The following is a 69,104-nucleotide window of genomic DNA, read 5'->3' on the forward strand; positions in this document are numbered from 1 at the left end:
GTTTCCACTATTTTGGTTCCTCCAGTGCATTGTAAACGCGACACGGCACTGAAAAATATTCCAGCAAAATCAGAAATCCAAATTGCGCTCCTTCCCTTCTGAGCCCTGCTGTGGGTCAAAACAGCAGTTTATTACCACATATGGGGTATTGCTATAAATCGGAAGAAATTGCTTTACATATGTTGGGGTGTTTTTTCTACTTTATTCCTTGTAAAAATTTAAAATTTCTATGTTTTTTCAGAAAAAAAGTAGATTTTCATCTTGACATACTAATTCAAATAAATTTAGCAAAAAACCTGTGGGTTCAAAATTCTAACTATATCCATAGATAAATTCCTTGAGGGGTGTAGTTTCCAAAATGGGGTCACTTTTGGGGGGGGGGGGTTCTTTACTGTTAAGGTACCGCAAGACATATTCAAACCTAACATGGTGCCTAAAATATATTCTAAAAAAAGGAGGCCCCAAAATCCTCTAGGTACTCCTTTGCTTCTGAGGCCTGTGTTTCAGTAAATTACCGCACTAGGGCCACATGTGGGATATTTCTAAAAACTGCAGAATCTGGGCAATAAATATGGAGTTGCATTTCTTGGGTAAAACCTTCTGCGGTACAGAAAAAATGTATTACAAATGAATTTTCAAAAAGAAATACTTTGCTTTAATTCCTGTGAAACGCCTAAAGGGTTAAAACACTTTCTGAATGCTGTTTTGAATACTTTGAGGGGTGCAGTTTTCAAAATGGGGTGATTTATGGGGATTTTAATATATAAGGCCCTCAAAGCCACTTCAGAACTGAACTGGTCCCTGAAAAAATAGCCTTTTGAAATTTTCTTGAAAATATGAGAAATTGCTGCTAAAGTTCTAAGCCTTGTAACGTCCTAGAAAAATAAAAGAATGTTCAAAAAACGATGCAAACATAAAGTAGACATATGGGAAATGTAAACTAGTAACTATTTTGTGTAATATTACTATCTGTTTTACAAGTAGATATATTTAAATTTAGAAAAAAGGAAATTTTTGCTAATTCTCTAAATCTTGGTGTTTTTTACAAATAAATATTAAATTTATCGACCAAATTTTTTCCCTAACATAAAGTACAATATGTCACGAGAAAACAATCTCAGAATCACTTGGATAGGTAAAAGCATTCCAGAGTTATTACCACATAAAGTGACACGTCAGATTTGAAAAATTGGCTTCGTCCTGAAGGCCAAAACAGGCTCAGTCCTGAAAGGGTTAATAAAGAGTCCTCAGTGGCAGATATATTTGGTAATGAACATTTTTGTTTACAGGATTATTTTCCATCCAATTTTAAGTTATTGCTATGCTGGATGATAACCAACAGAAGAATTGTGAAACTAATTTACAACCCATATGATCACTATTACCGCTCCCACAGTAGGGTTTTTTGGAGTTTTGGCAGATTTTGTGTGCCCCGATTTATGAGAACACATACATGTATTTTCCATGCAAGTTTACAGGGTGTCTGCTTTCAAGAAATGTAGGTGTTGGAAGCATTCATCAGAAAGTCTACATTAATAAAATATAATGATGGGGGTGTATGATGAATTGTTCATAACATCCCCCAGCAAAAAGGCCTAAAGTGTCTCAGCCAACAGAAATTACATATTCTCAATATATTACATGATATTGAGAATCAAGGAGTTAATAATTTTACAGTTATATATTATATAAGAAGTGACACATTATTACAACGAATCATACCAAATCTGATCCATGCATTAGATTTATTTAAAAAGAAAAAAAATTATAATATGGGATTATAAAACGACTCCTGGGTTAATGTAAGACACGCAAATTGTGCATTTATCACTTGGCTTCAGCCACTTATGAACAGGACCTTCCAGTTATGATGCAAACAAGTATTACCAGGTAAACAGAACATTCTTTAAAATAAACGCCAAAGCACTTCTGTGAGAGGAACGTTCCAGTATTAGCGGTGTCCAAACGTTTTTCCAAACAATTAAAAAAAAAAAAAAACACACAATAAAAAAAAGTAATGGAAGCACTTGGTTCTAGATTCCACTTTGGAGCAATCAATCCTTTGTTCTAGGTCAGATAGGAAGTGCCCAATTTTTACCTTGGTAATTCCACCTCTGAAATAAAATATCATTTCAAAAGTCACTTTGTACCAGACCGGGGAACCTTCTTTATTAGGAGAATCACTCCGTGCTCCCACCCATATGGTCCTGAAAGATTTGTTCTGCGTGATGAAGATATTCTGCCGTTCTCCGCCTCACAGCATCTCGTCTGTCTGGACAGCGGTCATCTGATAGGGGAAAATAATATTGAAGTCATACATGGATATAGGCACAAAATGGTAGGTCTGCATGCAAAATTGAATTTCGTAATTATTTGTGCCATCCTCAAATTAGGAGAGCTAGGAGGAGGACTCCATTGCTGGAGCAGAGACCCGTTTTTTCTAGCCGCTACATCACTCATGAATTACAGTGTCTTGCATTTGAGTGGAGTTCCGTGTACGGATAATTCGTTCGTTATCACCTTTCACGCCTTTTAATAAGACATCCACAGCATTTCTGAATAGTCTGAAGGCTTCTGGGTAATCTCCAGCTGACTCCCTCTCCATTGCCTTCTGGACTTCAGCTGTTGCTTGTGATAGATACAATGCTCCGTCTTCTTCACTGGGAGGAAGGGCAGGTGTCAGCTCCTCAACTTCAGACCGCAAAGACAACAGGTTCAAAGAGGACTCGGTCTCCAGTGCTGCACCGTCTACAGTCACGACACAACATAGAACGGATTATATAGAGTATATGCATATACTATACACTGTATACGTATAGCAGATCAGAAGAAGGTAAACTGTAGAGGTTCAGTAAAAAGACTAATATGGATTAAAAAAAAAAAAAATGAAAAATGATATGTGAATGTTTACTCAATGTGCTCAATAAAAGACATGAATAGTTCCACTGGATGTGCGGTATCAGTTTAGCTTGTGTTGGTCTAGAATTGTGACATAGATAACAATCAGACCACATGTTATTAGTAATCAATGCGAAAATCCATGTAATTACAAAGAGTTCACTTACTTTTTCTTGCAAAGGATATATGTGTAGACGCTTCTATTTTTTTTTACCACTAGGTGTCAGCAGTTCACTCAGTTTACAATCATATGTAAACATGCAGCTAATATCAGTGCAGTCGATTTTTTTGGGGATGGTCACACATAATAATCTCAGCCTGCTACTGCATTTGTAGGAATACTAGATAAAAGGTCTAATATGGAGTACATTGGTTGGAAAGACACTGATCTTTCCTTCCTGACATACTGTACATGACTGTATTTGTGGTCTGTGTCCCTTGATAGGTTTCTTTTTTTTTTCCTGCCTAAAAAGGAAAACTCCAGCCGGAGAAAGAAGGGATGGCTTTCCTTTGGGAAAGGATTTGCTTTTTTGCTCACATTTTTGGCCCCCAAAAAAAACATATCAAATATATATATTGCTGTAAATGAACACGTCCTATAATAAAAAGAGCAGGCCGACCAATGCCAAAATGATGTTTTAACATACCATACAGAACGGTTCACAAAATGATGAGTTACTGCCACAAAGATATTCATACCTTCTGCATAACAAGGGTCAAAGAGTGCCAAGTCATAGGGAGCCAATGTTTTTGGAGCGGATATTGGATTCGTTGTCTCTTCCTTTTCGCTCTGACAAACATCTTCACTCAGATCAAACAGCAAATCAAACTGACTTGGCTCTGCAAGAAATACCTCACAGTAAATATTTCAGAAAAATTCTACTGTATATTTAAACCCAGGAAATGTCTTCATTGGTAAAATATGTTAAAAGGTTTATTACATTTTCAGCAAATAATTGTTCTTATTTGGATAATGAAAAGTTATACAAATTTCTAAGTATACTTTATGTATGAATTCCTGATGGTTTTCAAGATCTTTGCTTGCTGTCATTCAATAGCAATTGTAATGACGGAGTAGGGAGACCGACAGGTGAGCCCTAATCTACCCGCCACTCAGTCCCTGCCTACTTGCAATGACCCGTCCTAGGCGACGGCGTACAACTGGGAGACGGTCCCTACGCTCAATAAGTGCACGACAGACAAACAGACAAGGGTACACAGAAGTTAGGGAAATGGGGCAGTTGCAACGAGAGTAGTGAACGAGCCGAGTCAAACCAGGAGTGTACGAGGTACCAAACGCAGAGCAGGAGAATTGTCAGTAAAGCCAGGGCCAAAATGAAGCAGAGGACAAAATGTTCAAGCAGCAGCAGCAGAGCCAGGAAACAGAATCACAGGCAAAGGAGGAGCAGGAAATGCAGGTATAAATAGACAGAGGGTGGGAGCTAGCTCCGTCTGGCCAGGCAGTGATGGGCTCTCCCACTCCTCAGCCTCCCAGCCTGACTGGTAGAAGATCGTATCACTCTCTCAGACTTAGGAGCAGGTGCAGACTGATTACCCACGGGCGTCGACACAGAAGCTGTGTCTGGCAGATCCTTTACAGCAATGTTTAAGGTTTACTTTCAGTGGAAAAAAATCTGTCCTGGTCACATGATGGTCACAGAGGTGCTCGGCTCATAACAACGACCAGGTCATCACACAACAATTAGGCCCCATGCACACGAACTTGCTTTTGCTCACGCAATTCCCCCGAAAATCCACGGGAGAAAATCGAGGCCCCATTCATTTCTATGGGTCCATGCACACGACCGTGGTTTCCACGGTCCGTGCATAACCCAGGAGCCTGGACCGCAGAAAGAACGGACATGTCTTATTACGGCCGTGTTCTGCAGTCCAGGCTCATAGAAAATAACGGGTGACACTCTGCGGCCGACCCGAAAATCACGGTTGTGCACATGGCAACGTTCGTGTGTATGAGGCCTAATGCTCTATTCACACGACAGGCTCTGAGTGTCAGCCGATAAAAACGGCTGTTTTGGTCGGTTTCTGTTTTTAATGGACGATTTTGATCCCGCTTTGCATTCGTTTTTTTCCCTGTCCATTTTAAAAACAGATGAATTTCATTTGTCAAATTAAAATCTAGATTTTTGACTCCACAGTAGCCACCTCTAGCAGATACAACACTGTACACTATCTTTCTACCATTGCATTCAGATATTATTCAGAAATTTCTTCCCAACATTGTTGCAGAAGTTCCCACAAACGTGCTGAACTTGTAGGTTGCTTTGCTTTCACGTTCTGTCCAGTTCATCCCAAACAAGCTCAATGGGGTTTAAAGAGGCTCTGTCACCAGATTTTGCAGCCCCTATCTGCTATTGCAGCAGATAGGCGCTGCAATGTAGATTACAGTAACGTTTTTATTTTTTAAAAACGAGCATTTTTGGCCAAGTTATGACCATTTTCGTATTTATGCAAATGAGGCTTGCAAAAGTACAACTGGGCGTGTTGAAAAGTAAAAGTACAACTGGGCGTGTATTATGTGTGTACATCGGGGCGTGTTTACTACTTTTACTAGCTGGGCGTTGTGTATAGAAGTGTCATCCATTTCTCTTCACAACGCCCAGCTTCTGGCAGTGCAGCACTGTGACGTCACTCACAGGTCCTGCATCGAGTCGGCACCAGAGGCTACACTTGATTCTGCAGCAGCATCAGCGTTTGCAGGTAAGTAGCTACATCGACTTACCTGCAAACGCCGATGCTGCTGCAGAATCATCTGTAGCCTCTGGTGCCGACACGATGCAGGACCTGTGAGTGACGTCACAGTGCTGCACTGCCAGAAGCTGGGCGTTGTGAAGAGAAATGGATGACACTTCTATACACAACGCCCAGCTAGTAAAAGTAGTAAACACGCCCCGATGTACGCACATAATACACGCCCAGTTGTACTTTTACTTTTCAACACGCCCAGTTGTACTTTTGCAAGCCTCATTTGCATAAATACGAAAATGGTCATAACTTGGCCAAAAATGCTCGTTTTTTAAAAATAAAAACGTTACTGTAATCTACATTGCAGCGCCTATCTGCTGCAATAGCAGATAGGGGCTGCAAAATCTGGTGACAGAGCCTCTTTAAGTCTGGAGACTGTGCAAAGACATTTTAATACCCAAATATTTAACGTTTTTCCCCAGGTATTCCACTCTTATATTTCTTTGTATTTTTACATCCATATTATCAAGGAGAAGGAATATGGATTTCTCCCAGTTTATTTTAACCGCTTCCCGACCGCCCACTGTATATTCACGTCAGCACTTGCTGGGCTCTGTGCAGCGCCGACGTGAATTCACGGTGGGTGTTAAAAGCGCGGTCCGGGTGTCTCAGAGTAGCGCTGACACCCGGATCGCGCTGTTAACCCCTGCCTCTGGTCCCGGAGACATGACCGGGACCTAATTGGTTCAGGTCCCGGTCATGTGATCGCAGGGAAAGTGTGTTGTAGCAACGAACTGGAAAGTTTGTTGCTATAACAAACTGGAAAGTTTGTTGCTACAACAAAACTTTCCCGGGGACCGATTGCTGGTGCTGCAGTCGGTTATAAGGCAGAACCGGGGGCTATACAACAGCCCCCGGGTCTGCCATGCACAGCAGCCTATGAGAACCAGCCGGATGCTGGTTCTCATTAGCTTCCTGTCAGTGTGACTCTCAGCGTCACACTGACAGTTTATAATACGTTACACTACCTAGGTAGTGTAATGTAATATAGCAGCGATCAGTGCTGCCAGGCTTCAAGTAAAACAAGTAAAAAATAAAGTAATAAAAAAGTTTTATAAAAGTGTAAGAACAAGTTATAAAAGTTAAAAAAAAAAAAAATAATGCTTTTTTTCCTATAATAAGTCTTTTATTATAGGAAAAAAATGAAAATGTTAAAAAAAAAGTACACATATTTGGTATCACCGCGTTCGTAACGACCCAAACTATAAAACTATAAAATTATTTTTCCCGCACGGTGAACATCGCAAAAAAAAATAATTAAAAAACAATGTCAGAATCACTTTTTTTTGGTCATCAACCCTCCCAAAATATAGAATAAAAAGGGATCAAAAAGTCGCATGTACCCCAAAATAGTACCAATAAAAACTACAACCCGTCCCGCAAAAAACAAGCCCTTACACCGCTTTTTTGACGGAAAAATATAAAATTATGACTCTCAGAATATGGTGACACAAAAAAGAAATAATTTTATCAAAGTGATTTTATTGCGCAATCGCCACAAAACATAAAAAACCTATATACATATGGTATCGCCGTAATCGTACCGACCCGCAGAATAAAGTAAAATGTCATTTATACCGCATGGTGAAAAGTGTAAAAAAAAAATACAAAAAACATTGTCAGAATTTATGTTTCTTTGTCACTTTGCTTCCAAAAAAAATCGAATAAAAAGTGATAAAAAAAAAAAATCACATGTACCCTAAAATGGTACTAATGAAAAGTACAGATTGTCCCGCAACAAATAAGCCCCACACGGCTCCGTTGGAGAAAAAAGAAAAAAGTTCTGTCTCTCAGACTATGGCGATGCAAAATGTGCAGAGTGTCCAAAAGCGGATAGGATCGGGCGCCATTTATCAGTGCGACAAAGGCCACATATCTGCGAATTATTATTTATGTACCCCATTATTATACCCTCTTATTATGCCCTGATGTACTCTGCCCAGTTTACACATACCCCCACATTATAAACTGAGATACCAGCAAAACGCCAAACAGAACAGTTACCAAGCAAAATCTGCGCTCCAAAAGCCAAATGGCGCTCCCTCCCTTCTGAACTCCACAGCGTGCCCAAACACCAGCTTACGTCCACATATATGACATTTTATATCCGGGAGAACCCGCTCAACATTGTATGAGGTATTTGTCTTCAGTGGCACAAACTGGGCACAATATATTGTGCATTAAAATGGCATATCAGTGGAATGCCCGCTCCATATTCTGCAGGTGTCCGCTGTGTATTACAGCTGACACCTGGGACTAACGGACAGGAACAGCGATCGCGCTGTTACAGGAGCCTGTAAAATGACATTATACTGCAATACATTAGTACTGCAGTGTATTGTACCAGTGACCTAATGATCGCTCGTTCCAGTCCCCTAAAGGGACTTTTGGGAGGTTTCCACTGTTTTGGTACCTCAGGGGCTTTGCATATGCGACATGACACCCGAAAACCATTCCAGCTAAATTTGAGCTCCAAAAGCCAAATATTGTTCCTTCCCTCCTGAGTCCTGCCGTGGGTCCAAACAGCAGTTTATTACCACATATGGTGTATTGCTGAAATCGGGACAAATTGCTTTACAAATTTTGGGGTAATTTTTCTCCTTTATTCATTGTAAAAATTAAACCTTTCTATGTTTTTTCAGAAAAAAGTAGATTTTCATTTTCACGGCCTAATTCCACTAAATTCAGCAAAAAAACTGTGGGGTCAAAATGCTAACTATACCCCTAGAACAATTCCTTGAGGGGTGTAGTCTTCAAAATGGGGTCAGTTTTGGGGGGATTCCACTGTTTTGTTTACTCCAGGGCGTTGCAAACGCGACATGGCACTGAAAAACAATCCAGTAAAATCTGCGCTTCAAAATCCAAATGGCGCTCCTTCCCTTCTGAGCTCTGCCGTGGGTCCAAACAGCAGTTTAGTACCACATATGGGGTATTGGCGCAATCGGGAGAAGTAGCTTTACAGATTGTGGAGTGCTTTTTAATCTTTATTCCTTGCAAATATTATTTTTTTTTATATTTTTTCAGAAAAAAAAAGTAGATTTTCACTTTCACAGACAAACTCCAATAAATATAGCAAAATACCTGTGGGGTCATGATGCTCATTATAGCCCTAGATAAATTCCTTGAGGTGTGTAGTTTCCAAAACTGTCTCACTTTTGGGGGATTTCCACTGTTTTGGCACCACAAGACCTCTTCAAACCTGACATGGTGCCTAAAATATATTCTAATAAAAAAGAGGCCTCATAATCCACTAGGTGCTCCTTTGCTTCTGAGGCCGGTGTTTCAGTCCATTAGCACACTAGAGCCACATGTGGGATATTTCTAAAAACTGCAGAATCTGGGCAATAAATATTGAGTTGCATTTATCGGGTAAAACCTTCTGTGTTACAGAAAAAAATGTATTACAAATGAATTTCAGCAAAAAAAATAAAATTTGTAAATTTCAAACTTTCTGAATGCTATTTTGAATACTTTGAGGGGTGAAGTTTTTAATATGGGGTCTATCTAGTACATAAGGCCCTCAAAGCCACTTCAGAACTGAACTGGTCCCTGTAAAAATAGCCTTTTGAAATTTTCTTGAAAATGTGAGAAATTGCTGCTAAAGTTCTAAACGTTGTAACGTCCTAGAAAAATAAAATAATGTTCAAAAAACTATGCAAATACAAAGTAGACATATGGAATATATAAAATAGTAACTAACTATTTTGTGTGGTATTACTATCAGTTTTACAAGCAGATACATTTAAAAAGAGAAAAATCATAATTTTTGCAAATTTTCTCTACATTTTGGTGTTTTTCACAAATAAGCAATGAATTTATTGACCAAATTTTTCCACTAACAAAGTACAATATGTCACGAGAAAACAATTTCAGAATCGCTTGGATAGGAAAAAGCATTATTAAAATGGGGCTGGTCATGAAGGTCAAAATGAGCTCGGTCTTGAAAGGGTTAAGGCCTGAGAATTCACCAAACTTTTGGATCTTGAGAATTAAATAGTCCATCTTCTGCTCTGGATCCACTAAATCGAATATAAAGATCGTCCGCGTAAAGGACTATCTTGCCCTCCCTTCCCTCAACGCCAAACCCTACAATGTTCCTATCCTCCCTTATCGAACCAGCTAGCGTCTCAACAGCCATTGCAAACAGGGGGAGAAAGGACAGCCCAGTCTTGTGCCCCTGGTTAGACAAAAAAAAACAAACTATTTCTACCGTTTATACGAATATTTATCCAAAGTATAATAAATTTTACTAAAATTAATAAAAACTTTCCCCAAATCCTGGTTTCTTCATAACAGCCCATAGGAAGCCCCAACCCACACTGTCAAACACTTTCACAGCGTCTAAAGACAGGATGGAGCGGGGGAACCCCCCATGTCGGTACCCGGATGTTTCCATATACAGTACGAATACATGGTCTTACTGATCTACCACGGATAAAAACCCTTCTGGTCTGCAAGAATCACTGTGGGGACTACCTTTGCCAGTCTCCCTGCCAACACCTTAGGCAAAAAGTTTGACATCAGTGTTTAGCAGAGATCGGCCTATATGACTCCACTTCCCAGGTTTTTTTTTATCAGGTTTTAATATCAAAATAATATTGGCTTCTGTCATGGTAGTAGGTAATCTACCTACCTCCTTTGCAGAAACCTGTGCTTTTAGCAGGGCTGGCAGTAATTCTTCTCTATGTTCCCTATATAGTTCGAAAGGAAAACCATCCAATCCAGGAGCTGTAGTTCTTTTTACTTTTCTTAATGCACATTTAAGTTAATGGTTGATCCAGACTCTCTCTTTGGGCACTTGTCAGGGTTACGAGTGAAATTGAATTCAGAAACCCTATAAATTGTTCCTCCTCATAATTGGCTTCTGAATTATACAGATTTGAATAGAACTTTCTAGACCAAATTCTATCCCATCCCTAATCAATCTTCCTCATTTTAAGGCCTCATGCACACGAACGTATTTTTGTCCTCCCGTAAATACTGGCGTAAATACGGGTCCTTGGTCACACGTATTCGACCCGTATTGCACCAGTATTTACGGACCCGTGCCCGTAAATACGGGTCCAGTGTCACCAGTACTCCACCCGTATTTACAGGCACGTTTTCGCTGCAAAATTGAACTGCACTAATCGGCAGCCCTTCTCCCTATCAGTGCAGGATAGAGAGAAGGGACAGCCCTTTCCGCAGAAAAAGTAAAAGAAATTCATACTTACCCGGCCGTTGTCTTGGTGACGCGTCCCTCTCTTGACATCCAGCCCGACCTCCCTGGATGACGCGGCAGTCCATGTGACCGCTGCATCCTGTGATTGGCCTGTGATTGGCTGCCGCGGTCACATGGGCTGAAAAGTCATCACACGAGGCCGGACTGGAGCAAGAAGCAGGTTTACAGGTTGCTTTTACAGGTTGATTTATATTGTGATCGGTAGTTTCTGTCCAGGGTGCTGAAAGAGTTACTGCCGATCGTTTAACTCTTTCAGCACCCTGGACAGTGACTATTTACTGACGTCACCTAGCAACGCTCCCGTAATTACGGGTGCACACACGTAGTCACCTGTAATTACGAGAGCCCCATAGACTTCTATGGGCCTGCCCGTGCCGTAATTACGGCCTGACATAGGACATGTTCTATATTTTTCAACGGCACGGGCACCTTCCCGTAAGCATACGGGGAGGTACCCGTGGCCAATAGAAGTCCATGGGCCCGTAAAAACGTGCTGTAATTACGGCCCGTAATTACGGGCATTTTTACGTTCGTGTGCATGGGGCCTAAGTTACTGGAATTTTATAACTACCGCTTTCGTTTTTAATAGTATTCATTAACATTTGGTTTGGTTTACCAGGTTCACAATATTTTCGCTCTTCAAAGAAAAATTGCTTATTCCGTGCTCTCGTCACTATGCACTTTCTATATTCTACTTGCGCCTGGAGCAATTCATTTCGTGCTTTCGGGTTGGAAAATTTTCTTCAATTACAGCTTGTTGTTTACATTCATTTTCCACCTTGTTAAATTTAAACAAGACATCCCACAAATATACTTTTATAGTTTCCCATACTGTTAAGCTAGGTGCTGTATCCCAATTTAATTCTCAAATTTTTTCATCTGCTCTTTAATTTTTCCGAGTTTTGCATCAAAGTAAAACAGTGGGGGTTAATTTTTATTACCTTATCAATCCCCCCCCCTGTTGTTCCGTTTTTAACTCTATTAACCCCTTTCCGCACCAGGACACACCGGTAAATCCTGTATTGCAGTGCTTTAAGGCACCGGGAGGAACCGATGCGTCCTGGCTAAAAACTGTCACCATGTCAAAGGACAAGGTGACAGAACTGTGCCATCAACTGTTTATGACAGTTGATCGGCACAGTAAGACGGCAGGAGACCAATAACAGCGGTCCCCGGCCGGCTATTGCTGTGATTAGTCAGTCACAGCAGACTGACAGATCACAGCTCCCTGAGAAGGTGTATGTGATGAAGCTGGCTCAGAAGCGGAGCCAGCGATAATCACCCTCGGTTATCAGCTGTCCGACACCCCGCTGCAACGGCCAGGACCGGAGCTAGGCTCCGTTCCGGCCAATTGCCTCCTTAGATGCATCGATCAACGCGATCGCTGCATCGAAGTGTCTTGTAGCCTGTCGGCAGCCATGATGGTTGCCACGGGCGCGGGTGTCAGCTGTTTGTCACAGCTGACATCGTGCTCTAACGGCCAGGACCGGAGCTAGGCTCCGATCCGGCCGATTAACCCCTTAGATCGCACCCTATGGTTGCGAATGACAACCATCAGCACCCGCGGGTGTTTCGATGGTTGCTATGGCAACCGTAGATTAACACTCGCTTCCTAGTACGGAGGCCTATTAGGACCCGCCGGGATGCGAAGCCTAATAGACTTGCTGTCAGTGAATAGCTGACAGCTCTAATACACTGCATGTTGTAAAAAAGTAAAAAATAAGTTTCATGTTAAAAAAAACACTAGAACAGCCTTTTTTTCTATAATAAGTCTTTTATTATAGGAAAACACAAAAAAACATTTAAAAAAATACACATATGTGGTATCCCCGCGTCCTTAACGACCCAAACTATAAAAATATGACACTATTTTACCTGCACGGTGAAAAAAAATTATATAAAAAAAACTATTCCAGAATCGCTGTTTGTTAGTCACTATCCCTCGCAAAACAGAATAAAAAAAAAGGGATCTAAAAGTTGCATGTACCCCAAAATTATACCATTAAAAACTGCAGCCCGTCCAGCAAAAAACAAGCACTCCCACAGCTTTTTGGACGGAAAAATAAAAAAAAGTTATGGCTCTCAGAATATGGCGACACAAAAAATAAATTATTTAATCGTACCGACCCGCAGAATAAAAGTAAAATTGTCATTCATAGCGCATGGCGAATGCCATAAAAAAATAAATAAATAATAAAAACATTGCCAAAAAAATGAAATACAAAGTGATCAAAAAAATCGCATGTACCCCAAAATGGTACTAATGAAATCTACAGATTGTCCCGCAACAAATAAGCCCTCACACAGCTCCAGGGGAGAAAAAATAAAGAAGTTCTGGCTCTCAGAATATAGCAACGCAAAATGTGCAGAGAGTGTCCAAAAACGGATAAGATCTGGCACCATTTATCAGTGCGACGCTGGCCACAGATCTATGAAATATTATTTATTTACCCCATTATTATACCCTCTTATTATGCCCTGATGTACTCCGCACAGATTACATATACCCTGATGTACTCCGCACAGATTACATATGCCCCCACATCATAAACTGAAATACCAGCAAAACCCCAAACAAAACTACCACTAAGCAAAATCTGCGCTCCAAAAGCAAAATGGAGCTCCCTCCATTCTGAGCCCTGCAGCGTGCCCAAACAGCAGTTTACGTCCAAATATATGGCATTGCCATACCCGGGAGAACACGCTTAACAGTTTGAGGTGTTTGCCTTCAGTGGCACGAACTGGGCACAAAATACTGTGCACTAAAATGGCATATACCTGTGGAAATTTGCAATTTTCACTTTGCACCATCCACTGAGCATTCATTTCTAATAGAAAAAAAAAACCTGTGTGGTCAAAATGCTCACTACACCCCTTAATAAAATGCCTTCAGGGGTGCAGTTTTCAAAAAAATGGGGGTCACTACTTGAGGGTTTGTTTTACTATTTGACCCCAGAGCCCTGCCATTGTGGGCTAATGCTGCGAAAATCATCAAAATAGGCCTCACATTCGCCTTTCACTCCAAAGCCCTGTCATATGTCCAGGCAAATGATAAATGCCTTGAGGGGTGTATTTTACAAAATGGGGTCACTTCTCATGGTTTTACACTCTACTCTGGTACCTAAGGGGGCTCTGCAAATGCGACATGGTGCACATACACCAGTCCAGCAAAATCTGCGCTCTAAAAGCCAAATGGCGCTCCTTCCATTTTGAGCTCTGCCATGTGCCCTAACAGCAGTTTAGGACCACACATGGGGTATTGCCGTACTCAGGAGAAATTGGATAACAAAATATGTGTTGTTTTTTCTCCTATTACCCCTTGTGGAAAAAAATATTGGGTGCAAAACTACACATTTTAGGGAAAAAAATTTTTTTTTCATTTTCACTGCCTCATTCTAATACAATCTATGAAACACCTGTGGGATCAAAATGCTCAGTACACCCCTAGATGATTACCCTGAGGGGTAAAGTTTCCAAAATGGAGTCACTTCTCAGGGGTTTCTACTGTACGGGTACCTCAGGAGCTCTGCAAATGCGACATGACGCCCAAAAAACAATCAACCAAAATCTATATGCCAAGTAGCACTCCTGCCATTCTGAGCCCTGCGGTGTATCCAAGCAGCAGTTTATGACCACATATAGGGTATTGCCGTACTCGGGAGAAATTGCTTTACAATTGTTGGGGCGCTTTTTCTCCTTTATTCCTTGTGAAAATGAAAAAAAAACAAACAACATTTTAGTGGAAAGAATGCAGATTTTCATTTTCACTGCATAATTCCAATAAATCAGCAATAAAACAGTGGTGTCAAAATTCCACGAGGGGTGTAGTTTCCCAAATGGGGTCACTTTTGCCGGGTTTGCACTATTTTGGCCCCTCAGTGGCTTTGCAAATGTGACATGGGGCCGCAAACCATGCCAGCAAAACTTGAGCTCCAAAAGTCAAATGGCGCTCCGTCCTTTCTAACTTCTGCCGTGTGTCCAAACAGCAGTTTATTACCACATATGGGGTATTGCTGTGCTCAGAAGAATTTGCTTTACAAATGTTGGGGTGTTTTTTCTCCTTTATCTATTGTAAAAATCTGAGCTAAAACTACAATTTTTATTAGAAAAAAAATGTAGATTTTCAATTTCACTGCATAATTTCCATAAATTCAGCAAAAAACTGGGGGGGGGGGTCAAAATGCTAACTATACCCCTAGAAAAATTCCTTAAGGAGTGTAGTTTCCAAAATTGGGTCACTTTTGGAGAGTTTCCACTGTTATGGTCCCTCCAGGGCTTTGCAAACACGACATGGCACCGAAAACCAATCCAGCAAAATCTGCGCTCCAAAATCCAAATGGCCCTCGTTCCCTTCTGAGCCCTGCCGTGGGTCCAAACAGCAGTTTATTACCACATATGGGGTATTGCCGTAATCAGGAGACATTGCTTTACAAATGTTGGGGTGCTTTTTCTCCTTTATTCCTTGTAAAATCCAAAACATCGTATGTTTTTTCAGAAAAAAAAGTAGATTTTCATTTTCACAGACCAGTTCCAATAAATTTAGCAAAAAACCTGTGGGCTAAAAATGCTAACTATACCTCTTGAAAAATTCCTTGAGGGTTGGTTTCCAAAATGGGGTCACTTTTGGGGGATTTCCACTGTTTTGGCACCACAAGACCTCTTCAAACCTGACATGGTGCCTAAAATATATTCTAATAAAATAGAGGCCCCAAAATCCACTAGGTGCTACTTTGCTTCGGAGGCCTGTGTTTCAGTCCATTAGCACACTAGGGCAACATGTGGGATATTTCTAAAAACTGCAGAATCTGGGCAATAAATATTGAGTTGTGTTTCTCTCGTAAAACCTTCTGTGTTACAGAATTTTTTTTTATTACAAATGAATTTCGTAAAAAAAAAAAAAATTTAATTTGTAAATTTCACCTCTACTTTGCTTTATTTCCTGTGAAACACCTAAAGGGTTAAAATAATTTCTGAATGCTGTTTTGAATAATTTGAGGGGTGCCGTTTTTAAAATGACAGGCAGGACCTAATATGCTGCCTGTCATGGTAAAGCGGACAGGTGTAATACCCTGCAATACATAAGTATTGCAGAGTATTAGAACAACGATACAACAGTTGGATCTTCAAGTCCCTAGTGGGACTAAAAAAAAATAAAAAAAATTTAAAACAAATTTAAAGAATAAAGTTAAAGTTCCAAGTAATAAAATGAAATAGTCCTTTCGCCCTATAAAGTCCTTTATTATTAGAAAAAAATTGGTATTGCCACGTCCGTAACAGCCTGAACTATAAAAATATGTTATGTTATTTATCCCGCACGGTGAACATCGGAATTTTTTTTAATAAAAAAACAATACCAGAAGCGCTGTATTTAGTAACTTCAGCTCCCCAAAAAAATTAATAAATAAGGATCAAAAAGTCGCATGTACCCAAACATGGTACCACTAAAAACTAAAGTTTGTTCTGCAAAAAACAAGCCCTCACACAGCTTTCTTGATGGAAAAATACCGTAATCGTGCAAACACCGTAAATATGGTAATATGGTATCACCGTAATTGCATCGACTCGCAGAATAAATTAAATATGTCATTTATAGCGCACGGTGAACGCCGTAAAAAAAATAAACAATAAAAAAAAACAATAGAAGTTTTAACGGCCTAATTCCACGAAATTCAGCAAAAAAACTGGGGGATCAAAATGCTCACTATACCCCTAGAAAAATTATTTTAGGTCTGTAGATTCCCAAATGGAGTCACTTTTGGGGGTGTTTCCACTGTTTTGGCCCCTCAGAAGATTTGCAAATGCGACATGGCACCCGAAAACCATTCCAGCAAACTTGAGCAACAAAAGCCAAATGGTGCGCCTTCCCTTCTGAGCCCTGCCGTGGGACCCAACAGCAGTTTATAACCACATATGGGGTATTGCCGTAATCAGGAGAAATTGCGGGCATCCACTACCAGAAGACTCAGGGGCCTTTGTTAGGCCGCTGTAGAAGCCACCGACACTCTGTGATCGCATAGTGGGGTGCCGGTGGGGAGAGAGAGAGGGAGCCCCCTCTCTCCAAAACCACTTAAATGCAGCGCTCGCTATTGAGAACCGCATCTGAGGGGTTAAAAGGGTGGATTTTGATCCGCCCTCTCGAGCAGCGCTGCCCCAAGTTCTCAGCTACCTCTGGCAGCTAAGAGCAGGGAGTTTTAACTGCCACTGGCGGCGATGCTTTATTCTGATAAACAGTGCCGTGAAAAGGCATATGCATCAGAATAAAGCCCGTTCGTGGCTGCCGTGAAAAGGCGTATTGGCGGCTACTAACGGGTTAAACCGAATATATATATATATATATATATATATATATATATATATATATATATCCTCATCGTTGAGTTTATCTAATATTTTGCATTGAACACCTTTGTGTATAAGAACACTCACCCCCCCCCTGAGTAGGAGGTGAGTGTTGAATGGAGTTCACCAACATGTTTTCCAACCTAGTAATCGTGTCCTTTGTCATATGAGTCTCCAAGAAACATAATTGCTGGAAAATTATTTTTCACGCATCAAACATTTCCTTCCCCATACCCCTAACATTCCTTCCTACTATTCTCATACTCATTAGTTCATGTTCCAACAATAATTATAGCGCCCGCACCAATATATTAAGTTTCCCATTTTCTAATTACATAAATTTCTACCACAATAAAGTTTACAAACTCCATCTTCAATTTTTCCCCCACATCCTGGGATTTAAGTCATATTCGATAAAAACACATAGCTTTTTTCCTTTTGTTACGACGGATGAGCACAATGGCGTGTTTACTCCAATACATCTAACCTCCATTAACTTATCAGGTTTTATAATCCCCCTATTTATTATTTAGCCCTTTGTGTCTACAAATATATACTAATCCTCACTCCATACATGATGGGGATATGATTTACACGACTTCTGTATCCCCCATATAACCCGTGCCTTTCTTACGGTCTTTACTGTCCTAGTTTTCCCCAAAGGGAAATATAGTGCCTTTTACTACAACCCTCTAACTTAAACCAATTTACTTTACCTCTCGTTTTCCTTACTTCCCTTTCCACTTTATGCTCATCCGTACGTGCGCTCATCATGAACTTGGCTGACCTACACACTTTTAAAAAGGTTTTTCCCATACGGGGTAGCAAATACCTTATTTTTAAACTTAAAGTGTAGCTGAACGTTTAACAAACTTCTGACAGGTCATAGTGCCGTCAGAAGTTTTGATTGGTGGGGGTCCAAGCACTGAGACCCCCACCAATCGCTAAAACGAAGCAGCGGAATCGCTCGTGTGAGCGCTCAGCCGCTTCGTGTCTGTTCGGCTTTTTCCGGAAATGGGTGTATCAGAGGACGGGCTCAATAGAAAGGCCATGAGCCTGTACTCAAACCCATTTAGTCAGGGGGGTTTGGGAGTAATCTAAGGATAAGTGGATAAGTTGGCAATTGCGGGTTATTTGTCCTTTAAGGGAGTTATGTAATAAGCCTGGGCTCCATTCCTGGTCAGGTAGTCATGGTAGTAAACGCCAAGTATTTATTCATTATGCTAGTTTTCCCCCTCTTTACTCTGGCTGTTAGGTCTCAGATTTTTGAATGGCATCATCAGCTGTCTGTTCCTAGACACTTTACTCTAGTCCCCACCAAATACTCTGGAGGAATCTCAGAATCTCTTGGATAGGTGTAAGCATTCCAGAGTTATCACCACATAAAGTCAGACATCTCAGATTTGAAAAGTGGGCTCTGAGCCTTAAGGCCAAAACTAGGCTGCGTCCTTAAAGGGAAGGTGTCGCAAATTTTTTATTTTTTTATATATATAAGTTTGCTTTTAGTATGTTATTAAAATACATTTTATTTATTTGTGTTTTTGTGTTTTACTTCACTATGGGGGCTGCCATTTTTTTTTCATCTCTGTATGTGTCGATTAACAACACATACAGAGATGGAATACGGCACATACATCCCCATAGAGAATGCGAACGGGAGCCGTTCCATCCACTATGCTGTACGCCGTCTGTGTGGGAACGGCGCATGCGCTGCTCCCACACAGTCCAAGAGGAAGGTCTTCAGCAGAGCGACATCCGGCGCCATTTTCATGTGCTTCCGGACATATGTTCCAGGCAGCGAAGACGCGAGGAGTAGGATTGGAGGCAGCAGCGGCGGCAGGAGCAGGTAAGTTATGTTTGTGTATGTGATGTGTGTATTATGTTCGTGTTATACTGTCTGATTACCACTGTATGTAATCCTCTTACACTGTGTGCCGCCATTTTCTGAGCGAATGCACAGTGTAGGAGGATTAGAAGATTCAACCACCTCCTTCTCCTGGCACTAGCCAGGATAAGGGAGGGGGGATTGTGTGAGGACACTAGAGCGTGTGTGTCTACACCAATTTTGGCAGCATAAAGCAATGAGGTTGCTTTACCACATTGCAATGCTGCAATTTTGGGAATTGCTCACTCTAGTGACCAGCACATGGAAATGTTATAAATTAGACTCTAATTTATAATATTTCCTGACTTGTGAAAAAATTAAAACAACGTTTAATCACTTAAATACTGACTGTTTAACTGGAAAAAAAAAAAAAAAAATTCCAGCGACACATTCTCTTTAAGGGGTTAAGCTGGGCTTGAAGATTTTGTTCTGGGAGACGACGATAATGCAAACTGTTGTCTCTCAACAACTTGTCATCTGATTTTGTAGAGGCTTTTGGTAATCCAGACCTCTTCCTGTCAGTTTCCAAGTGCCTTTTGATGGTATAAGAAACTGTACTGACGGCCACCTTGGCTTTCTTGGCAATTTCTCTGTAGGACAGGCCTACACGTCTAAGGGTTATAATGGTCTGTCTTCTTTTGTTAATTGCCTTTTTCTTGCCATTATGATAGCAATGTACTCTGTCCTGAATAGCAAAACTGTCTAAATCCTGCCCTACAGGGTGTTGTAATGTTCCAACACTGGTTATATAGAATCAGAGTTTTTGAAAGTAATCTCCAAAAGTTGAGACACCTATAGGAATAGTTTGCATGCAATTTCAAAGCAGAATTTGTTTTCGGGGCTGTCTTTGATGTCTTCTCTGAAAAAAAACCTTTGGTTAAAATCAGAAATTCAGACTATTGTTGCGTTAGAGGTTAAAAATTCATACTTTTATGTTTTTAACTTACTTTTGTACCATTTTATGTTATTTGCTGTACTAGAACTGTGTTAATGTAAAAAATAACTGGGAAAAATTGAGGTGTTCTAAAACTTTTGATCGGTAGTGTATATTAGAAAATGGTATCATTTTCATTGTACAAAGAATAAGCTTTTTTTACTGATCGCGTAAATACCCCTTTAATACTGGTCAAATTCTGGAAAGAATAATACCATCACACTTACCACTAATGATATCCTCAAGTTCAGGCATAATTTGTGCCTCCGTCTCATGGATGTCATCTGTTACCTCTTCTTTCAGTTCAGTAGAAGAGCTTCTTACTGGTTCTGGGATTAAAGGCGGAGGCAACACTACTGTATTTCCCGAGTCTGGACCATCTGATCGCATTGTAACATCTCCTGTCTGGTGATAAGACACACTCAACACAATGCAGCAACACAGAGGTAGTTAAAAGAAAGTAGTCCCCAGTCATGAATTATTAACCTATTCTCTTGTATCTTACCCTGAAGAACTCCTTTAGTTGTGGACTATTATTGAGGGCTGGGATGTTCACTGTAAACCTCAGCGTCTCTTCTGCAGCTTGCCTTCGTTCTTCTATAACAGGAGCTTCAAAACGTCCTGGAAAACGCAAAAAACAAATACTGAACGCAGGTATATACTAGATCACCAAATCATATATTATAAAGATCCCAACCAAGCATAGAAGTATAGCAAAGCAACAGTGTCAGATTTTTGTATGTTACCAAGCAAGTGTATTAGTTCATCACCGGTCATCTGAAGGGTGGAACGACTGTAGTAGCAACTAATCCAGATACTGTACTGCCCAAAACCTGTGAGGGGACAGTATATGCCATATCCAACCCTCACAGACCACAAAGCCCAGCAGCAACTGTGACTAAAGCCTGAAATACATGACATTGAGATTGGCCAAAATGCCGATTTTGGCAGACCATTTGCAAAAATAACGTGTACAAAAACGTGGTTGGCCATAGTTGGTCAGAACTACAAGTGTGTGACATTTGCCACTTTGCGCTGGCCCCGGGGAGTTATTTTTTTTTTTTATATAAAAAGGACTCCCTGATCAGACAGTTTACTCTGTAATGTTGCCATTGGGAACGTTTGTGCGAACTATCCCACGGATGGATTCTGGCCAATCAAAGTTGTATCTATGGCCAGCTTAACACTCCGCCATTAAGTTGAGCTTTTCAAATCAAGGAATGTCAAACTACTAGGTGCAATATACTGGAGCAAGTATATTAACCCTGAAGCACAGAGAAGAACCATGCCCGCACATGAAGATGTATTATGGAACATAGAGTGAATGAATTGTAGTGCAGGTCTTCATGATGAAATTGTCCACCATTGAATTAGACATGGGATGTACCTATTCCACCCACAGAGTCTGTGTAGGTCACACACTTTCAACAAACCCTCTGTAAAATTCAGATTCTGAGCAGAGAGACCAGGTGCTGAAATACTGCAGCAGGTAGTGCGGAGCTTGGTTTTGGGTCCCTTGAATTCTAGTTACACTCCGGTAAGCATCTTACTAGTCAGGGATATGCCCAATCAAATTCTCTAGGTCTAGTCTCACCTGGTTCGCTTATGAAGAACTTTATTTTTGACATATTGATCTTAGGCAGGGGTTACACACAGTGCAACACCTGCACTTTTAACTATTGAGTGAATTAATAAGATTTCCCTATCAGTGTAGCAAATTGCTATTGAAGACGCACGTAGGTGGTGCTCTCGCAGTGCAAGTCTTTGTATGGGCCTCAAAGCAATTGTAGGCATTAAAGAATAGAGGATGAAACTTGATAGGTTCCAACACAGCTTATTGGATGTCTTTGCTTGTCCAATCCGCTGAAATTAAAAGGGGTTTTGTCATTACGATAATGTATTACCTATCCACGGGACAGGTGATAAATGTCTGATCGGTGGGGGTCTGACCGCTAGAATCCCCACCGATCCCGCGATCGGGGGTCTCAGAGTGCCTATGTGAATAGAGCAGGACTGCGCATGCTTCGCCACAGCTCCATTCACTTTCTATAGGGCTGCCGGAGACAGCGCTCGAAAGTTTTCAGGATCAGTGGGGGTGCCAGCGTTCGGACCCCCACTGAACAGACATTTATCACCTATGCAATGTCCACTCTCCAGACCAATTATTTTTATTTTTTTTAATTGTTCCGTTGCATCTAATATGAAAAAGGAGGTCTCTTTTCAGATAGCATTAATTTAAAGTCTCCTACAGTTTTGTGTCTATAGTTCCTATGCAGAAATCTAGGTCTCCTTGATAACGAACACACAAACCCAGGTTATTCTTATCCTGCAGTCACACCCTCTTCCAGCTCTCCCCGAATTTTTACTAAAAAAAAATAATTTAGTAGGTTAGCAAGAAGTTAGAGATAGATGAATGACAATAGGACTGCAGGATCAGACTACACACGGTGTGTTTATAGTCTGTTACCATGGAGATGCATTGTCTGCATAAGAGCTGTACACAAAAATTGTTGCAAATCAGACATACCCTTTTACCCCTCCAAACAACTTTGTTAGCTAAACTTTTTTTGTATTAAATAAATGTATTCAGCGCTTTTAGGCCACCTTCATAATTACTTTTATTAAAAAAAATAGATCTTAAAAAGTAAAAATATTTTTTAATAAATGCGAGGCTGCATTCAAACTTTGCCTCTAATATCCAAGTGTATTTTCGCAGCCAAAATACGAGGGTTACCCTCAGGATTCTGCCACAGATCCGTACAAGGATTAGCACTTTCATTCAATGGCGTTAATCCCTGGCTTTTCCGAGCGGAATTAGTAGTAGGTTATTTATTTCCGCTGTGCAGACAAAAATCTAAGAATACATTTGCCACAGCACGTGAATGCGGATTGTTAAAGTTGGGCTCTGTTCATCACATCTGAACCTTCCGTCTGACATAAATCGGGAGCATCGCCCAACGTATACGTCTGACAGAAGACTCTCTCGAATGCCATTGTATAGGCAGATGCATACGTCACATATAGGCTTCCAAGCTAAATTAAAAAATGTATACCACGCGGCATACATTTGTTTTGCGGCATGCCTCAGCATAGAAAAGCGTAATAGACTACGCTTTTCTATGCAGCAGAAAAAAGGTATACCACCCCGACAGAGGCCAAAAGGGACACTCTTGAGTGAATGGAGACCCATTGATATGTTTGGTGAATAAGCCAGGAACTTTTCCAGGTTTATCCGCCAAATGTAGGGCTTAAAAACGTGATGTGAACAGAGTCTTATCATGAGGTTTATTCATAAACAGAGATTTTTCAACACGACTCACCGAAAACCTGAGCACGGGGAAATGGTGGGAATTCCTGAGTGCGCTGAAAGAGATTTCTGTGAGTATACGAGAGTTCTCCATGAAGTTTCTTAAAGTCACTGTAGCGTTTCCAAACTACAATCTAAAAGATAATCTTGTTATACAGTCAGAAAAATAGGATTGTAAAGTACTATAATTTCTGGAGTGTTTTTAAGGGGCATGAAAAAAAAATATCATTTAAATGTGAAATGCATTACTTTACAGTGCCCCCTGGGTTGAAATATTGTAAAACTACCAAAAAAAGTGTTTAGCCACTGATGATTGGCATGGCTTATTACAGCAACTTCTCGGCTTCCTGTTGCAGCTCATACGTCCTGGCAGGGAGGCACCTCAGTAGCCGAGGATGTGTTCGATATGTCCTTGATTCTAATGGCTCTAGCTCAGGCTGCGATATAGAGTGGATATAAAAAGTCTACACATCCCTGTTAAAATGCCAGGTTTTTGTCATGTTACAAAATCAATACAAGATGAATAATTTCAGAACTTTTTCCACCTTTAATGTCACCTATAATCTGTACGATTCCATTGAAAAACAAACTGAAAACTTTTATGGTGGAAAAAAAATAAAATAAAGAACAGAAATAATGTGGTTGCGTAAATATGCACACCCTTAAACTATTACTTTGTTGAATTACCCTTTGACTTTATGACAGCATTCAGTCTTTTTGGGTAGAAGTCTATCAGCATGGCACATCTTGACTTGGCAATTGTTGCCCACTCTTCCTTGCAAAAGCGCTCCAAATCAGATTGCGAGGGCATCTCCTGTGTACAGCCCTCTTCAGGTCACCCACAGATTTTCAATGGGATTCAGGTCTGGGCTCTGGCTGGGCCATTCCAAAACTTTGATCTTCTTCTGGTGAAGCCATTCTTTTGTTGATTTGGAGGTATGCTTGTTGTCTTGGTGAAAGGTGAAATTCCTCTTCAGCTTTTTAGCAGAGCCCTGCAGGTTTTGCACCAATAATTTCCTCCACCTGGACTAAAGCCTCAGTTCCAGCTGCAGAAAATCAGCCCCAAAGTATAATGCTGCCCCCATCATGCTTCACTGTGAGTATGATGATCTTTTGGTTATGTGCAGTGTTGGCTTTGCAACAAACATACCTTTTTGAATTATGGTCAAAAACTTAAACCTTGGTCTCATCAGACCAAAACACATTTTCCCACATGCTTTTGGCAGACTTGATGGAGGTCTTTGCAAAACAGCCAGGCTTGGATGTTTTTCTTTGTTAGAAAAGGCTTCCGTCTTGCCACCCTGCCACATAGCCCAGACATATGAAGAATACGGGAGATTGTTGTCACATGCAATACACAACCAGTACCTGCAAGAAAGTCCTGCAGCTCCTTTAATGTTGCTTAGGCCTCTTGGCAGCCTCCCAGACCAATTTTCATCAAGTTTTGAGGAACGTCCAGTTCTTGATAATGTCACTGTGCTCCATGGTATATCTGATGCCTTGGAAAATCTTTGGTACTCTCCTCCTGACTGATGCCTTTCAACAATAGATCCCTTTGATGTGTTGTAAGCTCTTTACGGACCATGGCTTTTGCAGTCACGTGCAACAAAGAAAAGGTCAGGAAAATCCTAATAGAACAGCCGAACTTTATATGGGGTTACTCAGTATCACTTTAAATAATGGCAGCTGTGTACGGATAACTATTTAACATGAGCTTAAATGTGATTGGCTAATTCTGAACACAACCACAACTCCAATTAGAAGAGGCCACATTATTGTAGTTTTGTTATTTTTACCCTCGAAAATGATTTCAGCTTGTTTTTCAACGGAATTGTGCACATTAAGGGCAGATTCACACGAGCGTTGCGTTTTTGCGCGCGCAAACAACGCAGCGTTTTGCGCGCGCAAAAAACATTTGACAGCTGCGTGTGTCATCCGTGTCTGATGCGCGGCTGCGTGATTTTCGCGCAGCCGCCATCATAGAGATGAGGCTAGTCGACGCCCGTCACTGTCCAAGGTGCTGAAAGAGCTAACTCTTTCAGCACCCTCGACAGTGAATGCCGAACACAATATCGAAAAACCTGTTGAAAAAAAGAAAAAGTTCGTACTTACCGAGAACTTCCCGGCCGTTGCCTAGGTGACGCGTCCTTGGTGACGCGCCTCTCGACATCGGGCCCCACCCCCCTGGATGACGCGCCAGTCCATGTGACCGCTGCAGCCTGTGCTTGGCCTGTGATTGGCTGGAGCTGTCACTTGGCCTGAATTGTCATCCCGGGAGGTCAGACTGGAGGAAGACGCCGGGAGTTATCGGTAAGTCAGAACTTCGTTTTTTTTTTACAGGTTCATGTTTATTGGGATCGGAAGTCACTGTCCATGGTGCTGAAACAGTTTAACTCTTTCTGCACCATGGACAGTGACTATCTCCTGACGTCGCGTACCGATAATTTTTTTGCCGGGTTCGGCCAAAACGAGTTCGGCCGAACCCGGTGAAGTTCGGTTCGCTTGTCCGGCTTCGCTAATCGCAAAGACACTCCGTTTGGATGTTCGGAAACAGAAAAGCACGTTGTGCTTTTCTGTTTACATTCATCCTTTTGACAGCTGTTGCGCAAACACGCAGTTCGCACGGAAGTGCTTCCGTGCGACATGCGTGGTTTTCACGCACCCGTGACTTTTTTTCAGCGGACTCATGCTGAGTAAAAGTCACGCACATGTCTGCACGGCCCCATAGACTAATATAGGTCCGTGCAACGCGCATGAAAAACACGCGCGTTGCACGGACGTAATTCCCGTTCGTCTGAGTAAAGCCTAAGGGTATGTTCACACGCAGTGGTTTCAGACGTAATTCGGGCGGTTCTGCGTGTGAACATACCCTAAAAGGTGTAAAACGTTCTGAAATGATTAATCTCGGGCTGATTTTTTGACATGACAAAAAGACTGGCATTTTAAAAAGGGACGTGTCGACTTTTTATATCCACTGTAAGTCTCGTTTTAAAGCAAAGATTCTCAGCTTTAAAACTAACCTGAGGTATAGCAGGTTAAAGCCAGAGCTGCATATGCTTCACCCCATGCTTCTTAGGCCTTATTCACACGAACGTGTCCATTTTGCGTGTGAAAAAAATGCTGCGTTTTTCCTGTGTTGCTGTTCCGTGTGACATCCATGTACGGCTCGCGTCTGTTTTTTTTTTACGTGCGAATGTCATCCGTATCTCGTGCGTTTTTTACATCAGCAAAAAAAAAACAAACTGTTTTTTGCTTTTTCTCATCATTTCTGAATGACAGACAGCACACGGATGTGCGTCTGTGTGCTGTCCGTGATTTTCACGCACCCATTAACTTTAATGGGTGCGTTATACGCAAAAAGCGCGCAAGAATAGGACATGCAGTGAGTTTCACGCAGCGGACACACGCTGCGTGAAAAACACTGAACGTCTGAATGGCCCCGTTGAATTGCATAGGTCGTGTAAATAAGGCCTTAGGCAGGGGTGGGGAACGTCCGAGCAACGGGCTGTATAAGGCTCACAAGATCATTTGGTCACCCGGCCATCGCCGCCACCACATTATTCACTACTTGGCTCTGCCCATCCTCCTCACTCACATTTAGGAAGGTGGACGGAGCCAAGTAGTGTTATTCAATAGTAGAGTATGAGGCAACGGCAGTCAGAGTGAGCCCGGGAGTGCTGGCGACACACACACACAGGATAGTTATTACAAGTTAAATGGTGTGACATCCTACAAATGGCGACTACAAAGAAAAGAAAAGTTGATGCAGAGTGCCGATTTTCCCAAGAGAAATGGACAAATGATTATTTTTTTGGGTGAAGTCAAAGACCATTGCGAGTAGCAACATCATCAATACCGGCTAACAACACACACCCCACCAAAGAGAAGCAATTCCAGCCATCACATTAGGGGTGAGTTAATTAAATGTTTGACCAAATCTAACAGGCACATTTTTAAGTTGATAATTTTGTATGGCCCACGAAAGATGTTATAAATATCCAAACGTCCCTGTAAAGGATCTGCCTGACACAGCTTCTGTGTCGACGCCCGTGGTTAATCAGCCTGCATCTGTTCCTAGGTCTGCTAGTGACTCGATCTGCTACCACTCAGGCTGGTAGGCTGAGGAGTGGGAGAGCCTGTCGCAGCCTGGCCAGACGGTTCTAGCTCCCGCCCTTGGTCTACTTATACCTTCATTTGCTGCTTGTCCTTTGCCTGTGATTCTCCGGTTTCCTGGCTCTGCTGTTCCTGCTGTTACCATTGACCTCTGCTTCATATTGACCCTGGTTTGACGGACTATTCTCCTGCTCTGCATTTGTTACTCCATACACACCTGGTTTGACTCGGCTCGTCCACTATTCCATTGCTCAAGGTGTTGCCGTGGGCAACTGCCCCACTTCCCTTTGCTTCTGTGTACCCTTGTCTTGTTTTGTCTGTCGTGTACATATTGAGCGTAGGGACCGTCGCCCAGTTGTACGCCGTCGCCTAGGACGGGCTGTGCAAGTAGGCAGGGACTGAGTGGCGGGTAGATTAGGGCTCACCTGTCTGTCTCCCTATCCTGCCATTATAGTCCCTTGGCAAATAGTGAGTTTTTGCAGCGTATATTGCTGCCGAAAAGCTGCAGATTTTTTTTACAGCAGTTTTTGAATTTAGGGTTAACCCCTTAAGGACGCAGCCTAGTTTGGACCTTAAGGCTCAGAGACCATTTTTCAAATCTGACAGATTTCACTTTATGTGATAATAACTTGGGAATGCTTAACCTATGCAAGCGATTCGGAGATTGTTTTCTCGTGACACATTGGGCTTTAGGTTAGTGGTAAAATTTGGTCGATATATTCAGTGTTTATTTGTGAAAAATTGCAACATTTTTTGAAAATTTAGAAAAAGTATAATTTTTCTGAATTTAAAATAGATGGTTATACCACCCAAAATAGTTACTAATTCACATTTCACATATGTCTACTTTAGAGTGGCATCGTTTTTTGAACACTTATTTTTCTTGGACGTTACAAGGCTTAGAACATACACAGCAATTTCTCATATTTTTAAGAAAATTTCAAAAGCGTTTTTTTTAAGGTACCTGTACAGTTTTGAAGTGGCTTTGAGGGGCCCATGTATTAGAAACCCCCATAAAACACCCCATTTTAAAAACTAGACCCCTCAAAGTATTCAAAACAGCATTTAGAAAGTTTTTTTTAACCCTTTAGGCATTTCACAGGAATTAAAGCAAAGTAGAGGTGAAATTTGCATTTTTCTTGCTGAATTTCAATTTTATTAAAAAAAAATTTGTAACACAGAAGGTTTTACCAGAGAAACACTACTAAATATGTATTGTCCAGATTCTGCAGATTTTAGAAATGCCCCACATGTGGCTCTAATGTACTCGTGGACAAAAACACAAGCCCCAGAAGCAAAGAAGAAACTAGTGTATTTTGGCGCCCTCTTTTTATTAGAATATATTTTAGGCAGCATGCCAGGTTTGGAGAGGTGTTGAGGTGCCAAACAGTAGGAATCCCCCATTTCAGAAACTACACCCCTCAAGGAATTCATTTATGGTTGTTGTTACCATTTTGACCACAGTTTTTTCAAAGCACGTATTTGAATTGGGCTGTGAAATATAAAATAATTTAAAAAAAAAGACATTTTTTTCCAATAAGATGTCATTTTTGATCAAAATGTCTTATTTTCACAGGGAACAAAATACCTCATTTTGTTGCCCAATTTCTCCTGAGTGCAGCACTACCCCATTTGTGGTGATAAACTGCCGTTTGGGCCCATGGGAGGCCTCAGAATGGAAGGAGCGCTTTGTGTTATTTGGAGTGCAGATTTTGCTGGATTGGTTTTCAGGTGCCATGTCGCATTTGCAGAGCCCCAGAGGTATCAAAGCAATGGAAACCCACCAGAAGTTACCCCATTTTTGAAACTACACCCCTCAAGGAATTAATTTATGGGTGTTGTGACCATTTAGACCCCACAGTTTTTTCACAGAACTTATTTGAATTTGGCTGTGAATTAAACAAAAATGTAATATTTTACAATAATATGTCGTTTTGGCTCAAAATTTCTTATTTTCACAAGAAATAAAATACCCCATTTTGTTGCCCAATTTGTCCTGAGTGCAGCAATACCCCATTTGTGGTGATCAACTGCCGTTTGGGCCCATGGGAGGGCTCAGAAGAAAAGGAGCACTACATGTTCTTTTGAGTCCAGATTTTGCTGGATTGGTTTTCGGGTGCCATGTTGCATTTGCAGAGCCCCAGAGGTATCAAAGCAATGGAAACTCACCAGAAGTAACCCCATTTTAAAATCGACACCACTTAAGGCATTCATCTAGAGGTGTAGAGAGCATTTTGACCCCACAGGTATTGTCTAAAAGGTAATGCGCAGCAGATGGTGCAGTGTGAGATTTGCAATTTTCTATATATGTATGCCATTTCAGTGTCTAATATATTGTGCCCAGCATGCGCCACCGGAGATATACACCCTATAAAATTGTAATGCGGGTTCTCCTGGGTACGGCACTACCCTATATTTGCCGGTTATCTGCTGCCTGGGCACACGGCAGAGCTTAGAAGGGAAGGACCACCATTTGGCCTACTGGAGCTTTTCTTGTGCCAAGTAGTGAAAGCAGAAGCCCCTGAGGTACCAGTACAGTTGAAACCTCCGAGAAGTGACCCCGTTTTAAAAACTACACCCCTTAAGGCATTCATCTAGAGGTGTAGGGAGCATTTTCACGAGAGACATACACCCCATGAACTGTAATGTGGTTTCTCCCGGGTATGGCAATACCCTACAAGTGGTTGTTAACAGCTGCCTACAAGGGATGTATGATACATTTTAAAAACTTTCATACAGAGTTCTGGTTTTTCGGGACACGTGTCACATTGATATATTGTGTCCTTCCGTATTCCTCTCTTATAGCAGACTTTGCACCTCTTTTGACTTTTTCTCTTCTTGCCAGTTTGGGGAACTTCTCCTGGAAAGTGTTGCTCTGGTACGATGCGTGTGGCCCCGCTTCCAGAAGTACTGGATTAGGTTCTTGATAATCACCTCTTGTACAGGCCAGACGTGAACTTTCCTGGAATTTCAATAGACGTAGCACATACGCATTGTACAATGCCATCGCTATGATGTGCACGGAGCTTCTTATACCACACCGCATGGCGCTGTAGGGCTTCAGGACTTTATCTGACAAGTCCACCCCTCCCATGTACCTATTGTAGTCCAGGATGCAGTCTGGTTTGGGGGGGGGGTCTCTGTACTGGTACCTCGTACAGGTACATGGGTACTGTTTTTTCCATGTATTGTTGTCAATACAAGGACATCTTTCTGGTCTTGTACTTGACACACAGTATGTTGCTGCTAGAATGTGCCCTGCTCTTACCCCTTTGGAGTGTTTGCCCAAGCAGAGTCTTAGGGAGGCCTCTCAGATTTCTTCTAGCAGTGCCGCGTGCTGCAATACTTCTGGAAGTGAGGCAGTTGAAGAGTGGAACGCTGGTATAAACATTATCCAGGTAGAGGTGGTAACCCTGGTCCAGCAGTGGGTGCACCAAATCCCACACAGTTTTTGCATAAACTCCCAGTAAGGGGGGGGGGGCATTCTGGGGGCTGAATACTGGTGTCCTTCCCTTCATATACCCTAAATTTGTAGGTATACCCTGATGCACTCTCGCACAGCTTATACATCTTCACACCATACCTTGCCCTCTTACCCGGCAGGTACTGGCGGAATTGAAGCCTCCCTTTAAAATGTACCAAGGACTCATCAATAGAAATACACTTCTCCAGGGTGTATGCTTGGGAAAACCGGGCACTGGAATGGTCTAATAGGGGTCTCAGTTTATAAAAACGGACAAAACTGGGGTCATCTCAGGGTGGGCACGGCTCATTATCAGCATTATAGCATTATGTAAGAAGCAAAGTATTGCCTTTTTTTTTTTTTTTTAGGTTCCAGTTCAGTTCTGAAGTTGCTTTGAGGGGCCTATATATTAGAAACCCCTATCAAACACCCCATTTTATAAACTAGACTGGTCAAAGTATTCACAACAGCATTTAGAAATGTTATTAACCCTTTAGGTATTTCACAGGAATTTAGAGCATAGTAGAGGTGAAATTTACATATTTATTTTTTTTGTCAGAAAATCCTTTTTATTCCATTTTTTTCTTTAACAGAAGGTTTTACCAGAGAAACGCAACTCAATATTTATTGCCCAGATTCTGCAGTTTTGAAAAATATCCCACATGTGGCCCTAGTGCGGTAATGGACTGAAGCACCGGCCTCAGAAGCAAAGGAGCACCTAGTGGATTTTGAGCCCTCCTTTTTTATTAGGCACCATGTCCGGTTTGAAGAGGTCTTGTGGTGCCAAAACAGTGGAAACCCCCCAAAAGTGACCCTATTTTGGAAACTAGACCCCTTGAGGAATCCATTGTAGTTTTCATGGGGTGCATGCGGCTTTTTGATCAGTTTTTATTCTATTTTTAAGTGGTGTGGTGACTAAAGACAGCAATTCTACAATTATTTTTTATTCTATTTTTTTTACAGCGTTCACCGTGCGCTATAAATGACATATTCACTTTATTCTGCGGGGCGATACGATTACGGCGATACCAGATGTTTATAGTTGTTTTTATGTCTTATGTCGTTTGCACAATAAAATACTTTTTGTAAAAAATCATTTCTTTTTGTGTTACCTTATTCTAAGAGCCAGAACTTTTTTATTTTTCCATCAATAAAGCCGTGCGAGGACTTATTTTTTGCATAACGAACTGTAGTTTCGATCAGTACCATTTTTAGGTACATGCGACTTTTTGATCTCTTTTTATTCCATTTTTTGGGAGGTGAAGTGACCAAACAATTGTGATTGTGGTTGGGTTTATTATTATTTTCTTTTACTGCGTTCACCACGTGGGATAAATAACTAAATAATTTTGTAGTTCAGGCCGTTACGGACGCGGCGATACCAATTATGTATAGTTTGTTTATTTTTATTAATAATAAAGAACTGATAAAGGGAAAAAGGGGGATTTTGACTTTTATTACTTTTAAAACTTTTATTTTCTTATTTTTACACAACTTTTTTTACTTTTTTTTTTTTACTTTATTACTTTGTCCCACTAGGGGACTTGAGGGCAGGAGGCCCTGATCGCAATTCTAATACACTGCACTAAATGCGTAGTGCAGTGTATTAGAGGTGTCAGCTACTCACTGACAACAAGCATAGTGGGTCCTGACTTTGTAGATGGCATAGCCGGACGCCATTGTTACATAGCCGGTTGCCATAGCAACCATCGCTGCCCACTAACATGTAGTGGGCTGTCGATGGTGGTTTAACCCCTAAAAAGCTGCGATCGCTATTGAATGCGGCTTTTAAGGGGTTAATCAGCCGGGACACAGCGATCGATCCCCGCTATAGGAGTTGCGGCAACTGCTGTACGAGACCGCAGCTGTCACAGCTCCTGTATGTGTCAGGAAGACGGCCGAAACTCCCGTGACATACTATTAGGTCATGGAGCGCGAACTATACAGTTACCATGACCTAACAGTACATCTAGGAGCGGGAAGGGGTTAAGCATTAAATGTAGAAACCTTTATGTGCATCTGTGGATTTCCAGTGGTTTTCGCTGCATTTCCGCTGCTGTACAAAAAAACTCAACTTTCATATTTTAAATGCAGTTTGTGCTCCCCATTCAAGCCTAGAGCCAAAACATGCAGCATTTCCGCTCATAAATCAACATGCAGTGGATTTGAAAGTAGCGCCGAATAACATTTTCCACACAACTTTTCTCAACTAACCAGTTGAATTTTCATGCCATTTTTGTCTATAATCACGGTTTGATGCAAAGTTGCATGAATGTGGTGGTTTGTATAAATTATTAAGTTGTATTTTTATACACGATATACTACGCGCTCTCCAAAAAAAAAATTTAGATTTTGCTAACATAGTAGATTTGCTGTGTGCCTGTGTGTATAAAATGCAGAGTGAAATTTTGACAACGTACCAGGTGTCTACCTTCAGAAAATATTTAGGTATGGGTGTGTAGTAGGGTTTTTTGTTTTTTTTTTAATTTAGTAATTTAGGTTTTATTTGTACATGTCAAGTGTGAAAACTGTACCGGCTATCAGAGGTACAAAATGTCCAAAAACCCCTGGAAGTGAAAGGGTTAAGAAATGTCTGAACATAATTTATATCATCATTTATATTAGCTCCTACGTGTAGAAATGTTTTCCCTTCCGTTTACCCATCCCTTGGTTGAACTTGATGGACATGTGTCTTTTTTCAATCGTACGGACTATGTAATAATGAGGGGAGATGACAATTTAAGGACATATTTACTATGGATTTTTAATTTTAGGGTACTCACACTCCGCATGTATAATCACTGCGGATTTCACCCCTTTTGCATTAAAAAATTTGAAATCTACAGGGGATTGGGTGGGTGAGGAAGGGGTGGGGGTTCGATTCAGCCGGTCAGATTTACACAACTCATGATGCTGGGTAGGATGTATTGGTTTATGTTGGGGTTTGATGGGATCACTTAACGGTTTGTCCTGGAACGTTCGGGGACTGCGTGAATCCAGGAAAGGTCATGCTATTTTTGAATTTATTAGACAACAGGATGCGCGGGTGGTTGGGTTGCAGGAGACGCATATGACTTGAGACTCGGTGTCCTTGATACACAGGGCCTGGATAGGACATAGTTTTCATTCTTATCACACCACTTACTCCAGGCGGATGGGTCTTCTCATACATTTGGGCGGTACCATTTATTTGTCATTCTTACGTTATAGATGGAGAGGGGCGGTATGTGGGAATACATTGTTCCTTATATAATTGGGAATGCGTACTGGTGGTGCTCTATGTTTCCCGACCCTTTTCCAGTTTGTGCACTATAAAAGTTTGAGGAATTGTCTAAATTCCCGGAGGTACCACAAATTTTGATGGGGGATTTTAACACAGTGATGCATGCTGAATCAGATAAATTTCAAAGGGGGGATGGCAGTACGAGGGGAGGGATAACAGCGTTTGGGAGGCTTATTACTGAGATAGGTTGGCGGGATATATGGAGAGATAAACATCCTGGACTGTGTCAGTATTCATGCGCTTCCTCCACATAGCAGTCTCTCTCCAGAATCGATTTGATATTATGCTCGCCTACAGCGGTACCCTTTATTGCACAATTAGAGTATTTACAGAGAGCACTGTCTGACCATTCTCCTATGTTACTAACGGTGGAGACTGAGGGGAGGACAGGAAGGGGTCAGGGGTGCTGGAAATGTAATGCATTTTGGTTGAAACTGATCAACAATAAGAAGGTATTAGAGTTGATAAAGGAATACTTTCAGTTCAATAATGGTACAGTGCCACAGGAAATACTTTGGGATGCAATGAAGGCCTGGTTGAGGGGGGTGTTCATCCAACACATTACTGCAATTAAAACAACGTCTAGACAGCTTGGGGAAACTTTGTTGGAGCGGGTGGCGGAGACGGAACGGCAGTATGTTGCTGATAATACGCCAGATACTTTGAGGAATTGGGTGGAGGCTCAGAAGTTGCTAAAACATCATCAGTTAGAAAGGGTGGAGAACAAGAGGATGTTTCTTAGACAACAATATTATGAAGAAGGGGAAACTACAGGACGGTTGTTGTCCAAAATGGCACAGGCCCAGAGGGAGAATAATTATATACATACTATCAGGGGGGAGGGGGGTAGGCAAGAGACTGAGACGGGGAATATATTACAGGTATTTCAGAAGTTTTACTCTACTTTATATGAATCTAAAGCAGGGTACACACCTCAACAGCTAGAGGAGTATCTAGGGGAGGTTCACCTTCCCCGATTGGAGAGGGAGAAGAGAACAATATTGGAGGAGCCTATTTCTCTGGAGAAACTCCAAGAAGCAATAGGGACACTGGCGAACGAAAAGGCTCCAGGGCCGGATGGCCTCCCGGTAGAAGTCTTTAAGGAATATTGGGAGGAGCTTGCTCCTCAATTACTGACTACTCTGATGGAAAGTTTTGATAGTGGGCGGCTTCCGGATTCAATGTATGAGGCCACCATAGTGGTTCTGCCGAAGGAGGGAAAGGATATTCAACTGTCAGAATCCTATAGGCCGGTGTCCCTGTTGACGGCAGATATTAAAATAATGGCAAAGGTTTTGGCACTCAGGCTCTCTATAGTGGATGGGGTGGTGCAGTGGGACCAGCCCGGCTTCATGCCGTCTAAATCGACGGCGGTGAACCAGAGACGATTGGTTCTGAACTTGTAGGTGACCCCGGATAACCCTATAGGAAGAGCCATTCTTTCATTGGATGCTGCTAAAGCTTTCGACTGTGTGGAGTGGGGTTCTGTGGTCAGTCCTGGCTAGAATGTGTTTCGGTCCTAATTATGTAAAATGTATTAAGCGGTTATATGTGGCCCCAACTGCAAGGATACGGGCGAATGGGGTGTTCTCTGACCGGTTCTTGTTGGCTAGTGGGACGCGTCAGGGCTGTCCCTTATCGCCGTTATTATTCGCTCTAGAAGTGGAACCGTTGGCATGCGCAGTCCGCCAACATGCTAACATACAGGGGTTGAGATATGGGGCGGTGGAGCAGCGTATCGCATTATATGCCGATGATATGCTGTTTATGGCAGATACCGAGCACACCCTGCCCATAGTTATGGACTTTATTAAAAGCTTTGGGAAATATTCAGGATTAACAATAAACTGGTCGAATTCTGCTTAGTTGATAGATCTGGTTGCTATCCCGAATAGGGATTATGGGGTCTCGATACCAGTTGTAACAGAATTTAAATATCTGGGGGTTAGGGTAACGGCGAGAGTGACGGATTACATGTCCCTTAATATTATACCAATGTTGCCAAAGATAAAGGCCAAAGCGGAGGCTTGGAACAAGCTCCCACTTTATGCTTTGGGCAGAACTAATTTGATCAAAATGATCCTCATGCCTCAGGTGCTACATGCCATTCATAACTCCCCGATATGGATCCCCAAACACTGGTTTAGGAGGCTGCACAACCTTTTTCGAGATCTAGTGTGGAAGAGGGGAGTGCCTAGAATTTAACTGGAGAAGCTGCAATTGCCTAAGGACGAGGGGGGCCTAGCCCTGCCTAATGCATGGGTGTATTACCTGGCTGCTCAGTGTTAGCATTTTTTGGGGTGGGAATATGTTGACAACTGGGGGTCCTGTGCACATATTTTATCATATTTGGGGGGAGGGGACAATCCGCTGGCAGGACTGGAAGCACACACATATACGAGGCTAGCGAGTAATAAACCGACATTACTTCTCATGCATAAAGTGTGGTGGCAATGTAAGCACTTATTGGGGATAGGGGAATGTAATAAGTATACTCCACTTTGGAGGAACCCATATATGTGGGAATTGTACCAATTGGAGGGAATGCAGGGTTGGGAACAAAAGGGCATTATAAGGCTGAGTCAGCTGTATGAGGAGGACACCCTCAAATCCTTCCAGCAACTAAGGGATGGTTTCAGTTGGATCCACATCTGTTGTATCAGTATTTGCAGATCTGTCACGCCTTACAGACGCAAGCTACCAGGGTAGACCTGACGATACACGCACTGGGAGTGTTGGAATATATTGCAACATCGAAGGGGTTGATCTTTTGGTATATCGCAGGCTGTTACAAGGTTTTGATGGAGTAATAGATATACTCAAAGAGGGAGTCTATTAAGAAATTCGAGAAACAATGGGCTAGGTGGATCGACCATTCTGGATTGGCATCAGTGGAACTCCTGACACTTCGCTCGTCTTTCAGAATAACATGGCAGGAAGGACAGATGTGAATACTGACGACCAGGAGGGTAATACTTTGGTACTGGGCAATGCAGCTTCTCTGCAGGGGTGAAGTTGGTATATGGAGACTGGTGGGGGAGTGGCACTAGTAGGTATGGAGGGGGAACTCTTGTGCGGTTATTAATTTTCTGTTCTGACGGTATGAATATGGTATACCTATGATAGGGATGGGAAAGGAGATGTACTGGAATAGTCAGTAGCAGGTGATGATCTATTGAAACCTTTTGAAATATGGACGGCTGAGGGGTTGCGGGGGCGAAAAGGGAAGGGGGAGTTTGGTATGTGTGTATTTGTTACGTCGGCGATACATGCTGGGTCTCTGATGTACTAACTTTATTGCATTTAAGACTGTACGATGACCTGTAATGATGTTAGATGTTGAATAAACTTGAACTGATTTTAAAAAAAAAAATTCGCTGTGAATATCCACATGGCTAATACTGTAGTCCACTGCATATTTTCTGCATGAAAATCAGCAGCATTCTCATCCTGTGTGGACCTTGCGGAAATATTTATTATTCCAGGCACTTACTTCTGTTTATAATGGAGCCACGATGGCTGTGTGCGATCCATTTTCAACGTGTGATGAGGTCTGTCAGGTTTCCAGTATTTTTGACGGCATGAATAGCGCAGGAGACTACACTATTCTTGCCTTCAAAAATACTGAAACTTCTGACAAACATAAAGATGGTACCGTGAATAGAGTTGTAGATATAGTACTACCAGAAACATGTCCGAGCTGCAGATTTTGGGTATTTTACCTTCTCTCTCCATGCCTTCGGAAAATTTATATTTTTCTCGCTCTATGCTTACTGAGTGGGTGGGTTCTTTCTTGACTGATAAGTGCTGTGTGTTCTTAGCCATTCATATGTTTCTGCCAAGCTGCTCCTCCTCCCCTCTCACAGCAGGCAGTCTTACAGACACTTTAAGGCTGGGCTCCCACATAGCAGAAACACCGGAATTTCTGCAACGGAATTGTGTGCGGAAATTCTGCAGCATTTAAAGTAGCAGCAAAGTGGATGAGATTAAAAAAAATGTCATGCCCACGCAGCAGAAAAACAAAGACGTAGTGTAAACGTTAATAAATTGACCTGCAGAGCGGAATGTAAATCCGCAGCATGTCAATAATGCTGTGCTTTCGGTGATTTTCCATTGCGGATTTTTCCCAATGAGGATGCAAAACCTGCAACTCAAAGCCAAGTGTTGCGACATTTTCCGCGTATTAGCAGCCACAAAACTACGGAAAAAACAAATAAAACATACACACTTACTCAGAAGTCTGTGCTTCTTTGTCCAGTCCAGCCTCCTGGGATAACGTTGCATCCCATGTGACCGCTGCAGTAAATCCCAGGCTGTAGCGGCGGTCACATGGGATGAAACGGCCTGGATGACGTCAGAGGACCAGCCTCCTGGGATGACGTTAAATACCATGTGACCAATCACAGGCTGCAGCGGTCACATGGGCTGCAGCATCATCCAGGGAGGCTGGACAGAACTGCACAGAAGGGACGTGTTGCCATAACAACAGCCTAGGTAAGTATGAGCATTATTTTACCGCCGCTTTCCGCAGTGGAAAATCAGTCCAAAAAAAAGACGTGGTGCGGTTTTTCGGACAGAATATACTGCAGGTTACAGGTCGGATACGCTGAACAGTTTTTACGCAGCGTATCTGACCCGTGGGAAACCGGCCTAAAGGAGGGAAACAGTTTCCTCCTCCTAACGGTATGCGGTTTACTGTATTACTGCATACATTTTTGGGGGACTGTGGAGGTTTGTGAACAATTACAGAAAATATACAGGTTGGGATTGGGAACGACAGGTGATGTAAAAACAAAAAATGACAAGTATGCTTTATGCCTCATTCACACACACTGTTTCAAAGTTAAAAAATAAAAACCATGCGTTTCAAGTGCTTTTAATTGTGGTCATTTTGTATATGTGCTGTTCCTGGTATTTTTGAAGTCCTATAAGGAAGCATATAGGAAAATCACCATACCTAGAGCACACAAACCGAAATGCTGTGTAAGCGCTCATATTTTACTATAGACTTTAAAGGGTAACTAAACTTTCAGAAAACTTGTGGCATGCCATAGTGACATGTCAGAACTTTTGATTGGTGGGGGTACCGATCGCTAAAACGAAGCAGCAGAAGTGCTCAAGCGATTGCTGAGCCGCTTCATTTCTGATTGGCTTTTCTTGGAAAGCCAAGCAGTTGGTGTACGGGCCCATAGGTTTTCTATGGAGTACGTATACCCTTACATCTGCTTCCCGAGAAAAGCCGATCAGAAACCAAGCGGCTCATCGCTCACCCGATCGTTTCTGCCGCTTCGTTTTAGCGATCGGCATGGGTCTCAGTGATTGGACACTCACCAATCAAAACTTCTGACATGTCACTATGAGACGTCCGAAGTTATCTGAAAGTTTAGTTGCCCTTTAAAGAGGCTCTGTCACCAGATTTTGCAACCCCTATCTGCTATTGCAGCAGATCGGCGCTGCAATGTAGATTACAGTAACGTTTTTATTTTTAAAAAACGAGCATTTTTGGCCAAGTTATGACCATTTTTGTAATTATGCAAATGAGGCTTGCAAAAGTCCAAGTGGGTGTGTTTAAAAGTAAAAGTCCAAGTGGGCGTGTATTAGGTGCGTACATCGGGGCGTTTTTAATACTTTTACTAGCTGGGCGCTGTGAAGAGAAGTAACATCCTCTTCTCTTCAGAACGCCCAGCATCTGACAGTGCAGATCTGTGACGTCACTCACAGGTCCTGCATCGTGACGGCCACATCGGCAGCAGAGGCTACAGTTGATTCTGCAGCAGCATCAGCGTTTGCAGGTAAGTCGATGTAGCTACTTACCTGCAAACGCTGATGCTGCTGCAGAATCAACTGTAGCCTCTGCTGCCGATGTGGCCGTCACGATGCAGGACCTGTGAGTGACGTCACAGATCTGCACTGTCAGATGCTGGGCGTTCTGAAGAGAAGAGGATGTTACTTCTCATCAGAGCGCCCAGCTAGTAAAAGTATTAAAAACGCCCCGATGTACGCACATAATACACGCCCACTTGGACTTTTACTTTTAAACACACCCACTTGGACTTTTGCAAGCCTCATTTGCATAATTACAAAAATGGTCATAACTTGGCCAAAAATGCTCGTTTTTTTAAAATAAAAACGTTACTGTAATCTACATTGCAGCGCCTATCTGCTGCAATAGCAGATAGGGGCTGCAAAATCTGGTGACAGAGCCTCTTTAAAGAAAGATCTGTCTGCAGAGTTTGAGCAAAAAAAGTTGCAAATGCCATTGAAACCGTGAGTAAACGTGATATGTGAATCCAGCCTTAATGGCCTTTTACAGCATGGAGGCGGTCATTCTAATGACTTAACCAGTTCATGACTGTAAGGTTATGTGCACACGATAACTACCATTACGTCTGAAATTACGGAGCTGTTTTCAGGAGAAAACAGCTCCTGCATTTCAAATGTAATTGCTCGTACTCGCGTTTGGCGAGGCGTCAATTACGGGCGTAATTTTGAGCTGTTCTTCATTGAATTCAATGAAAAACGGCTCAAATTACGTCCCAAGAAGTGTCCTGCACTTCTTTGATGAGGCTGTTATTTTACACGCCGTCTTTTGACAGCGACGCGTAAAATGACAGGTCGTCGGCATAGTACATCGGCAAACCCATTGAAATGAATGGGCAGATGTTTGCCGACGTATTTGAGCCGTATTTTCAGACGTAAATCGAGGCATAAAACACCTCGTTTACGTCTGAAAATAGGTTGTGTGAACCCAGCCTTATATGGGGTTGATCGTACATGAATGTGTTACATGGCATTTCTTTTAGTGTCCAGACATTATAAAGGAAACTTGTGTATATAATTGATAAGAATACCTCTTTAACATCCTGATGGTTCTTCTTTGACATAAACTGTGGAAAAAGGGAAGATAACATTAGATGGTCAAATATAGAAACAATTAAGGGGCATGAACCAGCCACAGTTCATTTGATGAATTCATTGAAAATGTGTCTTCTCGGTTTCCCTTGAATTTACAGGACACCCCCTCCATCTTAACAGCAAACACCTCCCCACCCCGATCGGTGTCTGCGGTCTACAATCTTCATATCTAAACCAGTACAACAGACCTGTAATCCCCGGCTTACTAGTGATAATGAGGTGAGAACTTACAATTTTACTGCAGACTGTAAAACAAGGTGCTATAGTTGTACCAGTCTGCAGTGCGGCCCTTTTGGCCACTAGATGTCAGCTCATATAAAAACTTCAATATATAGACGGTTACAAAATCAAACAAACATAAATCTATAGCATAAAAAAATGTGTTGCCTTTCTATCAGGGTGTGCCTTTGAATACATTAATTTAATAAATAAAATATTCCAGGCAAAACTTATCATTTGAGTTTGGCTCGAGCTTTGGCACCCCATTCCCCACCCCGAATCTGAAGTATTAGCTGCTATAGTGTCTTGCTTATTCATTGCCAGGAGCAGGCTTCAGAGCAGTGTGTCAAGAGGACAGTCCTTAAAATGCTACTAATCTAAGGGTATGTTCACAAGGTGGAATTTTTGCATCGGAATTCCGCTGAAAAATTCCACCTCCCATTCATTTTAATGGGAGCTGGACGCTTCCGTTTCCCGCTAGTTGATTTTTGTCAGCTAGCGGGAAAAAGAAGCATCTTGCCCGATCTTCGGGCAGATTCCACCCGAACATCCCATTGAAGTGAATGGGAAGAGGAATCTTCCTGCTAACGGAAGGAATAATTATGTGGTGGATTTTGCGGCGGCACCTGACAAGCAAAATCCGCCGTGTGAACTGACCCTTAGGCTTCCTCTGTGCATGAAAAGAGAATAACCATGTGGGTGAATCTTCTTCTCATAGGAGCCACCATGGAAGGTTATACCTCAGGGGTGGGGGAATCCTTGCCTACCACCCTGTTCTCAGCAAATTAGCAATGATGAGAGGATGAAAGTAAGATTCTGATTCACCAAGAGCAAGGTGTAGCGCCCTCAAGCTGCTGCTTGGGGGACGGCTTAGATGGCAAACACCCACTTACTTAAAAAAAAAAAAAATCTATCCACCCCTCCGTTTGCAAATGTAATAAAGTATAATGTAGGCGTGTGTAATAACTTACCTGGTGCTGTATTTCAAAGGCCGCCGCTCCGTTCCGTGCCACCGTGGGGTCATGAGACCTGTATTCTGAAGGTAAGTATCTCAATGAATGTCTTTGAAACTCCTACCAAGGCTCTTATATGGCCTTTACCTACAGTTTCTATGGCATACTCTGTAGGATACAGGGTGTCAGAATAAATGTGACCCCACAATGGCACGTGAAACACAGCCCCAGCTAAGCGTACTACATTACATTTGCAAACAGGACAAAAAAAAAGTGGGAGTGCTTCCTTAACTTTTTGAAAAGGTATTCCCATGTCATAACTTTATGGCATATCGCTAGGATTTACCGTAACATAACGATCAGTGGTGGTTCACCCTCTGGGACCCCGACAAACAGAAGTATAGAGGAACTGATGTACCTTTGGCTTTTATCCAGCAGAGTGGCGCTACCAGCCACCCACAGTGCAGAGAAACAGTGACAGAACCTTCATTCTATGGATTGGTGGGGCCCTGCCAGTCAGACCCTCATCGATCAGTAGGTAATGGCATATACCAGTGATATGCCATCATGTACTATGGTAGGAAACCCGCTTTAAGCAGATCTTTCAAATGCCTGTAAGGGTATGTGCACACACACTAATTACGTCCGTTACATACGGACGTATTTCGGCCGCAAGTTCCGGACCGAACTCCGTGCAGGGAGCCGGGCTCCTAGCATCATACTTATGTACCACGCTAGGAGTCCCTGCCTCGCTGCCGGACAACTGTCCCATACTGTAATCATGTTTTCAGTACGGGACAGTTGTCCTGCAGCGAGGCAGGGACTCCTAGCATCGTACATAAGTATGATGCTAGGAGCCCGGCTCCCTGCACTGTGTTTGGTCCGGTACTTGCGGCCGAAATACGTCCGTATAATACGGACGTAATTAGTGTGTGTGCACATACCCTAATAGGTTTTAAAGAAACAGTAATCAAACGTCTGAAGGGGTTTTTTTTTTTTTTTTTTTTAAAAACCTGCCCTCACGTATGCAACCGTGGCAATCTGATCTACTAGGGAGACACTATAATCAAGTCGCTTATTTCTTGTAATGAAATAGCTGGATATAAAACTGCCCATATTGCGGTCTGTCTACAATCCCCATATAATAACGGAGATGTATTCATAAGGTCATGTGTTATTTGTCTTCTCCCTCCAGGCTGAACTTCAATGACGGCTCATGTGAGAGGATCAGCACAAAGACACAGCAACTACTAAGGAACGGAGCCCTGAGAGACACAAACGGAAACCATAGGTTTCGATGCTGACAGATCCGGTGCCAATGGTTTCCATTTGTATCCGTTGCGCAAGAGTTCCGTTGTTTTGACTGAATCAATAGCGTAGTCGACTACGCTATAGATTCTGTCAAAACAACGGAATCCTTGCGCAACGGAGACAAACCATTGGTTTTCGTTTGTGTCTCTCAGGGCTCCGTTCCTGCATTCCTTCGGAGCTGCCCAAGCGCAGATGTGAACGAAGCATTATTCTTAATTTCACATTCAGGATTACATAAATTCAAATAGAAAGATATTGCTTAAAGGGGTTTTCCTGCCAGTAAAAGTTGATAGCCTATTCTGAGGATAGGCCATCAATAGCTGATGGATCGGGGTCCGACTCCAGGGACCCCCACCGATCAGATGTTTTGAAGGTGCCGCACCTTCTCCTTCGTTTCTTCTTGCTCACTGTGAATCTTCGACCCTCATTTAGTGGTGATTTACAGGTATCGCAGGCTTTCCCCCCCATTTACTTCAATGCTCTAGTGTCTAAGGGTATATTTACATGCGTCGGTTTTTGTTGCGATTATTACAAAAAGTGGAGCAGTTTCGACAGGATTATGAAAACTTGAATCATGTAAACAACCCTAACACTGCATTGCCACGTACAATGCCCAGAAAGAATCTGCTCATGCTCGTCCTGAAAGAATAGGGACTACTGGAGTACGTAACCATAGGCGACTGCACTTTATGGTCAAAAATATTGGGTCACACCTCTTATTCATTGAATTCAGGTGTTTCATTCAGTTCTATTGCCACAGGTGTATAAAATCCAGCACCTAGCCATGTAGTCGACTGTACAAACATTTGTGAAAGAAAGGGTCGTTCTGAAGAGCTCACTGAATTCCAGCGTTGTAATATAATAGGATACCTCCATTGTAACATGTCAGTTTGTGAAATTCCTTCCCTCCTAGATATTCCACGATGAACTGTGAGTCGTATTATTGCAAAGTGGAAGCGTTTAGGAACCGCAGCGCCTCAGCCATGTGTGGAGACCACGTAAAGTTACAGATTGGAGTCACGGAGTGCTGAGGCGCATAGTGCATACAAGTCACCGGAGCTCGCTGACTCAAAAACTGCAGAGTTCCAAACCTCCTCTGGAATGAACACCCGCACATAAACCGTGCCTCGGGAGCTTCATGACATGGGTTTCCATGGCCGAGCAGCTGCATGCAAGTCTTACATCACCAAGCACAATGCCAAGCGGCGGATGGAGTGGTGTAAAGCCGCCGACACTGGACACATGTTCTGTGGAGTGATGAATCACGCTTTTCTATTAGGCAGTCTGATGGATGAGATTGGGTTTGATGAATGCCAGGAAAACATCACCATTGTGCTATGTGGTTGTTTTTAGGGGCTGGCCCATGCCCCTTAGCTCCAGTGAAGGGAAATCTTAATGCTTCAGCATACAAAGACATTTTGGACAATTGTAGCTTCCAACTTTGTTTTTTCCTTATTATAACTACATATTTTCGTGTCCTCTCCTCCAGAGACATGTTAGTCTCCCTTCCGGATTATCCATTTCAATAATGATTACTTATAATAAGAGAATTTTTATCCGTGCTGTATGCCGGTTTTCAGCGGCACTACAGCCTCACTATTTATTTTTTAAATGTATCATTTTTGTCATTTTCAACGTTTTAAGCGGTCTCCAATACCACACATGTATATATGTTTACATTCGCTACAAATATGTTATATTTTGCCTTTGTATCTTTTGATGACCTTTAACCTGTCTCTTTGGCGGTTTTTTCTGCCTTCTGTGTGTATAAATGTGCGTGAACCGCACAGTCTGTATTGGCCTGATAAAGACACCAGTCCGGTGTTGAAACGTGTAGCCTCTGACAATAAAGTCTTTACCTTGATGCCTGTCTAAGCCTCCATATCACTCATCGTTCACCATAAGCAGCGCCGGTGGTCCTATCTTTTCTCTCCATCAAGTTCCAACTTTGTGGGAACAGTTTGGGGTTCAAACCTTTTCCGTTAAAGCATGACTGTGCCCAGGGGCGTAGCTAAAGGCTCATGGGCCCCGATGCAAAGATTCTTCTTGGGCCCCCTCTCCAAACTTCTCATGGCCGACGGTACGCAGCTTTCGGCTGCATTGCTGGGTCTCCTAAGTGATCCAACAATGCAGCACTAGCAGCCGGAGCATCACGAAGGACTTAAAATGTCAGGGGAAATATCCCCAATACATATATATGTGTGTGTGTGTGTGTGTGTGTGTGTGTGTGTATGTGTATGTGTATATGTATATGTATATATACGGGGGTATATATATGGGGATGTGTATATATATATATATATATATATATATATATATATATATATATATAGGAAACAGCATATCTATAGCACTACGACCCTATAGCTATGGATAGGATTAAATACAGTGGCTGAGCAGACAGTATCACATGATAGGATTAGATACACAGCTCAGCAGACAGTATCACACATTATAGGATTAGATATAGGGCTCAGCAGACAGTATCACACATGATGGGATTAGATACACAGCTCAGCAGACAGTATCACACATAATAGGATTAGATATAGGGCCTGGATCGCTGACATTGTGGCTCCAGCGCTGGACCCAGGAAAGGGAAGAATAATAATTGTTTTGCTTTTTTATGTGTTACTAATTATTTTTGTGTGTTTGTGATTTTTTACAGGTTCGGTTGTTGGACTACTTCGGATTCGAGGACTACTTCGATGACAGCTTTTTTTTTTTATTCTCAATAAAATGGATAAAATATTTTTCCTATGTCTTTGTATTTTTCTAAGCTTTATTACTACCACCTTAGTAATGGCCGCCGGCTGATTGACAACGTCCATTACTAAGGCGAGACTTAATGTTAGACATGAAGAGGCTGACACTAACCCCCATTATTACCCCGGTACCCACCGCCACCGGGAAGAGCCAGGTACGATCCAGTACCAGGCCATCTGTAGTGATGGTTGGGCACTAGCGCAGCAATAGGCTGGTGTTATTAGGCTGGGAAAGGCCAAAAACAGTGGCCCTTCCCACCCTGGTAATGCTAACCTGCTGCTGCTATGTTGTATCTGTCTGGTTATGAAAATGGGGGAACCCCACATCGTTCTTACCAATTTTTTATTCATTTTTTTTAAAATTACGTTGGGTCCCCACATTTTTCATAACCAGCCAGATACAACACAGCGGCAGGAGCCTAGCATTACCAGGGCGGGAAGGGCCACTGTGCCTAATACCAGCCTGAAGCCGCCCCAGTGCCAAACCATCACTACAGATGGTCGGGTACTGGTTCGTACACGGCTCTTCCCGGCATCCCTGGTGGCGGTGGGTACCGGAGTAATAATCGGGGTTAGTGTTAGCCTCTGCACTGGCTAATACTAAGCCCCGCCTTAGTAATGGATGCTGTCAATCAGCCAGCAGCTATTAATAAGGCAGTAGTAATAAAGTTTAAAAAAAATACAAGGACATAAAAAAAATATTTTATTGAAATAAAAAAAATAAAAAGCCACACAACCCTCATTAACCATTGATAATAAAAAGAAGCCGTCATCGAACCAGTCCTCGAATCCGACATAGTCCAACGACCAAACCTGTAAAAAAAAAAACACATTAGTAAGGGCCTGTTCAGATCACCGCTGCACTTCCATCGGAGGTTTCCATCGGGTAACCCCTCAACGGAAAGGCAAACTGAAACCTCAGCTTCCGTTTCGTCACCAGTAGTCTCCATGATGACGGAAACGTTGCTAAATGTTTCCGTTTGTCACAGTTGTGACAGGGTACCGTTGTTTTGACGGAATCAATAGCACAGTCGACTGCGCTATTGGTTGTGTCAAGAACAACGGAAACCCTATCACAACGTTGACAAACGGAAACCTTTAGCAAAGTTTTCGTCACCATGGAGATCAATGGTGAGGGAAACGGAAGCTGAGGTTTCAGTTTGCCGTTCCGTTGAGGGGTTAACCCGACAGAAACCTCAAACGGAACCCCTCAACGGAAAGGCAACGCTATTGTGAACACAACCTTAGGCCCCATGCACACGAACGTAAAAACGCACGTAATCATGGACCGTAATTATGGGCCCATAGACTTCTATTGGCCACGGGTACCTCCCCGTATGCTTACAGGAAGGTGCCCGGGCCGTTAAAAAAATATAGAACATGTCCTATTTTAGGCCGTAATTACGGCACGGGCAGGCCCATAGAAGTCTATGGGGCTCCCGTAATTACGGGTGACTACGTGTGTGCACCCGTAATTACGGGTGCGTTGCTAGGCGACGTCAGTAAATAGTCACTGTCCAGGGTGCTGAAAGAGTTAAACAATCGGCAGTAACTGTTTCAGCGCCCTGGACAGTTGCTACCGATCACAATATAGATCAACCTGTAAAAAAAAAATAAAAAAAAAAGGACGTTCATACTTACCCAGAACTCCCTGCTTCTTCCTCCAGTCCGGCCTCCTGGGATGACGTTTCAGCCCATGTGACTGCTGCAGCCAATCACAGGCAGCAGCGGTCACATGGACCGCCGCGTCATCCAGGGAGGTCGGGCTGGATGTCGAGAGGGGCACCACTCTCTGCCTTGAGACTGAGTCTGTTTCATTTTTAACCATTTTTCCAATAAAAGTGGGAACAATCTTTCCCTTTTAAACTCCATTCAGCGCAGGATCATCTCTCCTTCTTTCTTGTACTACACGCCGCAGGCCGTCGCGGGGATCCGAGCGAGATATCTGGAGACGCAGAAACGGTGAGCTGGAGGTTTCCTCCCTTCTCTATACTGTCAAGTAATATTAACACACAGACAGTAATATTAATCTTACCCTCCTCTTCGGCCGCAGCGGAGGTCCTGACTCCATCCAGGGTCGGGATGCTGTACGCAGCGCATAGCGTTGTGGCGTAATGGGCTGCGCACATCGCTGTGACGTCAGGACCGTCGCTGCGCTCCGGAAGGAAGAATTTAGTTACGGTCAGCTACTATAGTAACGGGGGCCCGTGTAGTATATTACATAGGCCCCAGTTACTCGAGTAACTTTTCATTGATGTGGTGCCCGGGGCCACAGGCCCCGCTGGCTTCGGGGTCCGTTCGCAATTGCGACCCCTATAGTTACGCCACTGACTGTGCCCCAGTGAACACAGCAAGGTCCATAAAGACATGGTTGGAGAAGTTTCATGTGGAAGAAACTTGACTGGTCCGCACAGACGCATCCAAAATCTTGTAGAAACCCCCCAGAAGAGTGGACGCTGTTCTAGCAGCAAAAGGGGGTCCAATGCTATACTATTGCCTATTGATTTAGAATGGGATGTCATAAAAGCTCTTGTAGGTATAAGGTGTAGGTGTCCCAATACTTTTATCTATTTAGTGCATTTCCATACAATAATAGGATATGGGATACTTGGAGGGGGGATTTTTCTTGGGAATGAATCTATATCTTTATAACGCACATGTAACGGGCATAAAGTTCTATATGGTATCCGTGAAGATCAGATCTGAGCACCAGGGTTGGTCACAAGGTGAGTAATAAGCAGTGAAAACAAAACCCAAGATAAGTGTGGCAGGGGGCACTCCCAGTATACTCAGGAAGCTTCATATATACGCCCCCTCCCCCAATATTATGAAAGCACATTATATCTCCTGATTATTGACCAATGACCAGCAAATCAACGCGGACTACTGAGAAACACCATGCAGAAGAGATCTGATCAGTCATACATACCAGCACATACACAGAGGATCCTGACATCACATAGCTTTACATTGACAGCTATGATACTTAGATGCCACTTACTTCAGCAATGACCTTGTATTCTGTAAATCCCTTTGGATTAGTTCTGGTTTCGGTCACGTGATACCTCCGGTCATACTGATCCCGGACAGCCCGGGACATTATAGATCTACGTCGCTGTCACTTCTGCCCCTTTAAGAAAGCAAAGCCTCATGTGATGCAGGAGCGCATGCGCAATACATGCACAGTGCCAACCATCAGGGACTATTGCTCGCAAAGCGGAAGACAACCGTTGCCATCAATCAGGATATATATGCGCATGCGCGCATTTTATTTCCCGCAAATTAAATAAAAATACATCGGTTTCTGTGTCCAATTGGCGTTTACAACGCGCAGCGAAAAGCCAAAGCAGGAAGTTTTTATTTAATTCCAGCTACAATAATTTATGGGCGTGGCTTCAATATGGGAGGGGGCGTGTCGTAATAGAGAACTCCTATATAAGTAACTGAATAGAATGCTGTGTTAGGACATAACCCATAATACTAGATCCGGTTCTTGTCAGTTCTGCAGCTATTATAAATGAAATAGCGAATCAGTCCTATATAATGTCAATTATGCCTTCTATATATATATAATTTTTTGCTTTCATGTTGAATGGGGGAGCGGTGCAGTCGGCAAACTCGTTTTTAATGCTTTTTTTTTCTTCTTTCTTGAATACACATACCAGGATTGGATCCTACTTTACGTACTAAATAAATGGCGCCTGCACAGGAATATGAGACAGCCTATTGAACTTGTTCACACAGGGCAGATTTGCTGCAGATTTTGGATGCATTTTTTTTTAGCCAAAATCAGAATTGGATCCAGGAGAGCAGACCTATAAGGCTTTTCTTTATATATTTCTTCCGTTTAGGTTCTTTTCTTGGTTTTGACGTAAAAATACATACAAAACTGGAGCAGAAAATCTGCAGCGGAATCGCAAAAAATACCAAAAACACAAATAAGTGACAGAAATCCGCAGCAAAGTGTTTTTGCTGCACAAATTGCTGCGGAAACGGTAAATATTTAGTGTGAAGCATTGATTGTCGCAAACTTTATGTGCAACTGCGGATTTTCTGTGGTTTTACTGCGATTCTGCTGTGGAATCTCAGTTTTAAGCGCAACACAACTCACGTTGCGATTTTTAGTAGAAAATTTGTGCTCCCCTTTGAAGTCCAGGGCCCAAATAGGCAGCATCTCCGCACAGAATACGCAGCATAAATTGACATGCGGATTTGGAAGTCACCGCAGAACACTTTCCGCACAACTTTTCTGCGATTTATTTCCGCATTGTGGGCCTGAGACTTGCAAAATCTCATCCACTTTGCCGCTACTATGAATGGTGAGGAATTTCCGCAAACAATTCCGTTGTGTGGGAACGCAGCCTAAGCCGGTTTCACATGAGCATAATACGGTACATTTTTGCACCCATATTATGGCCGCAAATTCTAACCCAACCGTGGGTCTTATGACCTTATAGGGAATGTGTCGCGAATTCGATTTTTTAAAATTAAGTCAATTATTTTTCTTTTTTTTGGTGTATTTGTTTTTCTGCCACAAGGTGGGAAATATTGAAAATTAAAGGGGTTATGTGGGGAGCGAAAAGCATTAGCAGTGTATTTGCTGCAGTATGTGAGTACAGTCGCTAATATACATTCCGGTCCCCGTTGCGCTGATTATGAGATTTAATAAATTTGTATAGCGCTGGCGGGGGACCGGCAGTCTAGCTGCACAGTCTTCCTTCATGATGACACGACTCTTGACTCTTCGTCATGTGCCTGGCCCCGCTGTAATCTATGTAATCGATGTACTACTGTTAGTACATAGTACAGCACGCCCGGTCACATAAAGAGTTGTGTCGTCATGAAGAAAGACTGACGCTAGACTTCCAATCCCCCGGCAGCGATCTACTACAGTGAGTACACTACTAATACTATTCTTTCCCCACATATTTCCTGCAGCAAGGTGGGAAGTATTAAAAATTAAATAATAATTTGATGTTTCCCTATGTTGGCCACCAGTGGGAGCACAGCAAGGTGAATCAGGCAAAGCAACCTGACTCACCGTTGCTGTAAATGTGGGAGGGAGACTCTCCCTACTAGTCACCACACTCACTATTTTTGGCTACAAGCCTGGAGGAGGTGTCTTTAAATTGCCTAGCACCATGCAGCCCCATTTTATAAGTGACTATACAATGGTGGGACCTGCTGATCTACAGGACACACCAAAAGGCTAAGAACGATGATAGTCAAGAGGGAGACCCTGGGGTGGATGACTTTTCAGCTGACAGGTAGCAGAGTTACATGATGGGGAATTATTTTTTCATGTCGTGTAACTCTGCAACCTGTCAATAGAAAAATCATCCGCCAGAGGGAAAAATATTTCCCCATGGAGAAGTACAATGAAAGCGTCACCTAGTAATAAGACATGACAGTGAAAAATAATTCCCCATTATGTAACTCTGCTACCGGTCAACAAAATAATCATCCGCCAGGCGGAAAAACATTTTTCCCTGCGGTGGATGACTTTTCAGTTGACAGGTAGCAGAGTTACATGAAGGGGACTTATTTTTCATTGACCTCTAGTTTCCATTTCAGCGCAGGGGAGAAGAAAGAAGACAGAAGACTGCTGTGGTGAGTATAATATTTTTGTATTTTTCATATTACTAACTTTATTTTTTTTTGCTTTACAGATTTCGCTGGACCGTTTCGACTGTCGTAGATTCTGGGGAACTACTTCAATGATCTTCGGGTTTTTTCTAAATAAAATGGTCAAAAAGAGTGTTGTGTGGGGGAGTTTTTATTTCAGTATAAAAAAATATTTTCTAATGTTTTTTTTAATACTTTATTACTGCCTTAGTAATGGCCACTCTCTGTTTGACAATGTCCATTACTTATGCGGGGCTTAGTGTGAGCCAGTAAGAAGGCTAGCACTAACCCCCATTATTACCCCGGTACCCACCACCAGGAGTATCGGAAAGAGCCGGGTACGATCCAGTACCTGACCAACCGGAGTGATGGTCAGTCACTGGGGCGGCTGTAAGCAGGGCCAAAAACCGTGGCGCCTCCCACCCTTGCAATGCTAGGCTGCGTCTGCTTTATTGTATCTTTATTGTATCTGGCTGGTCATAAAAATGGGGGTGGGAGGGGACCCCACATGGTTTTCTTTAGTAGTTATTTCTTTCATTTTTTTTTAACGACGTGCGGTCCACCCTATTTTTTTTAAAGGTTTTTAGCTTTTCCCAGCCTCATAATACCAGCATGCGGCCTCCCCGGTAACCAACCATCAGTCCAGATGGTCGGGTACTGGAGTACTTGTGTAATTATAAACTTTTTCTAGTATTGTTATAGTAATGTAGTATTATAGTAATGTAGTATTATTATAGTAATGTAGTATTATTATAGTAATGTAGTATTGTTAGAGTAATGTAGTAGTATTATAGTAATGTAGTATTGTTATAGTAATGTAGTAGTATTAGGCCTCATTCACACAACAAGGTTTACCGGCCGGGTGCCGGCCGTTCATAAATCGGTCGGCACCCGGCTGCATTAGGAAAAATAGACCCCTAATGGGGCTATTCACACGACCGATTTTTTGACGGCCGGGAAAACCGGCCGTCAAAGAATGGGACATGCTTTATTTTCGGCCGGGTACCCGGCCGCCCGGCTCACATAGAAGTCTATGGGGCCGGGTAATACACGGCCATCACCGGAATGTGTCCCGAGTGATGGCCGGGTTTTCCGTGGCTTGCGCTCTATCTCCTCCTCCTCACAGCACAGAGTGCATGTGAGGAGGAGGAGTTGATGCCATTCGGACGAATGGCTGTACGCTGTACACTGTGTGGCAGGGCCGGGGTGTACAGCAGGTGGAAGGGAGCGCTGCGCTGGCTCCCTTCCCCTGCTTGTTTTAAAAGCGCCCTGGCCCAGCGACACCTTACATGGCGCCGCTAGCGGCTGCTACTGCTGTAGCGACGCCACTATAGCAGAGCAGGGAGGTATCTCCCTGCTCTGCTATGTGCTAGCCCCACTTTAGCTCCCTGAAGGAGCGGAATCCCCGTGTTTTCGGGGATTCCGCTCCTGGACAGAGCGCTTGATGTCTCTGTCCATATCTGGGCAGTGACATCAGGGGAAACTCCTGAAGCGGAATCCCCGAACACATGGTGATTCCCCTTCAGGAGTTGCCGCTGATGTCACTGTCCAGATCTGCCCGGCCCGGAACGGATGCAAAAATAATGCAAATCGGCCGGGAAAAATTGCAGATTTTACCGGCCGATACTCGGGCTCGGGCAGGACCCGGTCGTGTGAATCCCGCCTTATAGTAATGTACTAGTGTTATTATAGTAATGTAGTATTGTTATAGTATTGTATTATTATTATAGTAATGTAGTATTGTTATAGTATTGTATTATTATTATTATAGTAATGTAGTATTATTATAGTAATGTACTATTGTTATAGTAATGTAGTATTTTTATAGTAGTTCAAATTTGAAAGTAATGCGGCCTGTCAACTTCAGATTTTTTTTCTATATGTGGCCCTCTTATACGGCCGATTTTGAGACCCCTGGACTAGAGTGTAGGGAAAAAAAATAGGTTTGTTTTTTTTAATAAAGACCGGCAAGCGGTCAGGTCACTTCACCAGCGCTCCTCAGTCTGTTAGACACGCCCACAGTTAATGGATTGGCCAGAGCAGCTGTGGCCAATCCGAGAACAGTGTGCGTGTCTTAGACTCAGTCTAAGAAGCGCCGTAGGGGGAGCGGATGGCAGAGCAGGACAGGAGGGCACTGCAGCAGATCAGGTAAGTATTGCTACATGTTTAATGTAATGTGGTGTAGTGTTGGGTTGCACGATGCATCGATACGATTTCGATGCAGTGCACTCCTAAAATGTTCAATACCGTAAGCTGTGCGGCCGCACAGCTTAGTATTGTTATACATGAATGTAGTGAGCGGGGCTGCGGATGTGCACCGGCACTGAAGACAGAGAACATGGTGGGCGCACTGCAAAACACCCCCATGTTCTGTTTTCAGGGCCAGCCCTGCCGCTCATTAGTGCAGCGCCGGCAGCATCACTTCATGCTGACCGCGCACGCACACTTGTCTGTCAGGAGCGGGGCAATGGCTGTATTACATCTCATCTCTGCCGCTTTTCCCCTGAATGCTGCGATCAAAGCTGACCGCAGCATTCAAGGGGAAAATGCGATCGTGAAATTCCTGTGACCCGACTGAGGGACATACCATATATCACTACAAATTACAATATAAGGCTATATTCAGATGAACGTGTGTGAAATCAGCCGTTTTTCATGGTCCATTTGCACCTGTGCGGGACCCGTTTTCACAGATCCCTCATAGACTTGGGACTATTGAGGGATCCGTGAAAATGGACAAAAATAGGAAATTTTTTTACAGGCCCTTCACACGGTCCGTTAAAGCAATGACCATGTGAATAGCCCCATAGGAATACATGCAGCCATGTGACGGCCGTTAAAAAAAACGTCCTTCACACGGACAATAGACACGTTAGTCTGAATAAGCCCTAACTCATGTGAACGGGGTTTTAAAAACCCCATGCACGCGCACAGAACAAAAATCTGCATTGAATTTAGGACGTGGTGATGATTTTTAATGCTACATGTCAATTTATCTTGCGTTTCCGTTTGCGAATTGTTTCGGACTAGTTTAAAAAAATCTGCATCGCAAACGGAAACGCAAGATAAATTGACATGTAGCATATTTTCAAATACGCACCGCAGGTCAATTTTTATGCAGAAAATGCGACATGTAGATGAGATTTCTTGATCTCATTTACTTTGCTGGTCCTGTATTACACTGCGGATTTGGCACACGAAAATACCCGCGACAAATTTGCACGTAATAAGTATCATGTGCATTTGGCCTAACAGAGTTTTTTTTAACTCACCCTAAGGCCGCGTTCACACATGTTGGATTTGATACGGATTCCCATGACATGCCGATGACTGTGCATCCCATGCATATGAGGTTTCCGCAACCCAGTTCACATGCTACGAAAGATTTTCCATGTGTATCCGCACCATGAAAAGAAATCCACCACAGAAATAAGGAGCAAGCTACTTATTTTGCATGGAAAATCCGAGGATAAGCAACTTTGAATGACAATGGGACTAGGCCTTGTTCACAGTTTTTTGAAGACAGAAAAATGTGCCTCGAAATTCCTTCAGGCTTTCCCTTCCTCTCCATTAATGTCAATGGGTGGTCAGAGACAGAAATGCCCGAAGAAAGGGTATGTCGCTTCTTTTTACCGTGAGCGTTTTTTTCCGCTCGCGGGAAATAAAACGCCTTCGCCTCCCATTGAAATCAATAGGAGGCGATTTTGGAAGTTTTTTGCCTAGTTTCCAAGGCAAGAGATGCGGCAAAAAAAAAAACTCTGTGTGAACAGGGCCTTAATCTTGTGCAGATCTGCTACAAGCCTCAGATTTTTGCTGTTGAAAAACACATTGAACTTTAATGGCAGCGTAAGAACGGAGCATTAGTCCTCCTTACATCTTCACAAGCTCTTCCCCCTCCCTTAACCCCTTCCCGCCCAATCACGTACAGTAACATGATGAAAACTGGTGTCTTAACGCCTTTTCACGTTACTGTACGTGATGGAGATGGAGCTGGCTCAGGAGCTGAGCCAGCGACATCACCGCCGGGTGACAGCTGTATGTTACAGCTGTCACTCTAAGGTATCGGCCAGAACCGGAGCTAGCCTCCGATCCGGCCGATTAACCCCTCAGATGCTGCGTTCAATAGAGATCGCAGCATGTGAGGAGTTTTTAGCCACCGGCACCCCAGCAACGTGATCGCTGGGTTGCCGGTGGCTGCAAAGGCGATCGGAGGCCTAATACTTACCTCCCGGTCTGTCAGCAACGGAAGCCTCCTATGCCCCGCTCGGCGGTGGGGCCTAAAAGGCTTCCGGTACCATCGGCAAGATGGCGCCGGCTCAGCTTCCGGCTCAGAAGCTGTGCCGGCGTCATCAGCAGTGGGTGTCCGCTGTATGTTACAGCGGACACCCAGATCTATCGCCAGGAACCGGAGCTAGCTCCGATTCCTGGCATTAACCCCTTCGATGCAGCAATCCATTGTGATCGCTGCATCCTAGAGGATTGTAGCAAATCGGCAGCCTTGCCATGCGATTGCAAGGCTGGCGACTGCTACTATGGCAACAGGAGCCGTAACAATGGCCTCCTGTCTGCCATTACAGAAGCTGATTAGGCCCTGCCCAGAGGCGGAGCCTGATCGGCTTGCTGTCAGTGAACAACTGACAGTTCCAATACATTGCACTACATAGGTAGTGCAATGTATTAGAACATCAAACAAACAGTTGGACCTTCAAGTCCCCTAGTGGGACTAAAGAAAAGTGTAAAAAAAAAGTGTAAAAAAAGTAAAAATAAAAGTTGTAAAAAATACAATAAAAGTTTCAAGTAATAAAATAAAACACAATCTCCCCCTTTTTCCCTTTTCAAGTCATTTATTATTGAAAAAAATAATAAACCATACATATTTGGTATCGCTGCGACCGTAATGACCTAACCTATAAAAATATTATGTTATTTATCCAGCGCAGTGAATGCCGTAAAAAAAACAACTAAAAAACAATGCCAGAATTGCTGTTTTTTTGGTCACTTTGTCTTCCAAAAATTCAAATAAAAAGTGATCAAAAAGTCGCATGTATCCAAAAATGGTGCCTATAAAATCTATACCTTGTCTCACAAAAAACAAGCCCTCATACAGCTCCATCGACGAAAAAATGAAAAAGTTATGTCTCTCACAACATGGAGGACAGAAAAAATACATTCTCTTTCCAAAAGTAATTTTATTGTGCAAAAAGTTATAAAAAAGTTCTATAAATTAGGTATCGCCAAAATCGTACTGGCCCGCAGAATAAAGGTAACATGTAGTTTATAACGCATGTTGAACGCTCTATAAAAAAAAAACTAAAAAACTATGCCAGAATTGCTGTTTTTTTGTCACGTCGCCTCCCAAAAAAAGGATAACAAGTGATCAAAAAGTTGCATGTACCCCAATATGGTACCAATAACAACTACAGCTCGTCAAAAAAAACAGCCCTCATACCACTACGTCGATGAAAAAATAAAATGAGTTAAGTCTCCAATAAGTCAGGAAAGAAAAATATCCAGTTGCGCAGCCAGAGGGGAACATTTCTTCTGTTTCAAAAGGCGATGTATCAAGGTACTAAAATTAGGGAACCAGGAAGGGGAGGGCGCAAACATATCTGCTGGAAGCGAGGGCGCCCGTATTATACCAGGACAACACTTTCCTGGCAAAATTCCCCAAACTGCAAAGGTGCGGAGTGTGGACCAAAAGGGGGATAAGGATCATTTATCAGTGGGACACCGGCCTGTGCAGAAAGGATCGATCACAGCGTAACACACATCTATGGATTATTTTTTTTATTTTTTTTTACCTTATTATTATACTACCTGACTATACCCCTGGTATACTCTGCCCAGCTCATATATGCCCCACATTATAAATGGAAACAACAGTGATACTACAAACAAAACTATTACCAAGCAAAATCCACGCTCCAAAAGCCAAATGGCGCTCCCACCCATCTGAGCCCTACAGTGTGCCCAAACAGCTGTTTACTTCCACATATATGGCATCGCCATACCCGGGAGAACCCTTTTAACAATTTTTGTGTGTGTTCCCCAGTGGCACAAGCTGGGCACGACATATTTGCCACGGAATTGGCATATCTAGGGAAAAATTTTAATTTGCACCTTCCGCAGCGCAATCATTTATGGAAAAGACACGTGGGGTGAAAATGCTCACTACACCCCTTCATAAATGCCTTGAGGGGTGCAGTTTCCAAAATGGGGTCACTTGTCAGGGGTTTCTTTTATTATTTCACCTCAAAGCCTCTGCAATTTTGAACCAATACTTTATATGTCGCCAAATTAGGCCTCAATTTTACATGGTACGCTTTCACTCCTGAGCCCTGTCGAATGTCCAGGCAAAAGATTAGGGCCACATGTAGGGTGATTCTAAAACAGGGAAACACTGCATAATAATTAGAGAGCTGTCTTGTTATGGTGGCACAAGCCGGGCACCACATATTGGCGTATCTAAGAAAAAATTCCCATTTTCACTCTCCCACATCGTGTGCACACAAATTTCTGCAAAACACCTGTGGGGTTAACATGCTCACTACACCCCTAGGTGAACACCTTGAGGGTGTTGTTTCCAAAATGGGGTCACTTCTGGGAGGTTTTCACTGTTTTGGTCCCACAGGGACTTTGCAAATGCGACATAGCGACCAGAAACCAAATGCAGCAAAATCTGTACTCCAAAAGCAAATGGCGCTCTTTGCCTTCTGAGCCCTGCCGTGTGCCCAAACAGCAGTTTATGACCACGTGTGGGGTATTGCCGTACTCCAGAGAAGTTGCTTTACAAATGTTGGGGTTCTTTTTTTTCTTTATTTGTTGAGAAAATGAAAAATTTGGAGTTAAAGCTACGCTTTATTGAAGAAAAAGTATTTTTTTTATTTTCACTGCCCAATTCTAATAAAATCTATGAAACAGATGTACTGTATTCCTCAAGGGGTGTAGTTTTCTCAATGGAGTCACTTTTTTGGCATTTTCACAGTTTTGGTCCCTTAGGGGCTTTGCCAATCAGACCTGGCCTCCACAAACTATTCCTGCTAAATTTGAGCTCCAAAAGCCAAATGGCGCTCTTTCCCTTCTAAGCCCTGCCGTGTGTCCAAACAGCCGTTTATTACCACATGTGGGGTATTGTTTTACTCAGGAGAAACTGCTTTACAAATGTTGCAGTGCTTTTTCTCCTTTAGTCCTTGTGGAAATTAGAAAAAATTTGCTAAACATACATTTTCTTTGAAAGAATGTAGATTTTCATTTTTTACGGCCTACTTCCAATAATTTCTGCAAAAAACCTGCGGGGTCAAAATGCTCACTATACCCCTAGATAATTTCCACAAGGGGTGTAGTTTCCCAAATGGGGTCACTTTTGGTGGATTTCCACTGTTTTGGCACCGCAAGAGCCTTTCAAACCTGACATGGTGCCTAAAATATTTTCTAATAAAAAGGAGGCCCAAAATCCACTAGGTGCTCCTTTGCTTCGGAGGCCGGTGCTTCAGTCCATTACCACACTAAGGCCACATGTGGGATATTTCTAAAAACTGCAGAATCTGGGCAATAAATATTGAGTTGTGTTTCTCTGGTTAAACCTTCTGTGTTACAAAAAAAAAATAGATTAAAAATTAATTTCTGCAAAAAAAAAATGAAATTTGAAAATGTCACCTCTATGTTTCTTTAATTCCTGTGAAATGTTTAAAGGGTTAAGAAACTTTCTAAATGCTGTTTTGAATACTTTGAGGGGTGAAGTTTTTAAAATGGGGTGATTTATGGGGGTTTCTAATATAGAAGGCCCTAAAAGCTGCTTCACAACTGAACTGGCCCCTGTAAAAATAGCCTTTTGACATTTTCTTGAAAATGTGAGAAATTGCTGCTAAAGTTCTAAGCCTTGTGATGTCATAGAAAAATAAAAGGATGTTCAAAAAACAATGCCAATATAAAGTAGACATATGGGGGATGTTAGTTAGCAAACATTTTGTGTGGTATATCGGCCTGTCTTACAAGCAGATACATTAAAATTTAGAAAAATGCTAATTTTTGCAATTTTTCACAAACTTTTGCTGTTTTTCACTAATAAATATTGAATTTATCGACCACATTTTTACACTATCATAAAGTACAATAAGTCACGAGAAAACAATCAGAATCGCTTTGATAGATAAAAGCATTCCCAAGTCATTACCACATAAAGTGACATATGTCAGATTTGAAAAAATGGGTCTGGTCCTGAAGGCCAAAATGAGCTTGGTCCTCAAGGGGTTAAGGCCCCTTCACATCATGTTGTTGCCCTAAGTTTATCGTGTATGTCAGGAAATCTCCTAACGTACAATATAAACAATGTAGACGATAATTCACAGGGCTCCATTATGTCCTTTTAGCCTACGGTGGGCTGGTAGACGTCGGTATACATTATTTTTGAAGTATGGAATAGCGCAGTAGACATTGCTATTCCATCCTGAGAGATACCACATAAAAACGTATACCGCTCCCCACATTAGTATGTGGACAGTGATGTCAGGAGATTCCCAATGCCGGAGTCCCCAGGCAGAGCATCACAAGTGCTCTGCCCATGGACTTTGTCCCTGGGAAAGCTCCTGACATCACTGTTTATATATGTAAAGTGACGTCAGGGGATTCTCCACGGCCGGAATCCCTGGCCAGAGTGTTGCAGACGCTCTGGCCATGTACTCAGACTTTGCAAAGCTTCTGACGTCACTTTACGTATATGGACATCAGGAACAGCGCCATAGTCCCTGGGCAGAGCGCTAGTAGAAGGCTCCAGCCCTAGGAAAACTCCAGACATCACTGCCATTCATGGACAGTGACTTCAGGAGTTTCCCCTGGGCCATTCCCCGGGCGACGTATCCCACTGTATGCCATACAGTGGGATACAATTTGGCTAAATAAATCCATGGAATTAACCGGTCACTGCCTACTCCATGGTTTTGTTCACTGTAATGGACATCAGCACCAAAATCAGTTAATGCGTATAACGCGCAAACGTGAGTGCCACACTTTCAGTTGATCACCCCCGGTAATGGAGAGGGGGGTACCCAGACATATTGGCTGTATGTGGCCCAGAAATTCCTGATGGCGGCCCTGTTGGTTAGTTTACATCACGTGGTGTCCGGTTACCTAAATTCATTGGCCTACTTTTAAAAGTAGGCCAATGAACTGAGGTAGCCTGGGACCATGTGATATAAGTGAACCAATGACAGATAAGAGCTGTCACTGCTTAGTTAACTGTCACAGACCCAGGAAGGCAAGTATGATAATCGTTTTGCTTTTTTACTTATTAATGTTACATATTTTTATTTATTTTTTACACGTTTGGCCATTGGACTACGTCGGATTCGAGGACTACTTTGATGATGGCATTTTTATTTTCAATAAATTGGTTAACAAAGGTTGTGTAGGGGGTCTTATTTCAATAAAATATTTTTTCTGTGTCTATTTTTTTTTAAACTATATTACTACTGCCTTAGTAATGGTGACTGTCTGATAGATAGTGTAAAGGATCTGCCAGGCACAACTTCTGTGTATACGCCCATAGGTAATCAGTCTGCACCTGAGTCTGTCTCTGAGACTGACTCCATCTTCCACCACTCAGGATGGCAGGCTTAGGAGTGGGAGAACCTATCGCAGCCTGGCCAGACGGAGCTAGCTCCCGCCCTCTGTCTATTTATACCTGCCTTTCCTGTTCCTCCTTTGCTTGTGATTCTTCTCGTGTGGTTTCCTGGCCCAGCTACAGCTTCTAACTATTTTGATCCTGCTCCATACTGACCCTGGCTTACTGACTACTCTCCTGCTCTGCGTTTGGTACCTCGTGCACTCCTGGTTTGACTCGGCTCGTTCACTACTCTTGTTGCTCACGGTGTTGCCGTGGGCAACTGCCCCTTTCCCTTTGTGTTCCCTTGTCTGTTTGTCTCGTGCACTTACTGAGCGTAGGGACCGCCGCCCAGTTGTACCCCGTCGCCTAGGGCGGATCGTTGCAAGTAGTCAGGGACAGAGTGGCGGGTAGATTAGGGCTCACTTATCCGTTTCCCTACCTCCATCATTACAGATAGCATCCATTACTAAGGCGGGGCTTAGTGTTAGCTGTTGCAGAGGCTGCAGGGGTGCCGGGAAGAGCCAGGTATACTGGTTATGAAAAACGGGGGGGGGGGGGGGGGGACTCCACAACGTTTTTTAAAAATAAATAAATGAAAAAACAACTTGGGTTCCCCCTGTTTCTTAACCAGCTTCATACAATAATGCAGCTGTAGCCTAGCATTACCAGGGTGGGAAGGGCCATTGTTTTTGGGCTTTCCCAGGCTAATAAAACCAGTCTGCATCCGCCCCAGTACCCAACCATCACTTCAGATGGTCGGGTACTGTATTGTACCCGGCTCTTCCTAGCACCCCTGGTGGCTGTGGGTATTGGGATAATAATAGGGGGTTAGTGTTAGCTTCTTAACCGGCTAACACTAAGCCCAGCCTTAGTAATGGACGCAGTCTTTCCAACAGCTGCCATTACTAAGGCAGTAGTAATGAAGTTAAAAAAAACACCTTCACAGAAAAAATATTTTGTAGAAATAAAACCCCCCTGCAACACTCATTAGCCATTTTATTGAAAATAAAAACGCCGTCATCCAAGTAGTCCTCGAATCCGATGTAGCCCAACAACCGAACCTATAAAAAACACACAAAAAAACACATTAGTAACACTAATAACTAAAAAAGCTAAACGATTATTATACTTACCTTCCTGGGTCTGTGATCCTGTGTCACTTACAAGGCTTAGTAAACTAAGCAGTGACAGCTCTAAGCTGTCATTGGTTAGTTTACATCACATAGTCCCATGTTACCTCCGTTCATTGGCCAACTTTTAAAAGTAGGATGATGTACTGAGGTAACCGGGAGGGTGTTTTTTGCTCCAGTCGCGAAGGGGGGGGGGGGGGGGCCCTGCAGGAGTGTTGCTTTTTTTTCTAAAAAAATAATAAACTGACCTGATCAATATTGTGCCCCAGTGTTCATGTGGGGGACAGGTGAGGGAATGTTAATGGAGTAGCACTGAGCATTTCTTTTAGGGTATGTCCACACATAGCGTAAACACTGTGGATTTTACGCAACGGATTACATTGCGAAAAATCCGCAGCATAATACAGTAGGAGTAAAGTGGATGATATTTGAACAAATCTCATCTACATGCTGCGTAAATAACCCACCAAAAAAACTTTCATAACTTGACCTGCGGTGCGTTTTTTTAATCCGCAGCATGTCAATTTATGTTGTGGAATCGCTGGTTTTCTGTTGCAGGTTTTCCCTATTAAATTCAATGGGTCAGTAAAACCCGCAACAATTAGCACATGTTGCGATTTTTGCAGTGGAAAAGCTGCGTTATCAGGGACGTGAGTCCTAAATGTGCCTAGGGCAGCACCGACTCTAAATACGGCCCTAGATACAGCTCTAGTGAAATGAGCTCCAAAGAATTCTGGGGAATTAATGTTCTGGCCCAAATAGGCTAAGTGTATGGCCTGTTTAATCCACTGTGCTATTGTCGGTCTGCTAGCTGCCGAACCTCTATTTGGACCCTGGAACTGAATAATGAGATTCTCTGAAGACCTCCAGTCCTTTGTGATCTTTAGGTAGTGGACTAAAGACCTCCTCACGTCTGAACAATTAAACTCCTGCTCCTTTAGATTTTTTGGGGAGTCACAAAAGGAGGGAAGAATAATTTCTTGGTCTTGATGAAATGGGGAAATTACGTTTGGCAAGAAACTTGGTAAGGTCTTCATAATTACCCTATCCTCCAACACCAAAGTGTAAGGAGGGAAGGCCGAGAGGGCTTGAATTTCGCTTACTGTCCAGACAGTAGTAACAGCTAGTAAAAAGGTTATCTTTAGAGTGAGAAATTTTATGGACAGGGAGTCTAAAGGTTCAAAGAGTAAACCCATCATGGCAGTAATGACTAAGTTTAAGTCCCAGGGTGGGACTGAAGATCTTATTTGAGGTGTTATCCTGGAGGCCACAATCAGGAACCTTCTAATCCAGGGGCGTTCTGCCAACCTGGAATCATAGAAGGAGCTTAGGGCAGAGATCTGTACCTTTAATGTACTAGGCTTGAGGTTCTTTTCTTGCCCTGCCTGGAGAAAGTCTAATATCAGGGGTATATCTGGATCTGTTAATGGACCTGTAAAAGGTTTGCCAGCACAGGTTCTGTGTCGACGCCCCGGGTTCCGTACTCTCCTGGTTTGACTCGGTTCGTTCACTCTACCTGTTGCTCGCGGTGTTGCCGTGGGCAACTGCCCCAACTTCCCCTTTGCTTCTGTGTGCCCTTGTCTTGTGTTGTCTTTCTTGCACCTATTGAGCGTAGGGACCATTGCCCAGTTGTACGCCGTTGCTTAGGACGGGCCGTGCAAGTAGGCAGGGACTGAGTTGCGGGTAGACTAGGGCTCACCTGTCCGTCTCCCTACCCCGATTCATTACAGGACCTATATCAATTCCTGTAAAGGTAAGAAAGGCTTTCCAGACCCTTAAATATATTTTAGCGGTAACCTGTTTCCTACTTGCCAATAAAGTAGAGATGACAGATTCTGAAATACCATCAAAGAGTATATTTTGCGCAAGGCGCGAGAACATGGGGAAATTATACTGGACGGTGCTAGGATCCAATTGCTCTCAGATCTATCCAGAATGACTTTGGATAAACGCAAAGCTTTACGTCCCTTGTTGGGGGTATTACGAGAACGGGAGATTCCCTATTCGTGGGGCCATCCATTTCAGCTCCAAGTTCGTAAAGATGGTGCCTTGTTGTTCGTCAGAGATCCGGACGATATACCTACCTTTTGTGCTGATCTCGACTTGCCGAAAGTCACGATTTTGGATTGGCCTTATGTTCTATCTCCTCCTCAACGCGCAAGTTTGCGCCAACGTGATCGCTCGTCTTGCTGAACCGGAGTGATTACCTGACTTGTGCTGCTCTTCTAATTCTCCCAAGCTGTCATGATGCGGGGTGTGGGCCCACTGGGCCGTACCGCGTAGCGGGATGGCAGCTGGCCAAACAGGTATAGTACAGAGTCTATAGTCCAGAAAGTGTACCTGTGGCAACTTGGACAGTAGCAAGGCAGGCTCGGCTGGGACCAGGCAGCAGGTAGACTTCAGGCGTAGAGTAGCAGAACAGGTGTGGAATACAGCAAAACACGACAACAGCTCAGCACGGCACTTGACCAGGATAGCACGGGATACAAGATACAGGAAAAGGGAACACTTGGAAACTGGAAGACACTAGGAGACCATTTGCAAGACAAACTTTGGGTAACGAACAACGCTCAGGCAAAGAACAAGAGAGCAGTGACCTTTTTATAGTCCAGTAGCATTCTGGGCTTGATTGCAGACTTCCTGCAATTATGCGCGCGTGCGCCCTCTGGGAGACAGTCTCAATACCAGGAAATGAGTGCCGGCACCTCACAGGGGGACGACGCTGCAGGGAACTCACATGTCCATGGTTGTCGAGGGGTAAGTCAGAACAACGGGCCGCGGCCATAGACGTTACACAAGCATTGTCCCTCATCGTACTGAGATCACATTATTGCCTGTTATATTGCTATAATAATTTTTCTTTATACTTCAATGCCTCTCATATGTGATTGACTATGATTTATGTATACTCTGAGAATGGTATCCTTTTTTACAAATTGCTTACATCCGCCGATGATTACTGTTCTACTTATAGCATCGGGTTACTGTCGTTCCTTTATGTTTACTCTGTCTATATTGTAGTAGACAGGGATGTATTCCTTTTTATGAGTTCTTGGCGTTGGCGGTATCTCGCCTTTAAAAGTTTGGAGGGTTATCTGACCTCACTGTTACATATGCTGAGAAGTTTCAACTGTTTCACTTAGAGGGCTGGAGTTTGTGTAGACCACTTCCTCGAGTCTTTCCTGACACTTCCTCACTTAGGGCATCGCTGGATATATTCCAGCATTGAAATAAGTTTTGTGTTTCCTCCTTGATTTAGAGTTCAGGGAGAGAGTGCTTACATAGCGCTGTGTTGATTTATATTCTGTGTGTTTTACTTTTATATTCTTGATTTACCTTTGTGTGCTTCCTATCTCCTCCCTTTCCCTGTCTATATGTTTTCTTGTCCTTTTGTTTTTCCCCTTGTTATACTGATGGCACAGTTTAAACTAGGCACCCTAAATGTTAGGTGTCTTAAAATCCCGGAGAAACTATCTAAAATTCTTTATGGCATGCAAAAAGAGGGTGTACACCTTTTATTCTTACAAGAGACACATTTTAAGACAGGCCACATCCCTCTACTGAACAATCATTACGATCCTTCGTGACATCACAGCACAAACCCTTTTATGAAATCCAAGGGAGTTAGTTGTAACGTCCGTGGTCGCTGACCACAAACTCCTTCCATCTAGTCGACGCCCTTCTCTCCAGAAATGTCTGCACATGCGGCCGTCCTGTTCCACAGTGACCACCAGGGTGCCATCATCCAGATGTTTCTCGAAACTTCTCGTCTGTTCTCTGTCGGTGCTGGTGAACTCTGGTTCCAGAGATGTTCCAAGGACAAGTCTATGGTATGTGGCTATTACTCTAAGCTCTTCTCTTCCGCATAACGCAACTGCTCGATTGGGGATTGAGTGTTACTGGCCCATCAAATTGGCTCTGGAGGAGTGGAGACATCTATTAGAGAGCGCAGTTCATCCTATCTTGATATTTACAGACCACAAGAACCTCACTTATCTCCAGACGGCCCAACGACTGAATCCTCATCAGGCCAGGTGGTCGCTGTTCTTTGCCTGGTTCCAGTTTGAGCTCCACTACCGTCCGGCAGACAAGAATGTGAGAGCCGATGCCTTGTCCAGGTCATTCGAGACAGAGGACACTATGGAATCTCCACAGAGTATCATTAACCCATCCTGCATCATCCCTGTCAACCCTCTGCAAGTTAGAGACATTTCCCCGGGAAGGACTTTTGTGCATCTGGCGGACAGAAGAAGAATCCTCCGCTGGGGACACAGTTCCAAATTGTCAGGTTACGATTGCTCGCCAGTTCTGGTGGCCCACGCTGCCCAAAGACATCATGGACTTTGTCTCCTCCTGCATGGTGTGCGCAGCAAATAAGGTTGCCCACTCCAAACCGGCAGGCCTGCTCCAGCCGTTTCCTGTGCCCAATACCCCTGTCAACATATTGCTATGGACTTTGTCACGGACCTGCCTCTCTCTGCTGGTTGCAGTACGGTCTGGGTGGTGATGGACCGATTCTCAAAAATGGCTCATTTAGTTCCACTGACTACCGTCCGCTTCCCGACTGGCCAATATCTTCGTCTAACACATCTTTCGTCTGCACGGCTTGCCTCTACATATTGTGTCGGATCGGTGTGAAGTTGGACTTTTCCTCTGCCTACCATCCCCAGTCCAATGATCAAGTCGGTCAAGTCGAGAGAATAAACCAGATTATGGAGAACTATCTACGACACTTTATCTCCAGGCAGCATAAAGACTGGGTGCAGCTGCTTCCTTGGGCTGAGTTCTCCTACAACAACCTAGTGAGTCCACCGCTAAGAGTCCATTCTTCCTTGTCTATGGCCAACACCCTCGTTTACCTCTTCCTGTTTCCACTACGTCCCAGATGCCTGCAGCTAAATCTGCATTCAGGGACTTTCTACAGATCTGGCAGCAGACTCGATCTTCTATTCTGCTGGCGGTCGACCACATGAAGAGAAGGGCAGACACAAGAAGACGAGAGCCTCCCAAGTTCCCTCCAGGTACTAAGGTCTGGCTGTCCTCTAGGATATCCGGCTGAGGGTGCCATCATACAACTTTGCTCCCAGGTTCCTTGGACCCTTCGAGATTTTGCAACAAATCAACCCTGTTTCCTACAAGCTTCGGCTGCCTCCTACCCTCAAGATCCCCAACTCCTTCCATGTCTCCTTGCTGAAGCCAGTGATCTTGAAACGCTACTCCGAGACTTCCACTCCTGCAGTGGCTCCCAGCGGTTCATCAGAGCCTTTTGAGGTTAAGGAGATCCGGACACTAAAAAAGTAAGAGGAAGAACCTTTTATTTAGTAGATTGGAAGGGGTTTGGTCCAGAAGAGAGATCCTGGGAGCCAGAAGAGAATCTCAATTTTCCTACCCTCATTAAGAGGTTTCTCTCTCGTTCTGGTCCCAAGAGGAGGGGGCGTAAGAGGGGGGATACTGTAACATTCGTGGTCGCTGACCATGAACTCCTTCCGTCCAGTCGACGCCCTTCTCTCTCTGCACATGCGGCCGTCCTGTTCCACAGTGACCACCAGGGTGCGAGCTCAGTCCAGACTTAAGGAGCCAAAGCGCACACAGGTGGGAGATTGAGATGATTGCTCCCAGAGCACCCTGGGCTATAAGAAGGGCTGTGCCCCACCCTGCAATGCCTGAGCCTTTTTGTCTACCCTAGTCTGTCTAAGCAAATGGTCTCCCAGTGTTTCCCGTTCCTGCCACCTGTAACCTGTATCCCGTGCTATCATGGTCAAGTACCGTGTTGAGCTGAAGTTGTGCTGTGCTGTGTACCATGCCTGTCCTGCTACACCACGCCTGGAGCCTGCCTGCTGCCTAGTCCCAGACAAACCTGTCTTGCTACTGTCTGAGCTACCACAGGTACACTATACGAACTATAGACTGTGATCCGTGTCCTGTTGGTCAGCTGGGATACCGTCAATGCGGTACAGTCCAGTGGGTCCACGTACCCAACGTGACATCAGTATTGGCATCCACAGGTCACTTTCGCATAAAGTTCTGGAGACACGGTCTGACACAGAGGGGAGATATTTGTTTCTAAAGATAGCTGTACGTGATAAAACTTTTAACTTTTGCCAATTTTTATCTTCCTAACCAGGACCAGGCACGGGTTTGCAATTTGCAGGTTCTTTCTCAGGAAGCTGGAGCAGTTTGCGGAGGGTCTGGTGCTGGTGGGCGGAGACTTTAATCTTACGTTTGATTGCCAACTTGACACTTCCTCGGGTAGGAGCTTTATCCCTAAGTCTCACTTAAAGGGAATGTGTCGCTAGATTTTTTTTATTTTTTTTTTAGTTAAACAACTATTATTGGAGTGATTACACATTCTTTTAATTTTTTCACAAGTCAGGAAATA

At 43.1% G+C, this 69,104-nt stretch overlaps 1 protein-coding gene across 1 annotated transcript; it reads right to left on the reverse strand.

Annotated features, from left to right (window-relative positions):
* Window positions 1-1,726: 1,726 nt before the first annotated feature.
* Window positions 1,727-49,536, reverse strand: SNX15 (sorting nexin 15). Its single transcript, XM_075837158.1, has 8 exons — window positions 49,371-49,536; window positions 41,058-41,093; window positions 23,361-23,481; window positions 20,546-20,661; window positions 20,268-20,445; window positions 3,598-3,738; window positions 2,521-2,748; window positions 1,727-2,287 (listed from the first exon to the last, which is right to left on the reverse strand). The coding sequence occupies exons 1-8, from the start codon at window positions 49,467-49,469 to the stop codon at window positions 2,181-2,183; spliced, it is 1,026 nt and encodes a 341-aa protein (XP_075693273.1). The 5' UTR covers window positions 49,470-49,536; the 3' UTR covers window positions 1,727-2,180.
* Window positions 49,537-69,104: the final 19,568 nt, after the last annotated feature.

Source organism: Rhinoderma darwinii, chromosome 9 (genome assembly GCF_050947455.1).
Source record: "Rhinoderma darwinii isolate aRhiDar2 chromosome 9, aRhiDar2.hap1, whole genome shotgun sequence".
Lineage (NCBI taxonomy): Eukaryota > Metazoa > Chordata > Amphibia > Anura > Rhinodermatidae > Rhinoderma > Rhinoderma darwinii.

What these genes read in the sequence shown, in the direction of transcription:
- SNX15 (XM_075837158.1), bottom strand. Translation starts at nt 49,469, where the DNA reads ATGTCCCGGGCTGTCCGGGATCAGTATGACCGGAGGTATCACGTGACC. An exon ending in AATACAAGGTCATTGCTGAA is followed by an intron (nt 41,094 to 49,370) that starts GTAAGTGGCATC and finishes CTTTTTCCACAG; the next exon opens with TTTATGTCAAAGAAGAACCA. An exon ending in TGACCCTTGTTATGCAGAAG is followed by an intron (nt 2,749 to 3,597) that starts GTATGAATATCT and finishes TCGTGACTGTAG; the next exon opens with ACGGTGCAGCACTGGAGACC.